Raw genomic sequence first — 72,089 nt, forward strand, 5'->3', positions numbered from 1 at the left:
ATTTTATTATTTTCTACATTATTAAATAATATAATTTGTTTTAAATTTAATTTGGAAAATAAAAAACCAAAAAATGTTTGTTGCTGTGATAGGATCAATTTGAAGATAAAACAAAATAGAATATGCATTAAAATCAAATAAATTTTGTACAAAATTTAAAGAAAACATAAATAATTAAAAGGAATAAAAACTTGAATACGCAACAAGTATTAAAAAATAGAGGAAGAAATTAAACAGCAACTTTAAAATCAAGTTAAAAAAATATATATTATAAAAAATTAAATAAATATAACGAGTTTAAAATAAAATACAACAACAACAAAAATCTATATGAAAATTATTGTCTGAAAAGACTAAACAGTATAAAGTTAACTATTTTTTAAAAGACAAATATTAAAAAAAAAATACAATATTGAATATATAAAAAACATAAATGCCAAATTATTATTAAATTATTATAAATAAAATTAATAAATACTAGTTATGTAGTTATAAATAAAACCAAAAAAAAAACAATTATTCAAGTAAATAGTTAAATTAAATTATATTAATTAATAATTAAGTCCCCCAAATTATGATGAAAATATACAGTAAAAAGTTAACATTGCATAATTCGTAATTAAATATATAATTTAGGTTAAAACAGAAAAATTAAAACAAAATGAAAATTCCAGTTTAAACCAAAAAACAAAAGTAGATTTTATAATTTCCTCCCTTAACGTTTAGGCTTAAAAATTACAAACAGAGTTGAAAAATTAAACATTTTCAGCTGAACATATAAATTAAAAAGAAATTAATTAAAATTAAAGGCAAGACAAACAAATCATTAAATGAAGTAAATAATAGTTATTTATGTCACATTGACATGCTTGTTTACTTTTTATATACAAATACAAAATATAGCAACATACTACAAATAGTACATAATTACATACATTATATACCTACTTACTTAACAGGTATTAAATAATTAAAATCAAATATGATAATTGAAAAATATGAATTAATGTGACCAACTATTAGATAATTGCTTATTTCTATTTGGAGCCGTACGACTTTAGAGATTCAGGCCGAGACGGCTCAATTTGTTGGCGGCTGGACGACGGTAATATTTGGTAAGCAAAGCGCCGTCGACTTTTTTCGGCTTAAAAGCTTAAACGGGCTTAAATCGCAAAGCTATTTCAGAAAAAACTTATATGGAGATTTTTACATATATATTAGATTATTATACAGAGATTTTTTAATGTACTATGGTCAATTTCTGAAGAAAAAGTTAAAGTGAGCCGTCAATTTAGCCTCCGCCGGTATTTTCTATAATAAGCCGTCCTCGTATCATTTTGCATCGGATTGTAATTCTACTTTAGAACAATGTTGAATGTTGTTTAGTTTATAGGTGTTATGTGAGGCTTAAACGTTTCTAACTATATTGATCTCATAGGTTAAATGATTCCAATTTAGAAATAAAATCAGTGGACTCTTAACGGTGATAGTGATAGTTTACACCACGCAAACAGTTAAGTAGAGTTTCTAAGGACTTCTTTTTGACAAGACCACACCACTCGTCCAATGTATACTAGTTTATACTGGGGTGTAGCAGTAGTTGGAAAGAAGGAGGAGATTTCATGTCCTCTTTTCTTTCTTCTTCTCTTGATTGCCGCAAAAGTGATAAAATTCATCTAAACTTACTTATATGCCTATCCAGCGCCTAATGACCTTTCTTACTGCCAACAACATTGATATGTTCCGTCTGTTTCGGGTTAAAAGTTTTCTAGTACATTTTTCATTAAATGAATCTCATATTAAGTTGATTCGCTTCTCAGATTACTTCACCTATTCACAGACGCCCTAGACTTAACAGATCATTACCCAGCAGTTTGACAAAAAATCAATGTATCCGAAGAAGAGAGAGATTTCCATTAACGTATAAACACCTGGTTGGCTCTAATTCGTCTTTCGCCAATGTGTACTCTTTCTGAAAGTGAATATAATCGGCACTTTAATGTTCCCTTTGTAAGCGAAATAGTGGAAACTTAAAAAATCAAACATAGACTTTTTTGACTGTCACTTTGCAATCTATGGGATTGCACATGTTAAGATAGAAAGTCGCTCTAAGTGGTAAGTTAAATAGATATTTTGGGACAGTCCGACCAAACTGCTGGGTATTGCGTCGTCTGACCAATATGGATAGTATAAGAGCCCAATGAATGAAGTGGCACCTATCTATCGATAAAAATTCCATTAGTAGTCTGCATTCTATCATTATAGGAAAGACTTAAAAACCATTATAGTTATTAGGAGTGGTGTGTTGAGAGATTACCTTTGCCTCAACGTAAACAAAAAATACCAGAACCTATAACGAAAATCATTTTGTAGGCAGTAGGCTTTAGACGTTAAGTTGCAAGGGGCTGGAAGCTGAGATGATCATTTTAGAAAGATCGATAGTGAAAGAGCTTAATGTAGAAAATGTCACCTGTCTATCAACAAAAATTACAATGTTGCTACGTATATTTAGATAATATAGTGTCCTACAGACTGCCATTATTGCAAAGACTGTAGCCTGAAAACACTATACATTTTCATAGGATGTTGAGAGATAATCTCAGCCTCGTCGTAAAAAATACGGCAACCAACTCAGTTCCTTTTTTTTATAATTATGCGAGCAATAGGCTTTTAATCCTCTTCCACAAGTTCTTGAATTCCGATATTCGAAAGCGTTGAGTAGCGCTTAGCTGGAAGCAACGATGATCATTACTTGAAGATCGTAAGTGCTTTTTAGGGAGCTCCTGCTCAGTAAAAACGTTCATTACCATATACAAATGGGGGAAAAATGAAAAAAATTTACTTAAACAATAGAATTTTAAGTCATTATTATAACACGACGATGTTATTGAAAATTAATACTAACCAACAACGCTGACAAGTAATTAGAAAAAAAAGCCATTAAAAATGGCATGAAAAAACATATGCGAGTCATAGACAGCAAGAATATATAACACAATATTAGTAAAACCTTATTAGACTACTTCTGAGTGATCCACAGTCATTAAAATATATGTTGTTTAATAAGTAATTACAATTGAAAGGTTTTGTTGGATTTTAATCTTATGCGTACTGATCTCCAGACTATATATAGCTGGTCCTTAATAAATTTCGTCTTAGTTCATCACGATTAATACTTTATTATTGAAACATTTCAAGTTGATGTGAGGGTAGTCTTAGTCAAGGCCATTGATAACAGCTCAATCTGGGATAATCAGGCCATTTTTTCTTTCTTTGTCTTAGAAAAATTTTATTTTATTTAAGACGTATTTTATTTTCTAGATAATGAAATATATTTTAAACAAGACGAAGTTGCATAATAATTTCAAAATAAATTTTATTTGGATAATTTTATCTAATTAAATAATTATAATTAACTTGGAAACGATCAATCAACGATCTGCTTATGATAGCAGCGCATGTTCATGTTCCTGATATCCCTTAATATCTGAAAATTCTAAAATCTTAAAATTGGTCACATTAATTTATATAATTCTGAGTCTTTTGTATATAAGGTATTTCGAAAAATAACTTAAAACTATAAAAACTTAAAACAACAAGAACAGCAACAATAACATAATAACTTCCTTTTAGTTGTGCTTTCCTTAAGCTCTTGTTCTCTTTGAACTCACTCATATCTAAGTAAAACATTAGCAATCTTTTAAACTATACTTTGACAATGTATAAATTAAATAACAACATTAATATAAAAACCTACACAAAACTAAAACTTTAATAACAACAACTAGAAGATAAACAATTACAAAAATAACATAAAATACAATTAAACTTCTTTGACTAATCTCATAGTAATTATGCTATTTAGAAATCATCATCATCATCATTAGTTATGCCTACATTCTAACAAAACTTATAGATACAAAATATTTAAAACTAACACAAACACACAGGACAATTGAAACTAACAGACGAACAATATTGTATGTATGAGTTTATACTTTGCTAACTTAATATGTTGTTGGTGTAAGTATGTACTATACATACAAATATACTGGGAGTATGTTGCATAGTATTATAACTTATTATCTCTTAATCTAAAATGTAATAAATAATTAAAAACGTAAAACGAATAAAAAAAAACTTAAAACAAAAAAAGAAAAGGTCTTCCTTAACTATACAAAAATCAACAACAACAACAAATACATAACAAAAGTGAAAAATCTAAAAAAAATAAATTAAACGAATAACAACAAAAAGTTTTATATGGTCATTAAGCTTATTATCATCTGTCTACACGTAACCAATGACATACAACACAAACACACACACACACACTAACACATGAGATTATACACCACCCCAACCTCATCGAAGCATAGCTCCTTCAGCTAATGCTTTTTTTCATTCCTATGTCTGCAATAAAGTAAGCACAAGTTTAGAAAAGTGGGAGTACAACAAGACGTATGAGTAACATTAATTTGATTTATGGCGGAGTAGTAATATAAAATCTTTATATTTAGCTCATTTTTCAATTATCTAGTATTTTAGACACAAGACTGGAACATTGATTTGAATATTAATAAGACATAACGAAACACGAAATTGTATTCAAAATTTCTATGTTGAAACCAGAAATAATATTTTTTCTATAAAAATGAGTCGCGTTAAAGAGGGATTCATCACAGCAAAACCTAGAATCATGATATTTCGACAGTAGGGTTGGTTAATGGAATTTTGAAATTGTACGAAACCGCATTTAAAAGTGTACTTTTTTGAGTCATATTGAACCTAATCTAAACACAAACAATTCAAGCCGACTTTTTCACATAGTAAAGTAATCAATATTTGTAGTACATTAGTCAATGTACTAGTCCAATGACAAGACAAAAAGTTATTCTATAGAATAGACGGGAGACTAGTCTACACTAGTCCAAATACTAATTCAGAAACAAAAACTATAGATTAGTCATTAGACAAGTCAATATTCTACTATTCTCTGTTTATGGACTTAAGGATAGAGCAGTCTATAAACTAGACAAAAGACTACTACTACTCCAAAGAGACTACTACTACTCCAAAAAGCAGAAAAGCGATCGGAAAAAAGTAAAACTACAAGGTACTTTTTTTGTTAAATGTTGTCTGCTTATAATCTTTTCCAGGATTATTTACAATATCCTCTTCCGAAGTTAAGTAAAAATTTGAAAGAAGTCTTTAAACTTTGTATTAAAAATAATTTTTTTAACAATAATTTCATAATTTAAAATTGTAAAAAATGGGTCATTGGTGTACTAGTGTACTTTTGAAAATCGAATTTTAGCAAAAAAGTACAATTACACCAATTTTACCAAAAGAACGATTTTTTCAAAATTAAAAATAAGTAAGCCAACAGATAAAAACTATATTTTGTTCCTCTTTCACACCTGATGTGTCTTTTAAAACAAGATTGGTACTTTTGTGATATTTGGCCGATTAAGAAAAAGCAAAGATATAAATAAAATTTTAAGTCCATTTTACTCTACCCCCAATTATAGTTTAACTGGTAGATATCGGTTTAAATAATTTTTATAAGAGAATAAAAAAATAATTTATGAGAGTCTGGTACTTTTCCAAAAAATCGCATTTTTATTAAGCTTAAAGGGTAAAACTTTCTAAATAGCCCATTTATCTTCTAAACAAATGACTATTCAAATAATACTTCCAAGCTGTTCTATTTTAATCAGTTCCACTTTTTTAAGTTGGTAGTTTTGGAGATTTATAAAGTGATTATTCCCAGTCCTTTTGGGATTAATAATAATATTGGTCTTAGAAATATTAAATTTATAAAGTACCTTCATGAAATCTGCTTGAAGGTACTCATCATTCATTAACTGGAACTTTTTTAACAAGTTTTTAAGCTCCTTAATTTCCTTAGCCGGTATTGTTGAAGATTTCTAAAGTAATTATTTCTAGAAATATAAAAGAACATAATATTGGTCTTAGGAACATTAAATTTACAATGCAGGGTTCTGAATGAAATGGGTAAAGTTTAAAAACCAATTTTTGAGAGTTTATAACCCAAGATAATTTATTATAAATCGAAGTGCTTCAAAAAAATACCATTAAGCATTAAGTGAATTTTTGTACCTTCTATGTAAGTGATATTTATCGATTTCCAAAGAAGCGAAAAGAATCCAATTCAAAGTTTTGAATCAAACATAAAAATTACTTCTTGAAAATGATTTCAAGTGTAGTGAATATGGAATCAAGAACATCCCTCCTATGTCAAACTTGGGGTAAAATCATCACTTCTTCAGGTCAATTTCATTAATTTCGCGGATTAAATTCTACTTGTTTTTCGCTTCATTGGAACTTCTTTTTTAGCTGGGTTTATAAAATGTCATACATTTGATAATTCATTCTATTAACATTAAAATAAAGGCTAACATGTCATCTTTCTTCTTCGGCTCAATGCCGTTTCAACTTTTTTAAAATTGTGTCACTCTGCGTAATTAATTTGGGAAAATAAACTGACTAAAAGTTTCATTTTGAAGATGAAGCTTTTTCCTTTCTTAAATGATACTTTTTATATAAAATTTCTATATAAATACGAAATTAAAAATAGAAGTTTCTAACAAATTGACATATTTATCTCAAGTGAGTGAAAATACAATGGTCAGAATTCTTAAAAATTTAAAATCCTGAATGCATGATAGCTTGTAAGAGTGAAGTTTTTGTTATTCATCTCTATGGAGCCTAGGTGAAATAATGAAATATGAAATAATGAAATTTTGAACTTATGTTCAAAATTTCATCAAATTATCTTGAAAACTGCGACCTGTAGTTTGATAGCAAGATTTACAAGAACGGACGAATATAGCTAAATCGATTCAGAAAGTCATTCTGAGTCGATTGGTAATATTTATGGTGAGAATAGGCAAATATTTTTGTGTTTTACAAACATCAAGACAAACCCAATAGACCCTCTACACTAAAATAGTGTAGAGTATAAATATAAGTTCCTAACGGAATAAGAACTTATTTCCAGTGACATATGTTTTCAACAGAGTGCAAATGTGCAGAATTTTTAAACATACAGTGTCCTAAATTAATTATAATGTTTAAGATTGGGCTTCAACTGTCTGAAATAATAAAACACATTTTAACAAACAGGCTTTGTCCCTGAGTTACAAGGTTTACATGTAGGAAGGTTTACAAGGTTTACATGTAGGAACATACGGAGAAATAAGGGGACATTGATTAAATAGATTTAGAAGCAATTCTAAAGTTATTCAGTCTAATTAAAGGAAAGTGTAGAACTATAATTCTTATGAGCACACATATGTACATCAGTAGGATATCAAATGAAGAAGCCAGTAACTGAAATTATGTTCCAACTATGAGTGCTACAAATATAAAACACTTATGAATGAATTGAATATAACAAAAAATATAGCATTACTCATACGCACCAATACTACTCATACGTACTCTTACATTCTATTAAATTAAATACCAGCCAGTCATTTGCCAAACACATTTTTTGTCGTAATCATTAAAAAAAAAACACAAAATTTTAACGAAAAATACTTGCCAAAATAATAGAATTTTTTAAAGAAATAACTAATAAAACATGAAATCAACTATAAGATCTGAATAATTCGTAATCAAAAAGGGTAATTTTTTTCTAATTTAATTATATGGCTTATTTTTTTTACAAAAGAAAAACAACACACACTCTCTATATGGTTTCAAGTGGTATACAAAAGTTTTTTGAAAATTCATAGCAAATCAAGCAATATACAAAAAAAAACAACAACAAAAATTAATTAAATAAAAACATAAAACGATTTTTAGACAATCGATAATTTAATAAAATTTAAAAAAAAATTAAAAAAGTTTGATACCATAAAAGTTGGAAAATTAAAATGTTAAAAGGAAATTTAAGAAAAAAATCTTTTAAATAAAACAACAAAACATACATAAAAATATCATTTTGACAATAGTTTAAAAGAAAATTAGTCAATTTTTGAGTTTTGTTTTTAAAGAAAATGATAGATTTTATTTAGAAAATTATATAGAATTATTTTCCCTAAAATACAAAGAAAAATATAAACAAATTAGTTATGATTACGAAATTTTAATAAAACCGAGAAAAAAATGGCGAATTTAAATTAAACCGAATAAATGAAAAATAATTACACTAAGTAACAAAGAAATTAAAAAAACCTCAAACTATTTCGGTTTCTTATTTAAAAAAAAAAATTAACTAAAGAAAAGCTAAATAAATAAAAATACTAACAACAACTACAAAAAAACACTTGACAAATTTACTTACAATTTATTAAATAATTTAAGTAAAAAATAAAAAAAAGAAAACTAAAACTAACAAAATTTGGCCATATAAAATTACTAAATAATATTTAAATAAATAATTTAAACAAAAATTAATAAAACAATACACACTTTAACTAAATACTCGCTTGCTTATATTTTACAAATATTTAACTAACTTTATAAAACAAATAGACATTTAAAGCAATTATAATAATAATGATAAATACAAGCTATAGGCAAATAAAAGAAAATTAATAGTTCTAAAAATAAATTTAAAAAAAAACAAAAACAAAACCACAATATTTAAACAAGCCCAAGTCTCTAAAACTGCTAGAGATGTGGTGAATTGTGTAAAGCAGAGGATCTAAATTAATTCATAAGTTAAACCCTCCCTACAACAAAAAAAAAAAACAAAACAAAAACAAACTAACAACAAAATTAATTAAATTTCCATTAACAAGAAAAAAAGTAAAAACAGCAATAAAAATTATATAAAAAAATAAATTAAAATTAATTTAAATAAAAAAAAAAACTTTAAAAAAGGAGGTCCCCCCATTTAAATCTTTTAAAAAATAAGTTTTAACTTAAATAAGTTTAACTTTAACTTTAAGTATTAAAACATAAGTTAAGTAAGCCCAAATTAAACACCTACAACCCAAAACCACATACACGTAAAAAAAACAAACAAAAATCGGTGCATAATCAATTGAAAATTTTAGTTTTAAGTTATTATAAAAAAAAACCAAAATAAATAAATAACATAATTATATAGTAAATATAGTTAATTTTAGTAATTAATTAAACAAGCTAAAATAAAAAACACAAAATTTTTTATGTAGTTTTTAGTTTAGTTTTTTTTTAAAAAAGTACAACCTAAACATCTAGTGACAGCGATAATGTGAAATTTTAAAAATTATATTTCCATTTGAAAACACAATAAAATTCAAACAAGAAAAAGTATAACAAAAAATAATTAACAACCAATACATAGTAGTAATAAAAACTTAAATTGAAAAACCAAATTATTTTCATAACGAAAAAAAAAATAATAAAAAATTAATTGTAGATAAAATTATAAAGTAAATATATATTTAAATACGAATTAATAAAAAAGAAAATTAATTGAAAAAATACATATTTAATAAAAAAAAAGCAATAATTGATATAAAATAAAATTAAATTTACTAAAAAAATCTAGTAATTTTTATTTTAGGTTATTAAATTGTTTATTTTCAAAAAGCCAAAATATTCTCCGATAAATTATTTTAACTTGAGTATATTAGGTGTATAATTTTAAAACTGTGAGATTTTAAAAATTTGAAAAATTTTTCAAAACAAATAGTAGTAGGATCTAGACTATAAGGTCAATGAGGCCAAAATTTACACTTCTTTCCAAATATTCCTTAACAGGAATTACAATGTGGCCGAATATTATAATATTATGTTATGAAGTCTGAGCGCCTTTACTACTCACGTTAAATAAATCAGTTGTGATGGACAGATTTTAGCCAAAATTCTTAATACCAACAACAAAGTACATTTTAGGTTTAAAAGTACATACTAAAGTAAATTTCGGCCTTTTGGCCAAAGACTCTATACAGTGCGAAAAAAATCTTTTAAAAATAATACGCGCCTGGTACCAAATTAACATCAACGTGTTTATAATTTTTCAATACCATCCGTTGTCAAAGTATGTACGGATAGTTTTCAAATCAACAATAACTAGTATGAATGTATAGACGGGCATAGCCAACCATATGACCCTACACCAGCCAGTATTTAAAAAAAAAATAACGGGGATGATTTGTATTTTACCTTTTTCTGGAATATTTTTACTTTTTTTTGGCAAATAAAGAGAATTTTTACAAGAGGGGAGTAGAAGAAAATATGGACCTATCTTTATAAATGTTGATACAGGAATTCACGTCTAATTTAAAGTTATTTATGTAAAATTTAAAAGTGTTATTAGTGTTTATAAGTGAATTTTGACCTTCAAGTCATTTTCTGAAAGGAGTTTGAATGGGGGCTAGGGTCAGTTGAGAACCGATCACTATAAAAATCGGTTCTATAAAACTATGTTTTGCTGACTTTAACTTGGCGGACGGACGGTCATAGCTTTATCAACTATGAAAACGATTCTAAGCCAATTAGTATACTTTAATGTGGGTATAGGACGAATATTTTTGTATGTTACAAACATCATCACAAACCACTAAAGTGGTGTAGGGTATAAAAAATATAAAAAAATACACGACAGTTACTAAATCAATCAAAAATAAAAATGTGTTACCATAGTGAAAACACTATGTTGTCAAACAGAACGTTGCGTTCTTGAAATGACAGCAATGCATTGTCGAAGTCATTACGGTACATTTCCATAATGACACAAAGCGTAATCGAAATGTCAACAATGTAGTGTTGCAATGAAAACGATGCGTTGTCAAAATTACAACGGTGGTAGTTAAAATCATATCTGCATGTTAAATATTAACAAACGTGGTAAGCTTACTTTTGACAACGGATTGTATCCGGTATTTTGTTACATTTCTACCGGTATTTTCTCTACCAGTTTTTCCCAGTATTCTACCGGGTTTTCCCAGTATATGGACTAGTATATTAGCTGGACTATTAAATAGTCTTTCTTCTAGTCTGTGAACTATGGACCTATTTATGGATTAGTTTATTAGCTAGACTATTAAATAGTCTATGTAGTCTATCATCTAGACTGAAGACTATTATATTAACATGTCTAAGCATGACATCATTCTAGACTACATAATAGTAATCTATGAACTAGTCAATTATGTAGTCTATTGATTGGTTTAATGTCTAGCTGTCTATAAGCCTGTCTATTAACTTATTCTTAGACAAATCTATTGTCAATGGTCTATTAATTGCTTAGGATATTTTGACCTAATGTTACGTCAAACATAATCCTTTGGTAAAAAAAACAGTTTAAGCTCCAATACAAATTTTGATGGTCAATCGCAAACGAAATTGAATTGGCAATTTTCTCAGATGCAACAATGACAACATAGACAAGATGGCAATAAAATGGAACTTCCAATAGCAGAACAGTCAGACCAACAAACACCTGAAGGAGGCAAATCGAGACTTAAGCAAATACAACTTGAAAGTTATGGAACGAAGTGAAGGTAATAGTACAAGCCCTGGTTCTGCTTCAGAACCATAGAAATACAGGAATGTATGTATATATCTCCATTAGATTATCGACTAGTATCCCTGCTGAACCAGAGACAGAAAATAATTATTATGTCTCTGTGCTGAACACATATTAATTAGATAAGTTTCTAATATGGAGAAGTTACTCAATATATGTATACCTTAAATTTTATTGAAAAATTTGGCAAAAAAATCAGTTAAAATAGACTTGAATCGAATTATGAACTGATACTTATAGAATTCTGAAAAATCAGCAAAAGAAAAAGCTTCATTGTCATTTAGTAGCTTCTTTTGGAATAGATATTTGACTGGAGTAACTATTGACTTTCTCCTAAGACAAGCATATGTGAAAATATCTAGTCAACTTAGGTTAGGTTGATACATTAAAACCAAAGCAATTCTTCTAGGTCACTATCGGTCCTATTATGCATTCCTTTCCATCGAAAATTACAAAAACAAAAACCTTATTTATTATTCATTGAATGTAAGTATAATCGTATGATGGGGAAAACTCAGTATGGACTACATTTTTTAGAATTTTTCGATTAGTGTTCGTGGGGGATATTATTTCCGAAATAATATCACTCCTAAGATATTTGGACCTAATTTCGGCAAAACTAAAGAGGATTCTCCAAGTTTTACTTTTTTCATGGACTGTTTTATAGAATTCATGGACTTTTTAAAGATTTCATTTTATCGTTTAAACAGACGAAAGAGTTGACAATATACGTCTATCACAAGAGGACTCCACTCTGTACTAGGAAAGGATAAGAACAATTTTTAAGAAAAACCAAGTGATTAATATTTTTCTGATATTTAAATCACTACAGAGTTGTTAATTGTTTAACAATCAACTAATTTTTAAATTCTTTAAACGGTATCCAATATTGGAAATCCTACTAAATTATTTTGGCTTTATTTTATTATTTATACTTTTTTATATTAAATAATAATTGAAAAAATAAATATAAAATAAAAACCAAACATTAAACTATTCCCCCAAAAAATTAAGGCAATAAATAATGTTTAAGCTTAAATATATGTATATGATTTTATGTTATTCAAAGATAATTTTTTTAAATGGTTGTAAGATAGTATAAAAATGGTAAAAATTTTTCAAAAAAAAAAAAAACTTTTGTAAAATTCCAACAAAAATTATATATTAAAATAAATGAATTTAAGGTTTATGCTGAAATTAATGATAAAGTCAAGAAAATATTTAAAATAACACATACATAATTTTTAATATTACAATTTTTTTCTTTATTTTTTTTTAATTATTTTCTTTATTAAACATAAAAAAACTAAAGTTAAATACCAGGTTAATAATTCAGAAAAGAAAATTATAATAAATTAATGAGAACAAAATAAATATAATTAATTAAAAATCAATTGTATTGATTAGTTGAAAGTTAAAAGAAAAAAATAAAACATATTTAATAAAACAAATTAATAAATAAATAAAATTAAATAAAGTAAAATAAAGTACTAACACATTGTTAATGTTTAATAAACCAAAAGAAGCAAAATTGTAATAAATTTAATTATACTAAAACAAACAACAACAAAAAACGTATAAACTGAAATGAAATTTAACGAAAAATAAAAAAAGAAACTGAATTTACGTTAGAAAAATTTTAAATGTTTTTTTTCTTTATTTTGAAGAATATTTTTTAACGCTAAAAAAGGTAAGTATGGAAGAAGTTTCCTTTGATTTGTTTATACTTTGGAAAAAATCATGTATGGTAAGTCTATGTTAAGCATTTCCTGTTGGTCGTTTTTACACTACTACCCGCGTGGAGTTGCCAGTGTAGAGTGTTATTCATTTTATAAGAAGGTATTGCCAGATTGTCTCTAATTCAAAAATAAAAATGGATTGTTACATAGACGTTTAGAAAAGTATATTAAACATTAAACAATTGCGTTTTTTTAGAAAAACATGTAAATTCCAATAAATAAAAATCTCATAGAAGACTTTTTTATCAATTTAACAATATGTTACTTTTTTCGAGATTTTCAGCTTATAAATAGTTATTATTGAAATGTTTATTAATGTACGGATGGATGGACATAGTTAAATCTACTCTGAAGTGTCATAACCACTCGAACTATAATTTTAGATTTCTTGCGAAAAAAACTTAATCTCTATTTTTAAGGCCGATATGAATATTACGGACCGACTTTTTAAAATTTTTAACGAATTTGATCCTTGCATCAAGAACCATATACTATATGTACATACTCTCGTATATGACATAATTCATTGATTTATCTGCAATATTTTTCTTTAATATGAACAAGAATTATATGAAAAAGAACTATTTATACTCTACACCGCTTGAGTGTGCAGGGTATATTGGGTTTGTGATGAGGTTTGTAACGCACAATATTATTGGTGATATACCCAACTTAAAGTATACCAATCGGCTCAGAATCATATTCTGAGTCGATTTAGCTATGTCCGTCCGTCCGTCCATATAAATCTTGTAATCAAACTACAGGTCGCAATTTTGAAGATAATTCAATGAAATTTAGTACATGATCGTCTATTATCTCAGGGATCAATCCTATTGGTAATTTTCAAGATCGGTCTATTATAGGGCTTGTAAACCTTGCAATCGAACTACGGGTGTCAATTTTGGTGATATTGTTGACGAAGCCTCATTTGACTCCAGACCCTATAAATTTCCAAATTTGACTTAAATATCCACAGTTTTATTCAATAATAAATGACTAAAGTATATCTGAGGCAAGGAACAAGCCAATTTAAATGTTATATTATAAAAACTTAATCACATTTTACTTTTTGTAACAGGTGTAGTGTATTATATGGTCGGCCTCGCCTAACGACTTGTTTTTTTTTTAGATTGTATAAAATTTTTATTCATAACTCTGAACTTCTGGGCAAGATCGGGCATAATTTTCAGCATGTTACACAGACATATAGACGGACGGAATGTCATAAGAATGACAATGTGTATTTGAACAAAAAACATTTCTATCCGATATTCAAAGGAATTTAGATACTGGATAGCAATGGTAGAAGATTTTTATTTTTAAGTTTAATTTGTTAAAAATTAATTGATCAATTTCGATATACAAATTTATCATAATTCAATTATAAAATTAACATTCAGAATTAAATCTTTAGGGACGTAAGGTTTCGAAGATTTTATAAATATTTAAAAAATTAATACAATTTAGTCGAATACATTTGTAAAATGTACCATTTAAAGAACGAAAAAGTATCAAAACCAATTATTATAACTGTTTGAAATTGACTTTTCGACAGATATTTATTTTATAAAAAACGTACCTTTAATCCATCTCGATTTCTCTAAATCCTTTTAAATCGCAAAATATTTTCTTATTTGACAGTACTGCTGCTTTAAAACAACATAAACTTCTTCTTTTTCACTTTTTTGCTTCTTCTTCTTCAACACTAACAAAAACCATGAATTAAATGGCGCTTTAAATTATAACAACAACAACATTTACTTTTTCACTAGCAGCACTTGTTGCACATGCATACATACACACACACTTATCACAAAGAATTTTGCCAAATTTTATTATCTAATTAATTCAATAAATATTAAACTTTATAACTTAATTTCATGAAATAATTATTCTTCAGCAATTATTGTTTAGTTTTATGTAACTTTTTTATAACGTTGTTAAGTTATTAACACAAATTTACAATAAAACAAATTCGCAAATGTACCGACCGACCGACCAACACACACTTTTCTATTAAAGAAATTTTGACAATTTTATTTTGTAATTTACTCAAAATATATTTCATTTTATAACTTAATTTCATGAAATAATCTTTCTTCAATAATTAAATATTCTTTTTATGTACTTTTTTTTATTATTTTGTTAGAATTTTATGACAATTTTTCAATTAAACTTATTAATAAACGAATAACTAACGTCTCAATTAAACCGGCCGAAAAAGACTAAAGTAAAATTTAACAGTTGCTTTTGTCTGTACTAAAAATATAATAACAATGACAGCGTTGCTAATGAAAGTAATGTAAGGAATTTATGAATAGAGGGAGTAACGGAAATATCCATTTCAAGTGCTTTTTGTTGTTTTGAAAGAAAATAAAAAAGGAAAATAATATTTATTTGTTTTAAATAGAACAGAAAGCATTATTTCAAAATAGGTCATTTAAGTGAAATTTTAAGTGCAATTTTGTCAAAGAAATGAATTTAGGAGGGAAGTGCCGAAAACATTTTTACATTTTTATTGAATTACTTCTTTATAGAAAACTGCCATTCAATAAAAGTGTATTTTACCCCCAATTACACAATGTCTAGTTATTCTTTATCTTAAGGTTAAATTGACAGTTTTCATACAAAAAATATTTTAATCGGCAGAATAACTTTCTGTTAAACGATAACCAGAAGTGGAGTTAACGGGGCTCAAAGTCATTTATTATAGAAAACTGTCATTGCATGGAATAATGTTAGCCAATACAGTTTTCTGCAGAAAAGTGTCCTGCCAAGAAAGTTTTCTGTAAAACAGTGTCCTGCCAAGACACTTGCGAATATATTTCTATATAGAAAACTGCCATTCTATAGAATAGTGTTTTGTGAAAAGTTTTCTATAGTGTTCTCAAAAAAAATATCTTGCGAAAATTGCTTTGGGAGGTTAACTTTCTATAGAAGAGTATTGGTATGACAGTTTTCTATAGAAAATGTCTTGCAAAAACAAAGCACATTAGAAAAGTGTCTTGTCAAACCATTTTATATAGAAAACTGTCATTCTATATAAAAGTTTAATTCGAATACAGTTTTCTATAGAAAAGTGTCCTGTAAAGATAGTTCTCTATAGAAAAATGTCTAGCGATTACAGTTTTCTTAAAAAGAAGTGTTCTCTATTAAATGTACCTTGCAAGATACTATTTGCATTTTTTCTATAGAAAAAAATTGTTTTCCAAAAATGTTTTCATTTGGAAGTTTCTTTTCCACAGTATATATTAACGAAAATCACATGTTTGTTTTAATTTTTCTTAATAGTTTTCTTTCTTTATTATTTTCTAAGAAAATATTCCAACAAATTATTTATTAATATGTATTAAAACTATTCCTGTGGATAATAGGTATTCTTCCACTTCTTTTTACTCTTAGGTCCTTCGGGTCGCACCTTGCGTGATATATACTCCTTTTGATGTTGATCTAATGTACGTTTCCAGGGATTATAGAATAGTTCAAAGTAACGACGTTTAGCTTCCAAAGGACGTGTATTATTATCAATTTTATACAATTTCTCCCACAAGTATATTTCCGGTAAGGCCAAATGGCGAGGACGATTAGAGACCAAATGTTTGAAGGTTTTTTCTAAAAATTCACGTTTTTCGTCATCTTCATAGTCGACAATGCGTTTATATTTTGAATCCAAAAATGGTTGCAATTCCTCCGCCGAACGTTGTACATTGGGTGCATTTGTATAGTAAGTGATTAAATATTTTAAAACTTCATCATTAAAGCCGACAATTTTGCCATTTTCATCAATTTCCTGATAGAGCGCCAATTCTGGTGTACCACGACAATAATTGACACGAGGATTTTCATTGATTTGACGACCGTTCATTAGCAAAGTATTCAATTGGTATTCGTAGAATGACCAAGTTTTGCCATCAGTTATAATAGTTTGAGTGTTAAGGGGGTAAGTAAGTTCGGAGAATGTATTAAACCCTTTATAATTGGCTAGAGCCAGCAGCCAAGCAAAACTAGATTGTATGGCATGAGCATGTAGAGCTTCATTATGGTCATCAGTAGCAGAACTCTGTGGTCGTATATGAAAACCGGCACGCGATTGATAGGAAAGTAAACCAAAACCAGCCATATTGCTGGGCCAGTGACCTATATGAAGAGTAGTTTGTTAATTTTTAAGTTTTTTAAGTTTTATATATTCATTTACCGGCAATATTGGTGCCATGTTGGTAGCCAGTGGTAAAGCCTAAACTTCTGGGATCAAATTCTAAGCGTGGTACTTTATTAGCCAGTTCAATGTTATTACTTTCTTCTTCTGTCTTCCAGCTGGACAACTGCAAACGATGCCTGAGGGCCAGCATAGGTTCACTTTTATACTGCATTAAACGATCGACGGGTTCTTTGGCTAAATGCTTTTGCCACTCATGACCTTCTTTGGACTTAACAACATTTTTGGGGGCCTGTATGCCACCCACAGACCAAAAAGCTTCATGTCTGGGATTATAATCGATTTCAGCTTCCTGCAAGTGTTGGTAATCGGCCGATAGACCGTTAATTAAAGCACGATTGATTTGCTCCACAATGACTTGAGTCAAGATACGCTCCCGTTCCTTGGGTTCCAAGTCAGAAGCATCAGGGTATTTTTGACTGAAAATAAAAAAGAAATATAATAAATCTGATCATACATCTTTTTATTAATAATATTTACTTAAAATAATCATGAGCCACTTCCAAAGCCTCCTGAACATCTCCCTTAAGAGTTTCTACGTATGAGTTTAATTTCTCATCTGTCTTCAACTCGCTGGGCATGTTTTCGTATAATGTCCTTGTGTAGTGTTGTATGGCTGGCAAACAATTATAGGGCAAACGTTCATCGTGCAACTGCACTACTTTATAGCCATAGTAGCGAGGCATATTGATTTTTATCATTTTCTCTTCCACTGTTGCAGCTTTTTGCACTTGCTCTTGAAATGATAAAGCTTCACGTTCTTTGCGAGCACTAAACGAGGGATCCTTGATTTCGGGATATTGTGCTACTTCGAAATATTCATCATTTTCTGTTACTGCCATTTGGGGAGCAGCACCAGCTGCCTGGGAATTTTTTGGTGTGGCAATGTAGTTACGACACACTGAAGCACATCGTGCTGTTAAAGATTCGGCACGACGCATTAACAGCATTTTAAGGAGTTGTTTTGATGTTTTAATTAATAATTTTATTTAAATTTTCTGCATAGAAAAAGAAAAAATACCGCACGTAAAATATCGTTTCGTTAAAAAAAGGTTATGAAATAACAGCTGTGTCTGCAGCAAGAAGAAGAACTGTCATTTTATCAACATTCACTTTAGAATGTCTACACACAAGCCGTTTTTACACTTCCACAAAGTGCTCCTATGAAATTTTATCAATTTTACCGATTCTCAACATATTTATATATATGAATATCCTAAAATTTCCTTGGACCTGAAAATTTAAAAATTCTCACGAAGGTGTATGGTTTTCTTTAAAACGAGTGTCTATTAAAAATTTCCTACTCTAGTATACAATCACGACTTTCAAAATCTCACTCATTAACTGAATACTTGGAATAGGTGGCCTCCGTTGAGTTAGTAGTTAGTGTTATACTCTGTTAAGCCGTAGGGTTCGATTTCCACCTGATTAACAAGCGCACAACAGGTCCGATAGCGACCTAAGTGTATTTCTTCAAAATTGACGTACATATATACATTAGGATGAAAATTAAGTAAATTAAGCTTACAAACTAAATTCATTCAGAATGAAATTAACATTCTATAGGAATTAATTTCTTAGAGAATTAATTCAACTTCGTCTAAAACTCTAAGAATTAGTTTTAGGAATTAAATCAAATCGATTGAGTTTGAAGAATGGTTAATTCTTTAAAATTCAACTTCGTAAAATGAATTAGCCGTCTTACAATAAAGTTTAAGCCGCAGCCAACTGTTTTAGTGTCTGCCGCTTACGTCGTTAATATTTGTCGGCACAGTGCTCTGGGCAGGACGTAAATAATTTTTATTCAATTTTTCTTATTATTAATTTGCTACATAAATTTATTTGCCATCCCAGTAAATAAACGCGATTTGATAAAAAATAGAGAGCAAATAAAAGCAATCAACATTTTATAAAATTTATTTGAAAAAATGAAGGTTTTCTATTAAAAAGAAATTAATCAAAAAAAATACAGAGACAAGTTGAAACGGCAAGAAAAAAGAAAAAAACTGAAGTTTCTAATTTTTTCCTTTAAATTTCGTTTTTAATATTTGGTGTCGCGGGAAAAAAAGAGAAGCCATCTAGAAAAAAGGCGCGTTATTTATTTTAATTCTAATAAATCCTTGTAAAAACACTAGAAGACGATAGAGAGAAATTGCCATTAAGAAAAATATCAAATAAATCTGGAGATTTTTTATGTTGGTGTAAAAGTTATCAGAAAAAAAAATTAAGTAAACCACGAGGTTTGTATTAAAATTTCTACATACATATAAACAATCATACATATCTACATACTTTTAGTACATATATTTATATACATGCTAAAAAAATTAATAGACAACCAAAAAAATGTAATATGGCGCTAAATGTTGTGATGCAGTTTAATTGTTGTTGTTTTTTCTCCTCTTTTTCTCATAAGAAATAGTGCCGTTATTTGTCTTTGGCTTTTGCAAGTTGATTTTACAATAACAACAATTAGAAGGCTGCAGTCTTTCCCTCTCCCTTGTCTGTTGTTTATCAAGTATCATATTTATTATTTTTGTTTGTTTTTTATTTTGCATTTTTTGAAAAAGTATTCTATATGGGGAAAGTACCGTTGTTTTAAATTCATTTTTAGATTTTTTTAATACATATTTTTTTATGACAATGAAAATTATTTTTTTTAAGAAAAAAATACATTGATTTTTTTCCCAATTCAATGATTGTTTAAACAATATTTCCTATATATTTAACGAATCTATATTGCGGAGTTTAAAAACTTAAAATCTGATTAGAAGTCATTATTTCTAATAAGAATTAGAGATCAAAACTCAATAAACAATAAGATTTTCTCAATATTTGTGTAACTTCTCATACCACTATAGTGGGGAATGTATTGTGCGTTAATGCTTCGACAAAGAGTCAATGCATACGAAAAAGACAGTAATTTCCACTAATAGTTAACCACCTGGATGATCGTAATTCGTATGTTTTGGGTCATTCGTCACGAATGTACCCTTTGTAATCGAGAATGAAGACAGTCGTCACTTTAGTGTCCCCTTTGTAAGCGGGAGCGGTGACAGCCGTTTCTTTACTGTCCTCAAGTAACCTAGAGATTATACTCTTAAAAGTTGTTTTTTTTTGTACTTCCGAAAGTAGTTATTTTACCCATCATTTGTAGAAATTATTATTACTTTCTACTAATATGCCACCATCTCGTTGACTCAAATTTATATCTTTCAGGTCAATCGTCACATTATTGTCCCATAGTATTCTAGAGAGTAGGCACTTGAAATTTTTAAATTTTAGTTCCTTTAATATCTTACCACCTGGCTGACTCAAATTCGTATGTTTTTGATCTTTCGTCACAAATAAACTCTTTGTAATCGAGAATGAAGACAGTCGTCACTTTAGTGTCCTCTTTGTAAGCGGGAGCGGAGGCAATCGTCTCTTTACTGCCTCTTTGTAAGGTGTAGAGTGACGATTGACTTCTTTGTAGGACAAGCCCATGTTAAAATGGTAGGTTACCTGGTTAGTCAGGTGGCTAGGGGCCACCACAAGTGGTAGGATAAGTGGTCAGTTCGGGATTGTCTCGTCCAACTGCTGGATGGTTTTTAACGCCTAGAAATATATTTCATACACCCACCAATCAGTTCAGGGTGAACTATGTTATCCGTCATAGAACAGTATCCAGGAATAAGGCTTTGGGGCTCATAATTATAATGAAATTGCATTTTTAACAACTATGGTGCCATACTATTCAATACAGAAATCGGCCAACTTTTTACTAATTTTTAAATAAATAATCAACATTTATTCCCTACAGTTTGTAACTCTTTATATATTTATCTTTTCTATTTCTTCATTACAGTTGTCGTTCGTAAGAAATATATGGTCATATGAAATGAATTGAAACGATACAAAATGGCATTAAAATTTTAAATGAAATAAAAAATAAAATAAAAGGATTTAAGAATTATTAGACCTCAAACAGAATCTCCTTTAAAAGGTAAAATAAAATGAAAGAAATATATTTCTACTTGGCAAAAAGCTACATGAAACCAAAGCTCTCAAAATTATAATGAATACTTTACAATAATGCAACCAATTAGATTGGTATTTTAGTAAAGATAAGAAAGAAATTCAACATTTTAAAACCAAAAAAATATATAATTTATTTACAAACTAAATAGCTGAGACTCGGGCAATTTTATAAACACACCTAGAAGTACGGCTAAAAAATAAAATTAAATTATTACAAACATTTTACTATAAGAAAAAAAAAAACAAAAAAATAAAAAAAAATAATTTTCAATCAAACTTTATGGGAAAAAGATTTTTAAATTAGGAAAAAATCGCAACCTATAAAAAAAATAAAAAAATATATATTATGTTTGCTAGCAATATGAAAATTTTAACACTAAACACAAACAATAGCTCACCCAATGCTCAAGGTGGCGGAGGAGCACAGGCCACACTTAAAGAATTAAATAATAATACAAATGAGGGAAATATGAGTGGTAGTGGCAGTATGGGTGGTAATAATAGTGGAGGTAGCGCAGGTTCACAACATAAAACTAATAAAAGAGAGCAAAAACATAATAGTAAAACGAAATTCGTACATGGTAACAATAATAAAATGCAACAACATATAACACAGCAGCAACAGCAAACACAGAAATACCATCATAACAGCAACAATAGTAGTGGAGGAGGTGGAAGTGGTGGTGGTAATAAATTGAAAAAACATTATAATAACAACAGTAATAACAACAATAGCACCTCTTCTTTAAATCGTAAAAAGTATTATCAACAACAACATCACCAACAGCAGCAGCAACACTATCAACAACAACAGTATATAACGGCCATGCAACAAACTATAAACTCCAATACAGCAACCACCACCACAATTACCAACAATAATAGTAATTTAGTTAAAAATCAAAACTTTTCAAATATTGATTTACACCTACAACAACAACAGCAACAGCAAACACAGCAGCCACAACGTAATCTCACCCACAACACTAGCAATAATTTAATAAATTACTCTACAAATCCTTTGGAAACCTGCACTTGCTTATTACAACAATCCAATTGTGATAAATTATCTTTATCAACTTGTTCATCTACATCATCTTCTTCAACAGCCTCATCACTGCCCGCAGCAACAGGTGATTATCATCGCCAATCCCAGCAGTTGCACACCATATGCTACGATAACCATTTAAAGAACACTTTAAGTTCAACTTCAAAATCAGCTTCACAAACAGCAACAACTTCAACGTCAGCTTGTATTAGTTGTTGGACGAATTTCACTAAATTGCCCCAGCAACAGCCAACAACTTCAACAAATTTCAAAACAACATCGAATACTTCCACAAACTTGCAGGAATTTGTTGCCAGCGCTGTTGCAGCTGCCGTAGCAAGTAAATGCAATTCAAATCAAAGTCTCTCCAGATCTACATCAACTTCATCGTCTACAACAACACCTTCTTCTGCTACCAGTACACAAACGTCATCAGCGTCGTTGACATCTTCAGCTTCTAAAAAGAAAACATTTTGGAAAAATTCAAATACTAGTAGTGGAGGTGGTGGCACTGGTGTTACCACCGGTATAAATTGTGGTAGTTTATCATCATCCGGCTATTCAACGGGGAGTAGCACTACACAATCGCCCAAGTTATCGAAAGAAAAGGTACGATGTTTGATAATATTTTTTATAAAATTAACTGTTGTATTAGTTGAATTTCATAAAAAAGCTTAAGCTTAGCAAATTGGGAATAACATTATAAATATTAATTATATTTTCAAAACTTGAATTTTTTTTTCATTTTAGACTCATGTATCCGATAAAAGTCTATTAACCAATACCATCAGTAGTAGACAATCTTCGGGTAAAATAAGCAGCAACAATAGTAACTCTAATATACAAAAATATTCATCAACTGTAGCTGCTAACAGCAACAACAATAATATCAATCAACAAAAACAAATTTCAAAACATCAGGTACAAACTGCAGAAAAACTAGCAATGACCACTTCCCTAACTGGAACAAATGGCTCATCATCAACTACTAAATCTACAGTTTCAAATAAAAATAATACCTCATTAAACACATCCAAAACTTCAACAGCATCTCCAAAACAACAGCCGCAGGATAATTTGGAAAAATTTAATGAATCTAAGCAAATGTTAAAGTCACTTACTACGAATAGTAGTGGCAATAGTAGTAATAGCGATACAAATAAAATAACTGCAGTGGAAAGTGGAAATAGTTTAGGTACAACAACGACTTCCTCGTCGTCAACATCAGCAACAACTTCAGTGCCATCATCACCAAATTCCTATACTTTAGATTTTTTACATTCTGTTGGTGTGAAGATGACAGGTGTGGCCTTACGTTCATCAGCAGGTGTACAAGGTAAGTATTTCAAAACATTAATTTTACCCATTCTCGAAAAAACTTCGAATTTCCACAAAAATTTTCACAAAAAATTAAATTTTTCACTAAAAGTCTGACTTTTTTTGAAAGTGTTTAAAGAGTTTTTATGATCTGCTTATTAAAAAAAAACTTAAATTTTTTAAATTATATTCAAGGATCAACAAATGCCTATGGCAATCAGTCATCCACTAATTCTCCCGTCCATAGTAGTTATCCCTATGCGGGTATGACAACAACAAATCAACGACAACCACGTTATATGTACGGCGGCACAAATAATAACAGTGGTGGTAGTAGCAACCAACAACAGCAACAACATTATCATCATCATCAGCCCTCCCAATTGACGATTGCTTCGTTTTTACAAAAAGATTTACTAGGAGGAGACAATCTACTGTCAAATAATAGTAGTAGTACTAGTACTGGTAGTAATAGTGGAGGTGGAGGCACTTCCTCAAATTCAAGAAATGTTAGTAATTATACTGATCAACAGCATTATACACAACAGCCGCCAACACATGCTCGTTATCATAACTATTATCCTACACCATATCAACAGCAAACGTCAAGTTTACAACATACAAGTTATGGAGGTGGTGGAGGATATGTAGGTGAATTAGCCAGATTCGTAACAAATGGTGGTGGTCAGAGAAATGCTGGATATGCTTATACAAATTATCATAATGCAGCCACCACTGAAGGTGGCAGTGGAGTGGTTAAAAATAATTCTATACCTCAACAGCAATCACGACAGAATCCTTTACAGAATAACATGAGCAACTACACGAATTCACTAAATACCACACAAACGAATAAAAAATCTTCATATGCTTCAAGCACTACATCAACTTGTTCGTCTTCGTCTTCCAAATCGATTTCATCGAATTCTTCAAATACTTCCAGTCGTCAGGTAGCGACATCAACAGCTCAGGAAACCAGCAATAGTTCGTCAAATTTAAATTTAGCCATTGAGACTTTGCCCTCCAAAACATTGGGTGTTGGCAATCAACGTGGCAATCATCGTGGACATCACCACAACCATCATGGTCATCATCATCACAATCACCATGGCCATCATCATCATCAACATTCTATGATGAATTCACCCAACTTGTTGCAACATCAAAACTATTACAACTTGACTTATGTGAGTACAGATGGCTCTGTCGGTGGTAGCACTTCTAGGGGCTGTAGTCCAGCACCACAATCCCTGCCACCTACGCCCTTGTCAGCAACAAATACGCACAGTCCCAAACCCCTGGACAATAGTCCGGGACCAGTAGCCATGTTGATGAATTTCAATGCCAGTCATTTGCAGTATCCACGCTACGCTAATGCCCAACAACAGATGGCTGTACAACAACAGCAACAATTTCATCAGTTTCAGCAGCAGCAACAACAGCAACAAAACTTTATAAATAAAAAGTTGCTGGCACCCTTAACGTTGACTATGCCCTCGCCATCGCCTTCCCCCACACCATCCACAAACACGGCCAGCACTTCTTTAAATACTCAACAAGCACCACCTCCGCCTCATAATATAATATGCTGTTCCCAATTGGATGAAGCTACTACGGCAGCCGCAGCAGCTGCGGCCACGTCTTCATCGACTTCAGGAATCATTGCTGGCAATGATTATGATTCAGATACCTCTTCCACACATTCTTCTGCACAACATAAATATCACTCCCTGAAATCCATAAAGTCGTCCATGTCCTCATCATCTTCGTCATCGTCTGCCTCTGCTACTTCATTGCCTTTGCAGCAGCAGAATTGTAGTCAACCTTCAACACCTGCCACCTGTGGCCCAACTACTCCTCTACACAGTCCTTTGGATTATAACTATAGCAGCGCCACTGCTCACGCCTTTCCCAATCTACATGTGACACAACAGCTGGCCCAACAACACACTTACAAATCGAGCAATGAAACTTCCCAGTTACCGCAAATTTATGGTAACAATGGCAGCGGTGTTATATCACTTTTAAATATACCTACAAAGTCTCCCAGCAGCTATACAGAAGATGATTACCAACAGCATCATCAGCTGGCACATCAACAGTTTTATTTTAATGCCGCGGCTGCTGGCCAAACTTCAGCCGATCACCTTAATATTGCGTCTGCTTTAACAGCTGTTGCCAGTCGTTCTAATACCAGCAGTGGTTACTGGAGTCCTTCACACCACAACAATCAATTCCCATATCAACAGACGTCCTCGTCACAAGTGGCCTTGATGCCTGCAACAGCATCGTCCTCATCATCATGTGGTTCTTCATCAGCTTCGATTTCACCTCGTTTGCCAATCGATGAATTGCAACAACCTCAAACACAGACACAACTACATCATAACTGTTGCATAACCAGCGGCAATTCGTCGCCCTCACCCTGTACTTCATGCTTAAATGAACAGTTTAGTAACATAATCATTGGTAACAATTCCAACTCCGATTCAACGATGTTGATGACCGGCTCAAATTCTTCTTCCGTTAGTGGAGCAAGTGGCATAAGTGTTAATTCTACAAATGGAGGACACAACTATAAAAGGGGGTAAGTTTTAAAAACATCATCATTAACTAAATATTGCTCATTGCATTATTGTTATTTTTTTCCTCGTAAATTTACCATACAGCTCGTCGCAGTTATTGACACAACAACAGCGTTTGATAGCACAACAAACATATCAATCCTCTTCATCTTCGACCTCCTCATTGTCAAGTTCATCAGCATCTACATTAACCAGTGCTGTACGAGCTCGTGGTGGTGGAGGAGGAGGTGTAATTAATACTAATAACAACAACAACGGCCGCAACAATCAAGTTCCACTGCCACAAAATACACTAAATTCAACGGTTAGTGGTGGTATAACCGCTGGTGGCCCTCAGTTGCCACCACCTCCACCCACACAACATTTCTATTCACAGCAACAACAACCATTACCACCTCCACTGCCACCACACAATCTACTCTATAATAATCCTCAAACTCATCATATGCGTGCCTTAAGTAGTTCATCGATTAGTTCATCAGTGCATGACTTCTTTACACACACCCCGCCCGATCGTTTTTTGGCACGGGCTCATCTTGTCGAAGCTAAAGAAGCACCAGCCACTTTATTAAATAATTCCAAATGGGATAATCTTTCACAGGGTATTTGGAAAAAGTTTATCAACTCTCAACAAACTGAGGAAACTTTTAAGCAAAAAATGCGTTTGTGGCGTTATTTGTATCTGTTTATTAAGGTAAGATGAGAGAAGACTTAAAACTTTATCATTATGGTTCATGAAAGTTAACCTTTTTAAAAACTTAAAAATGAAATTTGTATTTCTTTTCGCTTTAGAATGCTTATCCACGTTATGGCCTTTATTTGGTTGGCTCCACTATTTCCGGCTTTGGCTCAGATTCATCTGATGTTGATATGTGTTTAGTTTCTCGCAGTGCTTCCAGTATTGATCCCCGCATGGAGGCTCTATTTAATTTAACTGTATTACGTGATTGCCTTAGTAAATCTGGTAAGTTTAAAACAATTGAAGAATAACAAATTACGAGTTAGTAATATGTTATAAAAAAAACAAGTTACATTTAGGGCGGTTTTCGTGCTACTCAGTTAAACTAGGCTTAACTTGCTGTTAGATTAAACTCGGAACAAATTTAAGCGGACTTTAACCGATGATTGTGTTTTTCAGTTTTGTATTTAAGTTCAGTTAACTTTGTTAGTATTGCCAACTTTTCACTCAAACACATAAACAATGAACAGCTGTTTTTTTGCAAATAATTCTTTTGTGAAATAAAAAATTTTGGAAAAATATTAAATAAACATTTAAAGCAATAAAAAATAAAACAAAAATCATTGTTTTGTTGTATTTGTTAATTGTGTTTTCTCACTTATAACTTAAGTTTAATTGGCTAATAACACTCAGTTAAACTAAGTTAATAAGTAACGTTACTGTTTACTGAAGAACACAAAACATATACATACATATTAAACTTGTTTAAACAAGGAATGTATTTGGACGACAAATACCGAATATAGCCTAGTTAGCGACCTTTTCAAAAATGTATCACTTAGGGCAGGTTTCTTACTCATCAGTTAAACTAGGATTAACTTGCTGTTAGATAAAACTCGGAACAAATTAAGGCGGACTTTAACCGATAATTGTGTTTTTCAGTTTTAGATTTAAGCTCAGTTAACTTTGTTAGTATTGCCAAGTTTTCACTCAAAAACATAAACAATAAACAGCTGTTTTTTTGCAAACAATACTTTTGTAAAATGGAAAATTTTGGAAAAATGTTAAATAAACATTTAGAACAATAATTAATAAAACAAAACAAATCAGAAAATTGCAATTTACTTTAAATACTATGTTTTTGTTCTTCCGAAATTATTGTTTTATTGTTTTCGTTAATTGTGTTTTCTCACTTATAACTTTAGTTTAATTGGCCAATTACACTCAGTTAAACTAAGATAATAAGTAACTTTACAGATAACTGAAAAACACGAAACATATATTAAGCCAGGTTTAACCAAAGAATGAAGATTATCTTTATCAGAAAAACTCGCCCTTAGCTGCATATGATGCGCAATTCGTTCGGAATATATCAAAGAAATTAAGATTAAAAACTCAAAACTTGCAATCAATAAGTTCTATAAAACCAAACAAATACTTGATATGTAAAATGAGAAATAAAATTACTCGAAATTAAATGAATCTAAAACTGTTGCAAAGTCAATAACTTTTGTCTCTTAAACTTGCACTCGTGATCTAAAGATAGCCTAGAATTAGTTAAGTTATTTAGAACGTTTGTACAATTTGAAAAATTCAGCTTTTTGACTACTTTCCTGCCATCAGTTACGTAACGATCGAATCTGAATCTTAAGATAAAAAGCTTTAAATCGAAATGCAGTATATCAAATATACATATATCGAAAGGAGAAAATCTCTATAGAATAGGGATAAATAAAATCTTTCCTAGCAATTTAAAATCGAATGTTTTTATAGAAATTATTATCATATGATGAAATTTTGTTTGATTGTAGTCAGCTGATGTTGACATTTAGTTATTGACACACTTTACAACAAGTTCGACTATTTATATAAATAAAACATATCATAAGTCCTGATTACTTATTGTTCGAGTATTTGGTACTTATGTGTTTAGCAGAACATTAAATGTTACAAATTAGGGCAAATATATCGTTACCTGAAATGCAAAAGGGCGTAACAACACTTTTGAAAAATTTAGAGTAGAAACAAAAAACTAACGACATATTTTTTACTTATTTATATAAGTACGTACATTTTGTAACTACTGATTACTTTACTTAAATAAATATGGTTACTTACACGTGTTACATCACTAGAATTTAGTTTGCTTCGATATACACACGCATACATATATACATATGTATTTAACATGTGGTAGAATTCTAAAAAGTGTAGACTAAATAAAATTGCAGAGAAAAATAAAATTCAATTTAAGCAACAACCCCTAGTTATTATTTAATCTTAAACCCAGTACGAAAAACCCTTATTTGTGAATATTTTCTGTTACTTTCTTTTTTTCAATGAATACATTCATTAATTTCTCCTACCTGGAAGATAATAATTTTAAATATCTTAACACCAGCTGCTTTACCATAGTTCAGTCTTTATTTAGCATTTTACCTGATCATTACAAATTCCCATTAAAAACTTGTGTTATTTTTTGAATTTTAGGTGAATTTGAAAATTTCAATTTAATTGAAGCAAAAGTACCAATTTTACGTTTTCGTGATCGCATACATCAGTTAGAAGTTGATCTCAATTTTAATAATTGTGTTGGTATTAAAAATACTCATCTTTTATATTGTTACTCACAACGTAAGTAAATTTAAATTTTTTAACATAAAATTCTTTTTAAATATATTTATTTGTGTTCTTTTTTATTAAACGATTTAGTTGATTGGCGTTTACGTCCTTTGGTTTTAGTTACAAAATTATGGGCTCAATATCATAATATAAACAATGCTAAAAATATGACAATATCTAGTTATTCCTTAGTGTTAATGGTTATACATTTCCTACAATACGCTGTGAATCCACCAGTATTACCTTGTTTACATGATATATTTCCCGATAAATTTCCACTGGTAAGTTGATGAAATAAACTATTTATAAGAATTAATTTGCTACAAAAAATTAATAAAAAAACTCTGAAAAAAGCACGTGTCTTAGAACTTTTCCTAGTAAGTTTAATTTATTCTCAAAAAAAAAACTATTTCTTAAGATCACAATTATAGAACCTTCTAAACAATTATTACGCTTTTCCGCAACAGTTGTGAAACTATAAAATAATTTTTATTTTAGTTACGTTCAAATGATTTCGGTTATGTGGACATGAATGAGACTATGGGACCTTATGAGAGCAAAAACACTCAAACTATAGGAGAATTATTTTTAAATTTTCTAGAATACTACAGCTGTTTCGAGTAAGTTTTAATTAAAAAAACAAAATTAGTTTATATTACTATACTTTTAATTTTGTCTCCCAACAGCTATTCACAATTTGCTATTTCTGTGCGCACTGGAGGACTTTTGCCAATAAATTTGTGTCGTACAGCAAAATCTATTAAAAATGATATACATCAATGGAAAGAATTATGCATTGAGGGTAAGTAATAAATTCATATACAAATATTTTGAAAAGAAACATTCATATATGTACTATAGTCTATAGACTATAACCTAGTATATAGTCATGTCTACGTCCTTGTCTTATATCAATACTATAGTCTAGTCTACTGTCTATAGTCTGGTCTATAATCTGGTCTATAGTCTAGTCTATGGTCTAGTCTATTGTCTATAGTCTAGTTTATAGTCTAGTCTATAGTCTGGTCTATAGTTTATTCTATAGTCTAGTCTAGTCTAGTCTATAGTCTAGTCTATAGTCTAGTCTATAGTCTAGTCTATAGTCTAGTCTATAGTCTAGTCTATAGTCTATAGTCTATAGTCTATAGTCTATAGTCTATAGTCTATAGTCTAGTCTAGTCTATAGTCTAGTCTAGTCTATAGTCTAGTCTAGTCTAGTCTAGTCTATAGTCTAGTCTAGTCTATAGTCTAGTCTAGTCTATAGTCTAGTCTATAGTCTAGTCTATAGTCTAGTCTATAGTCTAGTCTATAGTGTAGTCTATAGTCTATTCTATAGTCTAGTCTATAGTCTAGTCTATAGTCTAGTCTATAGTCTAGACTATAGTCTAGTCTATAGTCTAGTCTATAGTCTAGTCTATAGTCTAGTCTATAGTCTAGTCTATAGTCTAGTCTATAGTCTAGTCTATAGTCTAGTCTATAGTCTAGTCTATAGTCTAGTCTATAGTCTAGTTTATAGTCTAGTCTATAGTCTATAGTCTAGTTTATAGTCTAGTCTATAGTCTAGTCTATAGTCTAGTCTTTAGTTTAGTCTATAGTCTAGTCTATAGTCTATAGTCTAGTCTAGTCTATAGTCTAGTCTATAGTCTAGTCTATAGTCTAGTCTATAGTCTAGTCTATAGTCTAGTCTATAGTCTAGTCTATAGTCTAGTCTATAGTCTAGTCTATAGTCTAGTCTATAGTCTAGTCTATAGTCTAGTCTATAGTCTAGTCTATAGTCTAGTCTATAGTCTAGTCTATAGTCTAGTCTATAGTCTAGTCTATAGTCTAGTCTATAGTCTAGTCTATAGTCTAGTCTATAGTCTAGTCTATAGTCTAGTCTATAGTCTAGTCTATAGTCTAGTCTATAGTCTAGTCTATAGTCTAGTCTATAATCTAGTCTATAGTCTAGTCTATAGTCTAGTCTATAGTCTAGTCTAGTCTATAGTCTAGTCTATATTCTAGTCTATAGTCTAGTCTATAGTCTAGGCTATAGTCTAGTCTATAGTCTAGTCTATAGTCTAGTCTATAGTCTAGTCTATAGTCTAGTCTATAGTCTAGTCTATAGTCTAGTCTATAGTCTAGTCTATAGTCTACTCTATAGTCTAGTCTATAGTCTAGTCTATAGTCTAGTCTATAGTCTAGTCTATAGTCTAGTCTATAGTCTAGTCTATAGTCTAGGCTATAGTCTAGTCTATAGTTATTTATTTTTTATTCATTTTAGAACCCTTTGATTTAACAAATACAGCACGTTCTGTATACGATTATGAAACATTTGAACGCGTTAAGGCAGTATTTGTGGCATCATGGCGTATACTACAGGAGACACTAGATTTAAATTCAGTATTTTCACCAATTATCATACCATCTCCCTGCTCATCGTTAGCAGCCAGTGTTGTAGGTCATACAAATGCTAGTACAACAAACACTACTACCACAACATTTAGTGAAATTGAGACGGAAATTGATACTGATTCCAAAACCAATCTAGAGCAGTATGTAAATACAAATTCAATAATAAATAATTTTGGACATACAACACCTAATAGTGATGCAGCTGCTGCCGAAAACTATGAAGAAAATAATAATTCATCTATGGAAGATGAGGAGAATGAGCAGGGTGTAATAGATATCATTGATGATGACAACGAGGAGATTGACAATAGTCTAAGTGCCACTAATAGCAATACAATCAGGCAAAAAATGTCAAAACGTAAGGATTTAAATCGTACTTTAACACCACGTCAAAATAAGATCTATAATGAAAAAGATTTTCCCGCCACACTGTCACATAACCCAAAACCACCAATGTCGTCTCCTGCATCTTCGTCTACATCTACATCATTGACTTGTATTAAAACTAGTACAAAAAATGTTAATAGAAATACTAACAACAAAACTGCCACTCCCATAAAATCCTGAGTAAGGCATATAGTCTGTTTTGTGCTTTCTTTACAATATATATAATAATTCCCTCATATGCAACTGTAACAATCACAACAGCAGCATAAACATCATTAATATGACTATAAATAGTCATCAACATTTAATGTAAGTTAATTTTAAATATTCAGTCATATTCCTTTATTATTTATTTATTACAACATTCATATTAATATCCTTAATTATTACATACAATTATTATTATATTTTTTTTCTATGAAAATAATTGCCAAAAAAAAACAAACTATTCTCGGTTAATGTTGAACTATTATTATTTATTTTTTTCGTTTTCTTTGAATACTTGAATCTAGTCTTTTAAAATATTAACATTAATTGTAAGTGTTGAAAACTAAAATTAACTGAATTACTACAGAAAAAAAAACAAAGACTGATATTTAATAGTTCTATATAAAAATTAATTATATATAACATTTAAGATAATAATGAGTGAATGTGTTTGTGTGATGAAACGATGAAGAGAGTGTGGTGCAAAACAAAAAACCAAAAACAAAAATTCTATAAAGTGCGTATGTGTTTAAGAATTCATTTATACATTTATTTTTAAAAATTAACAGACTAAGGGCGAGTTTTTCCGATAAAGATAATCTTTATTCTTTGGTTAAACCTGGTTTAATATATGTTTCGTGTTTTTCAATTATCAATAAAGTTACTTAGGGCGAGTTTTTCTGATAAAGATAATCTTCTTTCCTTGGTTAAACTTGGTTTAATATATGTTTCGTGTTTTTCACTTTTCATCAGTAAAGTTACTTATTATCTTAGTTTAACTGAGTGTAATTGGCAAAAACAATAAAACAATAATTTCGGAAGAACAAAAACTTGATATTTTAAGGGCGAGTTTTTCTGATAAAGATAATCTTTATTCTTTAGTTAAACTTGGTTTAATATATGTTTCGTGTTTTTCAGTTATCAGTAAAGTTACTTATTATCTTAGTTTAACTGAGTATAATTGGCCAATTAAACTCAAATTATAAGTGAGAAAACACAATTAACAAAAACAATAAAACTATAATTTCCGAAGAACAAAAACTTGATATTTTAAGTAAATTGCAATTTTCTGATTTGTTTTGTTTTATTTATTATTGTTTTAAATGTTTATTTAACATTTTTCCAAAATTTTCCATTTTACAAAAGTATTGTTTGCAAAAAACAGCTGTTCATTGTTTATGTTTTTGAGTGAAAAGTTGGCAATACTAACAAAGTTAACTGAGCTTAAATCTAAAACTGAAAAACACAATCATCGGTTAAAGTCCGCCTAAATTTGTTCCGAGTTTAATCTAACAGCAAGTTAAGCCTAGTTTAACTGATGAGTAAGAAACCCGCCCTTAAAATATTAAGTTTTTGTTCTTCCGAAATCATTGTTTTATTGTTTTTGTCAATTGTGATTTCTCACCTATAACTTAAGTTTAATTGGCCAATAACACTCAGTTAAACTAAGATAATAAGTAACGTTACGGTTTACTGAAAAACATCAAACATATTTTAATCTAGGTTTAAACAAAGAATGTAGATTATCTTTATTTGAAAAATCCGCCCTAATAATGTCTTTCATATCTAATACCGTGATAAATATGTAAAAAAAAAGATTTTTTCGGTTCTGATTTTAAAATAATTCCTTTTTAACACTCCTCCAGTTAGAAATGTTTTCAATATTGTGTTTTAGTTTGCTTACATTGCAAAATCTTAAGGTCCTTTGGTACTTAATTATATTGTTTAAAAAAAGTTTTTATCAATTTTGTAAATTTCTTATATCTTTTATTTACAATCTTGTCATTAATGGTCTTTAAACATCTCAATATTTTCGTTATCCTTAGAAATCTTTTGATATTATATTTACAGTTTATTATCCTTGAGAGTATCAAAACTGTTAATGTCACCATTTATCCATGAAATATGAACTTATTGTTCATATTTCCATACAGTGCAAAATTATTCTTGTTATTCTTCGAAAATAATATTAAATTTTTCAAAATTTAATAATAGATTTTTTCTTTTTATTTCTTTTTACTTTTACCCAAAAAAAGTTCACATATAACATACTAGCTCTCATATGCGCGGGAGCTTTATACATTTAATATTATTATTTAATTATGTTATTTAAATTTCAAAATTGATAAGAATTTTTGAACTTAAATTTTAGATAAAATTAAAATTTTCAAATTTAATAATAGATTTTTTCTTTTTATTTCTTTTTACTTTTACCCAAAAAGTTCATATGAAACATAGCTCTCATATGCGCGGGAGCTTTAAAAATTTAATATTATTATTAAATTATATTATTTAACATTAAAAATTGATAAATAAGAATTTTTGAAGTTAAATTTTAGATAAAATTTAAATTTTCAAATTTGATAATAGATTTTTTCTTTTTATTTCTTTTTACTTTTACCCAAAATATTTAACAATCATAGATCCCATATGTGCGGGAGCTTTTTAATAAATTAATTTTTTTTAAATATTACAACGTCTGACGCCCAAAATTAGACACGAAGCGGATGATATTACGTCTGAAACTATAAACTTAATAGAGAAAACCTACTTTTTTAGTTTTTTATTTCGTGATCCTGTGTTCTTTTTAAAGGACTTTAAACTACTGATCAAACAATGATAAATTTAATGTCAAGCTAAAATATTTTGTGTTATTTTTAGTTTATATTGTCAGAATTTATAAAAAAAAACTTTCAATTTTTTTTTTTTTTGGAAAAATTAATATTTTAATTTAGTTTTAAATTTTAGTATATTGTTAATGATAAAAAAGAAAGACATTTTTAACAGATTCCTAACATCCTAACAGTATAAAAATAATATAAAATATTTCCCAATTCTTCTTGTTGGCTTGACACCAAATTTGACAAAAAAAGTACATATTTTAAAATATTTTTTGAAAAATTTACTTTTTAAAACTTTGAAGTCCTTTTGTAAGGATACAGGATCACGAAATGAAAAAATAAAAACTTAAATTTTTTCCCTTAAATTTATAGCATTAGACGTATATCATCCGGTTTTTGTCTAACGAATTTTTTTCTCTTTTTGTCGGACGTTGTTAAATTACTTATGTACCCAGCAAAAAAGTGAGGAAAAGAAGTAGAATTTTCACCACAAATAACATACTTGATGTACATCCAATTTTGGTGAAAAACCTATGAAATTTACATAAGCGTGTCATTGGGGGGATGTTGTTAATTTTTGACAACTATGAACTACCACTAATCTTATTCATAGATGCAATAAAAATCCGTTATTTGGGGATGTCAACAATAAACCGGATTCGTTCAATGATATGCTTATGTTAATTTCATTGGTTTTTCACTAAAGTTTGATGTACTTCGAATATGTTATGTGTAGTGACTTTTCTACATCTCTTTCCTCACGTTTAACTGGGTTTTCATTTGTAAGGAAATATTAGGTTTATAAGAGCGAAAAATATACAATCAGATTTTTAGATGTGATTAAGATGTCGTTTGTAAAGTATGACATCAATTATTTTTTGCTGGGTTTTGAAATCGTGCTAGTGTCAATGAAGATTTTATTACCGATTTCTTCTTTTTATTTCTTTTTACTTTTACCCAAAACATTTAACAATCATAGATCCCATATGTGCGGGAGCTTTTTAAATAAATGACCTTTTTTAAGTGTTATATTACTTACTATGATATATTGAAATAGTGTGCTAGTGCCCATTAAGATTTAATGACCGATTTTTTCTTTTTATTTCTTTTTACTTTTACACAAAATTTAACACATGGCTCTCATTTGTGCGAGAGCTTTATGAATTCAAATTTGTTTACACATCCTTTTTAAAGAAATATATATTTTATATATATAAATTATATTAAATAATATTAGAACATTAATCAAATTTGATGACAGATTTTTTCTTTTTATTTCTTTTTACTTTTGCCCAAATAATTCTATTACATACATAGCTCCCATATTTGCGGGAGCTTTATAAATATTAAATACAAAAAAAAAAATCACTTAACATAATACGATTACATTGACATCCTTATAATCTATCAAAAATTTGATAACCGATTTTGTGCGGCAGCTTTGTATAAACACAAATTCTCTCTATAATATACATTTATACATAATTTAATGACCGATTTTTTCTTTTTATTTCTTTTTACTTTTACCCAAAATAATTAACTCACATAGCTTCCATATTCGCGGGAGCTTTTAATACAATAAAAATTCTTAAAATGATATCTAACTCAGATATACTTAAGGTTAGGTTAGAAAGTTGTCCTCACGTTGTCTTCACTTGGGTCCAGTATTGTTGAGTTTACGTTTTAGTTTTCAATTAAATAATCCGTAGTTTATTAAGAACATTTATTGATAATATAAAAAATAAAAGTCTTCATTATGCAACGATCGAATACAGACTGCCTGATTGTTCTTTTCGGGTTGCATGAACCCATCCCACAGTATATTGAACCCTTTGTGATACCTGAAACGAGAGAAAACGGTCAGCGTATTAGTACATATCGAAAATCCTTAAAATAATATCTAACTCAGATATAGGTAAGGTTAGCAGGTTGTCCTCGCGATGTCTTCACCGGGGACACACTTGGGTCCAGTATTGTGGTGTCTACGTTTAAGTTTTCAATTAAATAATCCGTAATTTATTAAGAACATTAATTGATAATATAAAAAGTGGATAAAAGTTAAAATAAATAAGTAAAAAACGTTTAATATAAAAACTTACGCGTCACATACGACTTCATTATGCCACGATCGAACATAGACTGCCTGATTGCCCATAGTATATTGATCCCTTTGTGATACCTGAAACGATGGAAAACGGTCAGCGTATTAGTACACATTGACCTAATTACATACTCTGGTTTTCTTACCCAACCCTTTTTGTCGCACGATTCGCTCAGATATAATACTAAACTATAAAAGTTTTTTCTCTTTATTTCGTTTTACTTTTACCCCAAAATTATTAACTTCATAGCTTCCATTTCTGCGGAAGCTTTTTAAACATAAAAATATCTAACTCAGATATAATATTGAACTATATATAAAGTTTAATGACAGATTTTTTCTTTTTATTTCTTTTTACTTTTACCCAAAATAGTTTACTAACATAACTCCCAATTTTGCGGGAGCTTTTTAAACATTAAAAATCCTTAATACAATATCAAACTCAGATAAAATATAATATTAAACTATACAAGTTTAATGACAGATTTTTTCTTTTTATTTCTTTTTACTTTTACCCCAAAATAATTAACTTCATAGCTTTCATTTCTGCGGAAGCTTTTTAAACATTAAAAATCCTTAATACAATATCAAACTCAGATATAATTTAATATTAAACTATAGAAGTTTAATGACAGATTTTTTCTTTTTATTTCTTTTTACTTTTACCCCAAAATAATTAACTTCATAGCTTTCATTTCTGCGGAAGCTTTTTAAACATTAAAAATCCTTAATACAATATCAAACACAGATACAATATACCACAAAATTATTAACTTCATAGCTTCCATTTCTGGGGAAGCTTTTTAAACATTAAAAATCCTTAATACAATATCAAACTCAGATATAATATAATATTAAACTATACAAGTTTAATGACAGATTTTTTCTTTTTATTTCTTTTTACTTTTACCCCAAAAATAATTAACTTCATAGCTTTCATTTCTGCGGAAGCTTTTTAAACATTAAAAATCCTTAATACAATATCAAACTCAGATACAATATACCATAAAATTATTAACTTCATAGCTTCCATTTCTGCGGAAGCTTTTTAAATATTAAAAATCCTCAATATTTAGATATAATATAATATTAAACTATAGAAGTTTGATGACAGATTTTTTCTTTTTATTTCTTTTTACTTTTACCCCAAAATAGTTTACTAACATAGCTCCCAATTTTGCGGAAGCTTTTTAAACATTCAAAATCCTTAATACAATATCAAACTCGGATAAATATAATATTAAACTATACAAGTTAATGACAGATTTTTTCTTTTTATTTCTTTTTACTTTTACCCCAAAATAATTACTTACATAGCTTCCATTTTTGCGGAAGCTTTTTAAACATTAAAAATTCCTTAAAATAATATCTAACTCAGATATAATATAATATTAAACTATATATAAAGTTTAATGATAGATTTTTTCTTTTTATTTCTTTTTACTTTTACCCAAATATATTAAAGGTCAAACTAAAAACGTCCTTGATATACGATCGTTTCAGACCACAATTTTATAATAAATAAAAAAAATTTTTTGTTTTTTTTATTTTTAATATTTAAAAAAACTTTTGTTTTTTTTTAATATTTAAAAAAAACTTTTGTTTCTTTAAATTATAATTTTACAATAAATATTTTATAATAAATAAAAAAACTTTTGTTTTTTTTTTTATTTTGAATATTTAAAAAAAACTTTTGTTTCTTTAAATTATAATTTTACAATAAATAAAAAACTTTTGTTTCTTTATTTTTAATAGTTGACTGTATCTTTTGGCTTCTGTCAAAAGACTGACTTATTGAAAACATTTAATAATCATCTTATAATAATAATTTGTTTATATATTTCGAAATTTCTGATTAAAAATATTCTATATGTGTGGCTTGAAAATGCAAGATCATATAAAGCAAAATAAACAAAACTGAAGTTTCTAGTTTTCGTAATTTGAGTTCAACAACATTATCTTGTTGATTTTGCTGTTTGATTTAAACAAAATAAAACAAATGTGAAGTTCTTGGCTTTACATAGTCTTGAGTTCAATAACATCATCTTGTTGATCTTGCATTCTCATGTTTTTTTTTTTGTAGACAAAAGGAAAGTGAAGTATGTATGTCAATTAAATTATCACCGCATATGGTGTTATCTTAACTTTTATACACTTATAAGACCTTTGGAATATTTCTTTTATTAGTCGTGCTTTATAAATAATTTGTTCCCATTCCATTTATCCTTTTGGGAATTAACATGAGACAGATTTTAATTGAAATTATATAAGTAAATTTCAAAAAAATTTTTCAGACTTAGGTAGGAACGCATAATTATTAATAAATGTTAATGGGCTAATTATGATATATAATAAGGCTCAAATATAGAATTAAGCGAACGAGGTATAAGATAAAAATTATGTAAAAATTCATTGCTTTGGAGCTTGATTTTTAGACTTTGTCCAAATCTACACCCATAGACCGTCTTAAATAACTTTTTTTTTGGAGATTTTGTTTTGTAATTGGTATAATGTGACTACTAGTTGTAGCGCTAGGATACCTATTATGATACCCAGATATACTATTGGGTATTCTATTGAGACTTTCACCTCATTGATCACATTAGCATTAGGGTTTGTGATTTTAGTATCGTGATTACCCATGTTGTGATTCTTCACGAAGAGAAAAAAAGGATTTAAAAAAAAAATAAGTTCATACAAGAAATGTCAGCGTTCGTTATTCACGTTAATGTTTACAAAGCTTTCTAAAAATGATAGGTAACAATTCCTAGATAGTAACGTGAAGGTTAATAAGTTGTGTAGTCTGGGGTCGTGTTAGTGCTTATATTAAGGGGATGGATGGCACCGCGTGGCATACTGTACTCTCATATGTACCGTCGTACCAGGCACTGTCAACCATGGGTCAAAACCAATTTTAGACCCAACTAGGTTTAACCCTTAAATTAATGCAGTACTGGAGGGACTCGTAAGTGTCGCAGTAATGCAGTTTTAGTATAATTATAATTACATACTTAAAACTTAGTGTTATTCACCGCTCCATTTACAATATTTTTTTTTTTTTGAAATAAGGCTTAATTATCTTAAACAAAAATAAAATATGTTTTTATAATAATTTAAGTATTTTAAAGTCGAATTCATTCTGCTGCTGAAAATCCTGCTAATGTCCTTTTTTGTTTTTGTTGTTGTTTCTGATATTCTTGTTATTGTAGTTAAGGCTCTACATGTTGAAAAGCTGTCTGTTGTTTTTATAAGATTTTAAGGCTTTCATTGGTTGATGTGTTTACTCCTTGTTGATTTCCTTCGAAAGAGAGTGTGGGGAGGGCAAGAGTAATATTCTCTTCCTTTTAAAGTTGTTTTTGTGGAAAAAGCCTTTTTGTTTGTTATTATCTTTTATTATTTTGAGTATTTTGGGTTTTTTTTTTTTAGAAAAATGTCTTATTGTATTATATTTAGCTTTTTCTCAAATTTAGTAATAATTTATAGTTTATAAAGGGATTTTTAATAAAACTCCCTTTATAAACTTTATAAAAATTTTTTATTATATAAACTTTGATTATTTTTTGGTTTTATTTTAATTTTTGTTCTTGGTTAATCACACTACAGGTCAAACTAAAAACGTCCTTGATATACGATCGTTTCAGACCACTTTGATGCTATGTCTCTAACAGTGCTATGACGTTAGAGACATAGCCGCTAAAGCTCTTTTGTCGTGAAACGTAATTTTGGAGACACGCTCCCTGTTTGCAACGTTGTTGCTAAAACTATCTCATTTTTCGTATTTATTCTGTTTTTTGTTCTCTGACATTTGATTTGTTAATTTATCACAAAATTATTGGTGTACGAATTAATAGTGATTGGGCTTGTACCTTGGAAAAACAATAGTTGATCCATGTTACTCTTACTGCTTATTATAACAAAACCCATCATCACTTCTTAACACTAACAGCAATCTGAGCTTGTCAACTCCACTCATACTTTTCTTAATAGCAATAGTATGTAAAACGAGTGCGGATAAGTTGTTTTGCGGTTATCAAACAAATGATTTTTTTTGCTTTTTATCTCGTAATCGAAGTCTTGTAAGAGCTTTGGCCATGTCCTTATTTCCAATGTCTTCAACCAAGAAACAGTGCATCAGTTTTTGTGGTTATTTATTATAATCGGATAATATTAAAACAACTAGAAACACAGTCGTTTAGGTAAAATTCATTCCTGTTATTCTGTTTTCAAATATTTGCACTGGGTTAAGACGCCTAAGTTCCTTACGAATTTGATGGGTTCTGTGATGGATGACATTGGTGCCAGGATGTGTTTCCTTAGGATTGCAAACTTTAGCCGAGTACGCTTTTGCGCTAATTGTTCATCATTAATATCGTCAATGAAATCAGTGCAGTTCACAAAAACATCTATTGTTCTACGAAAATCTTGCGGTAAAGACATGATAATCAATTTTTTTCTTCTTATTTCTTTTTTACTGACGTTTCAGTCAGAAATTCCAAGATCTTGGAGAATTCCTACGGATCCTGTGAATCGTCTGACAGGAACTCCAAGACGCAGCCACTACCAGATTTTTTGAACGCTTTGTGTTTTTGGTTGTAATATCGTTTACTATCGATAATGCTCCTCAAATTTTGCTTACATGTTTCATCTGCGGAATATATATTAAAACAAAAAGTAAAATTATATATGTATATAAAAATTGATATATAATCTCATTTCTTACCGGGTTTTCTAATCTCTTAACCAATTTCGTTCCTCGCTGATCTCATAGCATTATACGGTTACTGTGTAGCTTATGGCACATATCCCAAATATGTTTTTGTTTGTTTTTACAGCTGTTTTACTTCACTTTTTAATAATTTTCACTTCTCTTTATTTTCCACTTACCTCATTTTGCTTGGATAAATCCGATAAATTTATTTTAGTTAAGTCTTCTTCAGATTGGGGCTTTCCTTTATTTGTCACAATTTTATGGGACTTCTGAAGGTGTATTGATAGGCTAGATGTGCTTCCACAAAAGGCCAATTCCTTTTTGCATACGCAGCCATGGATATTGTGGTAGTAGATAGCCTTTATAGCTTCCTTCTTTAGGCATTCCTCTCCTATCCTATGTTGATAGCAAGTACTCCACACTGCTCAAGAATTAATTTATGGTAATATCTCCAACACCCGTAAATACTGAAAAATACGACACATTTTTTTTTAAATTCGGTCCAACTGGTTATATTGTTGTTGTAGTTCTAGGTATGCACTACGCAGATGTTCTAGTCCTGCTAATTGTTCTAGCACTGATGTGTCTATTGCTTGAGTTGGTTCCATCCTTCTTTGGTCGAATACGACTTCCTTTTATGTACGTTTCACTAGATCCCGTTCAATGACATTGGCATCCTACCGACTTCCTCGATTTTATAATATCTTGAAAATGTCTAAAAATGGGTGGTGTTCTCCTGGATAAGTAGGCTGTAACAAGCGCTCAATTTCCAATGCAAAGTCTTGTAGTGTCTCATTGGTCTTCCGCACTTTAACACGCAATTCCATTGGGTATAATTCCTTTTTATGATCTCCACAGTACTTGCATTGCAGTGCCTCCATTATATCATCGTAATTATTTCTGTTGTTCACTGGTACGCTTTCAAGGCCAAGATCAGTGCCATCAAAACTTGGGGCCTTTATTCTACTAGAGGTTTCTGAAATAATTCCTACCGCTCCTTATTGACATTGCAGATTATTTAGCTTTTATTCTAAGTCGGACAAATTTTTATCAATATTTGTTTCTAAATCGGCCACCTTCAGACATTTCTTGAATTTCGGTTTTAAACTTAGCAAAGTTGGGTTTAGAACGGTTTCTTGAACTATAACTTTAAACTCGGCAAGAAGTTTCTCATTGTTTGCTTTAGAAGTTTCTTTAACTTCAGCAAATTTCTCCATCATAGCGGCAAACATTGTGTTAAAGTCCATGTTGCTCGTTGTTGAGCGAGTACATATCTCAGTTTCTTCTTTGTACTCAAATTCGTAAGTACCGATGTCACGCCTATTGAACTCACGCCTCTTTGGCAATTCTGTCTTATTAGCCTTCTGTCGGTAACTCCAACTTACTTAATTCTCTCTTGAGTTGTTCCACTTTTAGTTCTTCGAACTTCATTACTGTTTTTTATTATGCCATCTTTTTATTGCAAATAAAAGCGCCAATTAGTTTTTATATTACAACAACTCTTTATTTACACAGTTTCGTACACAAACACTTTTATATAACAATACAACCCAGTTGGGCTTGTCTTTAAGACATCCTCAACGATGGGTACACGACAATGTAAAGTACTGAAAGACAAATGTAGGACAGCCGGAACAAATCGTCAACGACATTTTCGAACAAATGTCGCGAAAATCGTGGACGACTAGATGAGAGACAATGTCGCTCAGTTTGTCCTTCACCCAAACATATAGATTAATTCCACCATTTTATCATCAACGACCATATAAACGAAAATATCATCCACTTTGTCGTGAACGATTAGATCATCCACTTTGTCATCAACGATTATATGGGCTTAGTCGTTAACGACTAAATAAGCGACAATATCGTCCACTTTGTCGTCAACGATTATATGGGCGAAAATGTCCTCAGCTTTGTAATTAACGACTATATTGATGATAGTATCATTCACTTTGGCGTCAACGATTACATGAGTGACAATGTCCTAAGTTTTGTCGTTCACTTTGTTTTAAGTTGAATAAAAATATTTTAAAATATCACATTTAATTCAAAAACAATATTTATTTCATTTGAATGCATTTTTAAAAACATATTAATTGTTATAAAAAGGGTTATTGAGAATTATTTGAATTTTCTTTATTGTATTGTCTAGATTTTTCCTTATTGTAAGTATTCTTGATTCTACGAAAGATACCTCTTATAAATTCCTCGTAGGTACATCCCTCTTTTTTTGTGGATTCTGTTTAAAAAATATGAATTTTAAAAAGTTATATATATGTTTTTTATTGCCAAATAATATGTCTTAAAAGTACTCACCATATAAAACTCTAAGTACATTTCCGTATTTCTTAAAAGATTTTTTATTCTTACTGCCATCATAGTTATATAAAACTATTACATAAATCTTTTGAAAACAGTTTTTCAATATTCTTTAAATTTCCGCAAATAATGCGTCCTATGGCTCCCACCTTAAAGTTAAGCAAAATAAATAAGTATGAATGTATAGTCGGGCGTAGCCGACCATATGATACCCCACACCAGTCAGTATGTATGTTAAAAATGGGGATTATTTAAAAAAATAAAGCATTTGGTTTGTTTTTTTATCTTTATTTCGGAATATTTTTACTTTTTTTTGGCAAAAAAATAGATTTTTTAAGAGGGTTCAAAGGGGAGTAGGGCAAAATATGGCCCTATCCTTAAAAATGTTGGTAGGGGGAGTTAAGTCTTCTTCAATATTATTTATGTAGAATTTAAAAGTGTTATTAGTGTTTGTAAGTGAATTTTGACCTTTAAGTCATTTTCTGAAGGGGAGTTTGTATGGGGGATAGGGTCAAATGAAGCCCGATCATTACAAAAATCGGTAATGTCATTTAAAGTTCTATAAAACTAAGTTTTGTCGACTTTTGTTAACATAATAGATCATTTAAATTAATTATAAGCCAAAAGGCCCTATTTGGGGGGTACGGTTGTATGGGTGCTAGTCGAAATAATGGACCGATTTTAACCATTTTCAATAGGCTTCGTCCTTGGGCCAAAATAAGCTTGTGTGCCAAATTTCATCCAATTATCTTGAAAATTGCGACCTGTACCTTGCGCACAAGGTTTACATGCACAGCCAGACGGAGGGACGGACATAGCTTAATCGACTTAGAAAATGATTCTAAGCCGATTGGTATACTTTAAGGTGGGTATAGGACGAATATTTTGTTACAAACATCAGCACAAACCCAATATACCCTCCCCACTGAAGTGGTGTAGGGTATAAAAAGTTAACTTATATTGTAGACTTTAACACACGATAGCATACTTGACATTATCAACTTTACTTAACGATGTTTTATAAAAGACTGAATGATTTGGTCTCTGTCCGGCGTAATTTATAACTTGTCATCACCTTCTAGACATTTCCAGGATATTCTAGCGACATCTTCCGGATAATTCTAGCATTGTTGACAAGGAATAAATAACGCCGACAAGAGACCAAATCCGTCAGGGCGGGTTTCTTACTCATCAGTTAAACTAGGCCTAACTTGCTGTTAGATAAAACTCGGAACAAATTTAGGCGGGCTATAACCGATTATTGTGTTTTTCAGTTTTAGATTTAAGCTCAGTTAACTTTTTTTAGTATTGCCAACTTTTCACTCAAAAACATAAACAATGAACAGCTGTTTTTTTTTGCAAACAACACTTTTGTAAGATGGAAAATTTTGGAAAAATGTTAAATAAACATTTAAAACAATAATTAATAAAACAAAACAAATCAGAAAATTGCAATTTACTTAAAATATTATGTTTTTGTTCTTCCGAAATCATTGTTTTATGGTTTTTGTTAATTGTATTTTTCTCACTTATAACTTTAGTTTAATTGGCCAATTACACTCAGTTAAACTAAGATAATAAGTAACTTTACTGATAACTGAAAAACACGAAACATATATGAAACTAGTATTAAACAAAGAATAAAGATTATCTTTATCAGAAAAACTCGCCCTCAGTCTTTTATAAAACATCATTAAGTAAAGTTCGACACAGCCGAATATAGAAATTTGACTTGTTTTTAATGGTGTTTTCTCATTTATAACATAAGTTTAATTGGCCAATAACACTCAATTAAACTAAACATATATTAAACTAGTTTTAAACAAAGAATATAGATTATCTTTATCTGAAAAACCCGCCCTAATAAACACTAATAGTATAATCAAAATCTTTTATATTGCCAAAGTTTATTTAGCCCGTAGTTACCTTTAAATTTGTTTAAATCTTTTTAAAAACGCTGCCAATTGAAAAAATTTAAATTTTAAACAAATTTTTAAACACATATGTACTTTATATTAATAAATATGAAAAGTTTTATGAATATTTATTTAATAAAAATAACACATTTTGATATTATAAAAATACCTATATATTTTTTACAGAAACAAAAATGTAACACAAAAAAATTTAACTAAGCGAAACAACACCATGAAAAATAAAACTAAAAAAAATAAAAAAACAAAAACAAATATTTAAAAAATTTGTTAAGTTTTCTACAAAAACAAAAAAAAATTAAATGTAAAAAAAAAATTTAAAACACCTTTGAAAAAAAAACTAAACAAAAAAAAATTAAAATTATTTTCAAAAATCATTAAAAAAATGTAATGTTTATAAAGAAGTTATAGCTATTAAATATAAAAATTATTATTAATTATAATTTTTTTTTATTAAATAAAACTTATACAAATGTAAATCTATCTTCAGCTTAATTAAAAAAAAAAAAAAACCAACTAAAAAGAAGAAAAAAAAAACTAAATAGTTGAAGATAGATAATTTAGTGAAGTCTTATATTGTTTATAAAACATTTGCTAAAAAAATAAAAATGAGAAATAAAACTCTATTTAAGTTTATATTTTTGTAATAAGTCCAACTTAAAAAAAAATAAACAATCTATCTTTTTATAAAAATTTCTCCAAAATTGTAATGCAAGTAATGATGTTATTTATAAACTAAAAACCAACCAAAAAAAATAAGGAAAAACTAATTTAAAACCAAAATCATTACTTGCAAATAAGAAACTATATACAGCCACCTTCTGTGAAGGTTTCATTAGGTATTAAACTAAAATTTTGTAAAAAAAATATAAATTTTTTTGTAAAAAAGATGTGCAGTTGCAAAATAACTGTGTAATATTTGTTCCCACAATTTTCTTAATATCATTATTTTTGTTTTCAATTTTTTTCTAATTTATATTTTGCTAAAAACTTTATAAATCTTTAAATATTTATATTTTCTTAAAAATTTGTTCATTTGCATATTTATTTAAGGCTGCACATCTTTTAATTAATATTTTATAAAAAAAAACATTTCTTTTGTAAAACTCAGGTTTAAAATCTTTCAATTTGTTAAACAAATTCTCATCATGTTTATTATATACACTTTTTTGGCATCCTTATTATTATTGTTATTGTAATCCACCCCCCCCCCCCCTTCTCTCCATAAAAACAAATATTTCTTTTTTTCTCTACTTTTCTTTATTTTTATTTTTCTATAAACCTTATCTATAATTTCTTAAATTCACACTTTTTCTTTTATTCAATCTCTTTTTACTTATTCTAAATATTCCCTTATATCCTTATCATCTTTATGTCTCTCTTTATACATTATACTTTTAAATTTCCTTATTGTAAAACAAATGGAAAATGCTCAAAAACACACAATATTTTTGTCATAAATTTTAAACAATTATAAAGAAAAACAAAAATTGTGAACAGATCAATAAAAAAAAAGAAAGGCATTCCAATGGAACTGAACTGTATTTTATTTAAACTTATTGTGGTAAGTAATGGGTACTTTACGTGTTAATTTAAGAGAAAGAATATCATTTATCTCTCTGTCCCGTTACGGCGTTTTCCGTACTCGGAAACTTGTTTTGTTATTCTTCTCATTCGTACAACAACAACAAATCAATGCAAATAACACGTAGTTTCGGAAACAAAAGTTTCTATGTGATCCGGTTCACACTGGGAGACAAACTTTTGATTTTTGTGTGTGAGAGAAAGAGAAAGAAATATCAACCATCCCTTTCTCTCACACACAAAATCAAAAGTTTCTCAGTGTGAACCAGGTCTAAGGAAACTTCAAAAGAGAATTAAGAAAAAGTTTCTCAACAAAAGTTTCCTAGTGTGGACCAGGTCTAACAAACATTTGGCTGGATAGAGAAAAACTATACTTTGGTTTATATTTTGTAGTTTAGATTTCTGGCTTTATTGAAGAAAACCAGTCACTGCTCATAGTTTAAAAATGTTTCATAAAAAATTTACCCCACAAAAAATCGAGTATTTACTAGAAATCTAGTTTTAACAAAAATTTCAGTTTTCTCTAAAATTCAGATTTTTCACCAATTATCCAGATTTTTATAAAAAAGTAAATTTTATTTTTTACCAAAAAAAAAAATAAAGTTGAAAATCTTTAAAATACTAAAATATAAAAACTAAGTGAATTGATTGGAAGGGATTTACAATATAAGCCCGTTCCCACGACATCGGTCCGAAACGAGCCAATTCTCAATCGGCCAAAGATTGTGATATCAGCAACAGCTGTATCAATCGAAAGTTTTTTTCCCAGGAAAAAACATCCATTTACAGCCAACCTGTTACAACAACAAAATAACCCCTAAGTTTTTCACTGAAATTCCTATTTTCTGTTTAAAAAATTGTTTAATTTTAGAAAAGAGGCTTTTTATAATGAACAGACTTTTTGAAATCCTTGCACTTTATGTCATTGTGACATAGACATTGTGACACTTTAGTGTGTCATAACGCTCATGGACATTATGACACGCCAATATTCCGAAATATTTTACCAATTTATTGACAAATAAAGTGATTTTCTTATTGGCGAAATATAGACATATCCTTATACATTTCGGAAATGACATTAAAGTTATTTATGCAGAACATCATTGTCAAAGTAAAAAGAGGTGCGACCAATTGTGTATTACGAAGATCGACAGTTTTATTTAGAATTTTATAAAACTAAATTTTGTCCATTTTCGTAGTGATACTAGAACATTTTACATATTTACGAGCTGAAAAGCCCTATTCGGGAGATATGTATGGGGGCTATGTAAAATATGAGACCTATTTTAATCACTTTCAGGGCGGGTTTCTTACTCCTCAGTTAAATTAGGCTTAACTTGCTGTAAGATTAAACTCGGAACAAATTTAGGCGGACTTTAACCGATGATTGTGTTTTTCAGTTTTAGATTTAAGCTCAGTTAACTTTGTTAGTATTGCCAACTTTTCTCTCAAAAACATAAACAATGAACAGCTGTTTTTTGCAAACAATTTAGGGCGGGTTTTTTACTCCTCAGTTAAACTAGGCTTAACTTACTGTTAGATTAAACTCGGTACAAATTTATGCGGACTTTAATCGATGATTGTGTTTTTCAGTTTTAGATCTAAGCTCAGTTAACTTTGTTAGTATTGCCAACTTTTCACTCAAAAACTTAAACAATGAACAGCTGTTTTTTTGCAAACAACACTTTTGTAAAATGGAAAATTTTGGAAAAATGTTAAATAAGAATTTAAAACAAAAATAAACAAAACAAATCAGAAAATTGCAATTTACTTAAAATATAAAGTTTTTGTTCTTCCGAAATCATTGTTTTATTGTTTTTGTTAATTGTGTTTTTTCACTTAACTTTTCTGATAAATATAATGACTGAAAATAAAAACTTCGACATTTGTTAGACAAACTTTTAACTTTACTGAAACTCTTCACACGAACCCTAAAACTTATATTTGAAATATTGTCCTATCAGGTGCCGTAGTTTCTGAGTTTATCGATTACGTTTCCGCATTCAGCAAGGATCTAAAATTTGTATTTCAACAAAAAAAACACAATTATAAAGCATTGAAATAAAATGGAATTACTTGTTCTTTTTCTTACGATTCCGTTTATTGTTGGAATACCAATTTCCGATCGTTGCGAAACTAAATGCGGAAGTGTAATTGAAATGCAGAATTTGGGTGAATTTTTAATAATTATTACGCATCAGCTGATTTCTATCAACATAGTAGACCGAAAGATGAAATTTCTTCTAAAAATTAGTTTTTTTTTCATAAAAGCGGAATTTTTAAACAAATTTATTTTTCTTTATAAATCTAATTTTCAACAAAAATTTGTTTTTTTTAATGTAATCCTAATCATTAATTATAACAAGTATGAATGTATAGTCGGGCGTAGCCGACCATATGATACCCTACACCAGTCAGTATGTATGTTAAAAATGGGGATTATTTAAAAAAAAATAAAGCATTTGGATTGTTTTTTTAACATTATTTCGGAATATTTTTACTTTTTTTTTGGCAAAAAAAGAGATCTTTTTAAGAGGGCTCAAAGGGGAGTAGGGCAAAATATGGCCCTATCCTTAAAAATGTTGGTAGGGGGAGTTAAGTCTTCTTCAATATTATTTATGTAGAATTTAAAAGTGTTATTAGTGTTTGTAAGTGAATTTTGACCTTTAAGTCATTTTCTGAAGGGGAGTTTGTATGGGGGATAGGGTCAAATGAAGCCCGATCATTACAAAAATCGGTAGTGTCATTTAAAGTTCTATAAAACTAAGTTTTGTCGACTTTTGTTAACATAATAGATCATTTAAATTAATTATAAGCCAAAAGGCCCTATTTGGGGGGTACGGTTGTATGGGGGCTAGTCGAAATAATGGACCGATTTTAACCATTTTCAATAGGCTTCGTCCTTGGGCCAAAATAAGCTTGTGTGCCAAATTTCATTCAATTATCTTGAAAATTGCGACCTGTACCTTGCGCACAAGGTTTACATGCACAGCCAGCCAGACGGAGGGACGGACATAGCTTAATCGACTCAGAAAATGATTCTAAGCCGATTGGTATACTTTAAGGTGGGTATAGAACGAATATTTTTGTATGTTACAAACATCAGCACAAACTAAAGTGGTGTAGGGTATAAAAACAGGTTTAAATGGCCCCTATTCTGCATTTCAATTTGAATAGAAATTTTCTCCGTTTAACAACTTTGGTATTCTGCATTTCGATTCGACTCTCCACCACATAAACAACAACTTACAAAAACGTAATTACGATCGAAATGCAGAATACACACAATCGTAAAGCATGCAAACGAAATGGAATTGCTTTTTCTTACGAATCAATTTTTTGTTGGAATACCTTTTTTCGATCATTGCGTAACTGAATGCGTAAACGTAATCGAAATGCAGAATAGGGGTGAATAATCGTTTTTGCATAAGGCAGGATAATCTTTAGCTAAAAATACAATTTGAAAAAATCCCAAAAATAAACAAAATTTCAAATAGATTTTATAGCAATAATGTATGTGTAATGTATATTCTTTATTTTAGCATTTTCTCTTTATTATAATTGTTTTTTTTTTTGCAAATACATTTTTGAAAAACACATCCAAACGAATTACATATCATTTTGAGTTTAAACTAAATCTCATTCGTTTTTTATTTCTTCTCTCTAATATAGTTGTAGTTGTAACATAAGAAAACAAAAAAAAAAAGTATACAAATAAAATAATAATTATATTTTTTGTCGACCTGATATTAAATATGTTTGTTGTCAACATTTTCTCAATAAGAAAAAAACATGCAATATTACAAAAACTTAAAACTATGGGAGACTTCAAAACCGATAATTTTAAACCAAAAATCGGTCATGTCACCCATAGAAAAGGGTATGTGTGTGTGTGTGTATGTTAAAAAGACATTTTTGCAATGTTACTAAAAACAAACAAGTAAAATTTGAAATATTTAAAAAAAAAATTAAGGATTTTCATTATTTTTTTCTTTGTTAAACAAAACGGAAGGCAAAAATTTCAGTTATTGAAAACATTTTTAATGAAATTTGTGTAAAAATTTTAAATGAAATTATTATTAACAATGTTTTTATTGATACAAAGCTTTGTATTTATTTAGTTTTTTTTTTGTAATGACAGTGAGACCATAAACCTGAAACAAGTCGTTCACATGTAGTTAATAAGGGGAGAGTTTTTTTTAATGGAGTTAGAAAATAAAGCAAGAAAAAGTATCAATGGTCATTAAGTTATTTTAACCAAATGACTGTTAAGTAACATTTATACAAATGCTCTTACAAATTGAGCTTATGTTAAACTTAACTTTGACATCACAGTCATTTCTTGTCTCTTTCTCTTGTTCCCTTGTTGCTTGTTAGCTTTAGTTTTCTTTTTTGTCCAACTAGTCATAGAAAAGGAGTTTTTATAGTTTTTGCAGCATACTTTGTTTTTAGATATTTTGATTCGATCGAGCTTCAAGACCGACCACAAGCTATGCTACAATGAAAAATTCCTTTGTAGTTTCATTTTCTCTTTTATCTTTGCAGTCATTCGTTACTTTTAAGTTTGACCATACACAATAGTAATGGTTTGAATTCCTAGCACACTTTTTCCTTTGTCTAAAATATCCTCAATTATAAAAGCGATTTTTTTAAGGCTCCAAAAACAACTTTGACAACTTAAGTCGCATCCATGTCATTGAATGCAACATGCATTAATGTTTTCCACTTTCAAATGCACAAGTTTGGTAAAAAAATGGTTTTTCTTTTAAGACAACTGTATCGATCCTTTATGCAGTTAAACCGCTTTATCATATTATCTATCATCTTGCAACATTTTGTAGTTGTGAATTATTATATTGCTGCCATTGTTGTCTGTGGTGTGTGCCATGTTGCTGTTGTTGTTTTAGAAAAAAGTGACTTCTTTCTTAACCTTACTTTCTTTAGTTGTTGGTGTTGTTTTTGTTGTTGATATTTCTTTTCTGGTTTACGCGTTACGTGTCATCCTCCTTTTATTTCAAAAGTTGTTTGTTTTTCGATTTGTTTTTGTAAAAAAAGTTTCTTGGTTGTTCTTGTTTATAGTTCTTTTTTGTAGATTTTACTTCAAGTTGCTTATATTGTTGTTATTTCTGCTGTTGTTGCTTCTACTGCTTTTCTTAGTTGCTGTAGATCATCAACCTTTGTTTGGTATCTATCAATAAGGCTGTGAAAATTGGCTCTGAGAATTAAGTCCTAAATTTAAGCGATCGTTGTTAAGTGCATCCTGTAGCAGGAAGAAAAACATATAAACAGTATTAAGAGATTTTGTATTAGTTAAAAAAAATTAATCAAAAACTCAAACTCACCGTTCCGAAACCAACATCCTGCGATAATATACCATCCATTTGTGATATTTGACCAAAATCTTGCGATAATTCCGGTTGTTGTGATAAACCGGTGAATACGGTTTGACTCATTTGTTGCGACATATTCTTTTGGGTAAATATGGGTGCCGTAGTCTGTGACGAGTTGCCGGAACCGGTCAAATTGGAGGCTGACATTACATCAGTCGCAGCTGATGTTGATGACAATGCAGCAGTGGCATTGGCTGAAGTAACAGAGTTTGTATTGCGGCCTTTACCCGGGGCTTTGTTAAGTGGAGGATTTTTAGTTGTGCCAGTTGAGTTAGATTGATTGCCAGAGAAACCGGCAGTACGACGGCCCTGTTTGGCGGCCGCTTGTATGGCCTGTTGATGTTGATTGTAGAAACGTGGCGGTATATTGCTCATATTCATGAACATACCCACCGGCACTGGCATATTATTCATGGCCGCTTGAGCTCTTTCGGCCGATATGTAGGAAATTGAATCGTGTTGGAAATTGTGCCAATTATGTTGGTTGTTTGATGGGCCATTGCTCATATTCGAATTGAATTGATTCATATTCGAACGCTGTGCACCGGGAGCATTAAAACCAGCTGGCATACCACTAGCTGAGTGAGCGGAATTCATATAATTATTCATAGCATTATTGCCGCTGTTTTGTCCACCCATATTTTGAAGATGGGCGTTATTGGTGAAACCAAAAGCTGAATTGTTGCCACCAATCAAATTATTGCCAAAGTTGTAACCATAATTGTTGGCTGTAGTGGTGCCGGAATAACCAAATTGTCCCGAACGATCATAAAATGAACCAGGCACTATTGCCTCCCTGGCGTCTGCCATCATGGTGCTCATGAAGTGAGCTCCCATATTGAGAGTATTGACCAGTTTTTTCGGCTTTTGGAATTGAATGAGTGATTCTCTCAAATTATTCAAAGAACCTTCTACCAAAACTTTGCGATCTTTGTAGAAGTTCAGCAAGTGATTCCACAAAGGTTGCTTGGAAAGAATTTTTGGATTACCCACTATAATGGTACCGTACTTAGAACGGGTTAAAGCCACATTGAGACGTCTGGGATCGCTGAGGAAACCAATGCCTTGCTTTTCATTCGATCTTACACAAGACATAATAATTATATCTTTTTCTCTTCCCTGGAAGGCATCAACACTGGCTATTTCTATTTCTTGATACAGTTTAGAGTGCAAACTGCCCTGATATTGCATATATTGCACTAGGTAGGCTCTCTGCCCTTCATAAGGTGTAATGATGCCAATTTGTTCTGGTTTAACACCGGCTTTCAAAAAGCGCGTTGTAATCTTTTCCACATTGGCCGCCTCGGTGCGATTAAGATAGGAGGTACCGGAACCGGCAATTTCCTCTTGACCTTGTGTTACCAAGAAAAACATGGGACGGTCCGGTTGCGGCCAGGGAAAGTCAATTTTCAATTTACGATCCTCAGCGCAAACACCATTTTGTAGTGAACCTTCGTAGAAGAAATTCGATGGAAATTGTGACAATTCTGGATGCATACGATATTGTACTTCCAAACGGAAAGGCCGTATACCCAAGACCACCAAACGTTCGAAAAGACTCTGGGAAAGACCGGCTCTTGCGGCCTTTTTGCACATAACCACAGGACCCAATTGGCAATGATCGCCAACAAGAATCAATTGTTTAGCACCCAATATAACGGGGACCATGCACTCCGGTTCGGTAGACTGCATCGATTCATCTATTAAAATCGAAGTGAATTTAATGCGCTGCAAACGAGCATCACCGGCACCTACACAAGTACAGCAAATAACGTCAGCTGCTTCCAAAAGTTGATTTTCCGCAGCCCTCTTTAATGTTCTATAGCGTTTTTCATCAGCCGATGACAATTCACCGGTTTCATCCTTTAATTGCTGCAGTTTCTTCAATTCAATGTTTGTTTCCATGTTGCGTATCTGATTGTGTAAAGCCAAAAAGCTGACCGGACTGTCGATGGCTTCACGGGACTTGGCGCAGACTCGTACCACTTTTAAATTGGTGCGATGTATTTTCTCAGTTAATTGATCGACAGCAGTGTTACTGGGAGCACATACTAGAACAGTGCCGCCATGTTGTTTAACAAGTTGATAGACAATAGTAGCAGAAGTAACAGTTTTACCGGTACCTGGTGGACCCTGGATAAGACTCAAAGGTCTTTGTAAAGCATGCTTCACAGCATAGACCTGGGAACGATTTAGATCGGGTAAATTTGGGGCACTGTATAGTTTAGGAGGAAGACCACGGAACACCGGTTCATCTAGACCATCGGGACGGCCATGACCCAAAAGACGAGCGTATATGTAATTTGATACTGAATTGCGATCAAAGGCGAATAATGTTAACGCTCTGCGCATACGATCGAACGAAGTACATTTCCATATAAAATCTACAGCAAAATTGGAAGTGCAATGCACAGGGGCCTTGACAGATGATTTCAATTCTAAGCCTACATCCTCGCCAAAGTTATCAGGCACCTTTATGACATGTCCAACAGCTTCCCAGGGTTTATGCAGTTCACCCACATAACGCAAACGCAATTCATCACCATGCATTAGTTTCATATCAGAATCGGTTTTCGCCAAGGTAAAATAGGCGATGGTCTTTTTATTCAAACCGATATCCCAACGTACCTCAATACCTTCCTGCGTCTGAGATTCCTTTAGTTTCTTATCATATTCGGCTTCCAACATGACCAAGGGAGCAAATATTTTCTCATATTGATAACCATCCTCATAACGCAGCAGCACCTGCGAGGGTTCAGTGTCTATGCCAGGTTTTTCTAGATCCTGAAAAGTGGCCTCAATATTCTCCTTCCATAATTCCTCAAGTTTATTAATTTGCGCTGCGGAAATTTGCCGGGCACGCAGTTGTTCTTGTTCGGTGGGTACTTTTACCAGCCACGGCAGAAAGGAGCGATCTGATATCAAAGGTTTCCACTGATCTTGATCCCAATTCATGTCTTTAAGAGAATTTTGAGCTGCACAAGGTTGACGACAAAGCAGCACGACCACAGAATCGGCCTTGGCTGGTATAAAGCCCAAAACGAATACATTGCGTACACCACAAGAATAACACTCGAGCACTGTTTCTCCCAAGGGACCTTCAGAGTGCAAAGTGACCTCACGATGCTTGGCACGTACTAAATGATTGACAATGTGCGAACCGGAAGTGCTGCCACGGCCGTTACAAAACCATTTTTTACAATTGTTACACATTACTACAGTGCCGGGATCATGTATGCCGCAGTATTTACAAGCATGCGGAGGTAAAACATCAACCGGACACAAGGCATTGTCTTCATCCTCCTCTTCGAACTGTAGATCAGCTGAGCCGTTGGCGGTGCCTAATTTTGTTTGCAAATCTAATTTGCGTAAGTTCTGAAAAATAAACAAGCTTTTATTAGTTTTTTTATTAATATGAACATTTTTTTGTTTTTTCTTCGTTCCATGCTATAGATGGATTTAGTCTTTTTATTTAATCAAGATGGGACGAATCACAATGGGCAATATTAGTTAATGATCTAAGTTTTAAGCAAATTTTTTATTAATTTTTAAATTCTTTTCATGATCTGCATTCTATGAGTGTGACAATAACCACAACCACATGTCGAAATCGAACAGCTGATTCCAATATTCAAAATTTTAAGTTTTTAACAATATTTTGTTTATTTTATCAAAAATTTCAATATATCTAAATAAGAAATCCATAATTATTGCTACTACTATTTGCCTTTAGAGTCTTCTTTCCCGTAAAAGACTTTCAATGAGATCATTTGATTTTAACAAACAAACTTACTTGACTTCCAATGCCACCACTAGCACCTAGACCACCTTCAAGTTGTGAAGATTGAGTTTGAGAGGCCAAGGTTAAGTCACGATAGTCAAAGTCAGATGCTTGTGTATCGGCTCCAATTAAATCATTCTCCTCAGTATCCAAAAATGTTAAGGTCTGAGAACTGGGTCCATAAGCATCAACAGACATTTTATTTGCAGTGTGTTAACAATTTTTATAGATATTTCACTAAAATCTAAACCAAAAAAGAAAAGAAATTTAACACGCAAATACAACAAATAAATCTAACAAATAGAGTTCAATAAAAGAAATTTTCTATCGACTGACAGACTGATCTTCGTTCGTTTCTTTCTTTTTGTTGTTCCAACTAGTTGTTGTTGCCAATGATGTATGTAGTATTTGTATTATCTATCGTCAACGCACGCTTATTTTTTTTTATTCTTGCTATGAAATATTTCTATTTTTTGTGACTTTTAGGCCGTCTTACCTTTTTGTCTGGATTTTCTTTTTTTGACACACACACACACTTCTCTTTATAATTCCAATGTGCGGCTTTTATTTTTTTGTTGTTTAAATTCTTACGTTATATTGTTTGTTTTTATTATTTAGTTGAAAATGTTGATCAAATTGTGAAATTTATATTTTTGCATTATTCTAGTAAAGAATTAAAATGCGCGAATAATTTTTTTATCCTTCTTATTTCAATGCTTCTTTTTTGCCAACATTTATTGCTGCCTTGACGTTTGTCATAAGTCGTACTGTGAATGCTTTGAAAATGTGACACATGTCATGGTTGAATATATTATTGTGAATTAATTTTTCATTCACAATAGTTTTTCTGCTTTATATATAAACAAAAGTGCGGTATTTAAAAAATGAAAAAAAATTAAATTGAAATGAAAAAAATGCTGTTTTTTAAGCTAAATTGCATAATTTTATTAGATTCTGGTTTAGAAATATGGTGTTTTTTTATATTTTAATAATTATGTTAATATGCTGTCAGCTACAGTTGTGATTTTGTTCATTGAACTAGTGTTAAGCAAAATTTGGCGCTATTTTCCAAGGTTAGTGCAAAAAGTTTACCAATTTTAAAATTTAATGAACTTAATTAATAGACTATTAAATTTTTTAAGATTTTGATATTATAAAAGTTATTTCTTAATATTTTTTAAGAGTAAATAATCAATAAAATAGTCATTGAACAGTTTTTTAGCAATTTGTGAAACAAGTATGTATGTATGGTTTCTCCATTCCACTTTAAGTTGGAAAAGACTACTTTCTTTATATTTATCACCAAAAGCTACTGGTTATTGTAAAAGTTCTACTCCGACCGACATTATTAGCTTCCTTTTTTCTTTACTGATTAATGGTCAGGTATAACTCGGGTCTTCCAGAAGCGAAGATCCAATTGTCATAGCAATGAAAATTTATATATTCTGTATTATAATTTATAGGGAGTTTCAACAAACTGGTTGTATCCGAATTCAAAACCCTCTTGTTCAAAATAAGATTATTTTTAATAACTCTTGGTTTCCAAACATGTTTATACCCTACACCACTTTAGTGGTGTATACCCACCTTAAAGTATACCATTCGGCTTAGAATCATTTTCTGAGTCGATTAAGCTATGTCCGTCCGTCCATCTGGCTGGCTGACTGTCCATGTAAACCTTGTGCGCAAGGACGAAGCCTATTGAAAATGGTTAAAATTGGTCCATTATTTCGACTAGCCCCAATACAACCGCACCGCCAAATAGGGCCTTTGGGCTTATAATTAATTTAAATGATCTATTATGTTAACAAAAGTCGACAGAACTTAGTTTTATAGAACTTTAAACGACACTACCGATTTTTGTAATGATCGGGCTTCATTTGAAACTATCCCCCATAGAAACTCCCCTTCAGAAAATGACTTAATGGTCAAAATTAACTTACAAATAACACTTAAATTAAAAGTAAAAATATTCCGAAATAAAGTTAAACAACAAACCAAATGCTTTATTTTTTTTAAATAATCCCCATTTTTAAGATACATACTGACTGGTGTAGGGTATCATATGGTCGGCTACGCCCGACTATACATTCATACTTGTTTTTTTGCAACAGTGACATGCAGAATTAAAAAGATAAAACATACATATGTTATTCATATCTCAATTATTTTCTAAAATAAGTAATTTTTTATGGTATTGTCAGGTTTGGTAGGCGGAAGGCGTTGCCCAAAAAGTGTTGACTTTCAAATATTCTATATTCTTTAAAATTATTATATAGACTAGAAACAAATTAGTTTTAATAATTATTTTATAATTACAATTACTTTTAATTAAACTAACTTAAATATCACGTGATTTTTTTGGAGAACATATGTCACAATTCTCAAAGAAAATCATTTATTTACATTTTCATTCATTTAATTACCTTTTTTCTTAAGTCTCAAAAGTTAATAAATCAGATATTTTTCAATGGTTTTAAAAGTATATGTTAATAAATTTTTAATTAATTAAAATAAATTTATAAATAAATTAATAATAAGTTTAAATTGTAGTTGTTGTTCTAAGTTTTTATGCTAGATAGTTCATTGCAAACAGTCTATACATTTTAAACTCTAGTTAGTTTTTTCTCCTTTCAAAGGCACCTGCAATTTGTATATTGTCACCTGATTTATTTTCTTAAAAGTTCCTTGAATAATTAACGTTCATAAGTTTATGAAGGTTAAAATAGGTTTATAACTAACAAACTAACTAACTAATTAACTAACTAACTAACTAACTAACTAACTAACTAACTAACTAACTAACTAACTAACTAACTAACTAACTAACTAATTAACTAACTAACTAACTTACTAACTAACTAACCAACTAAATAACTGTATTATTTTTACATGTTTTTGCAATTATGATCACTAACTAACTATCTATCTATCTATCTATCTATCTATCTATCTATCTATCTATCTATCTATCTATCTATCTATCTATCTATCTATCTATCTATCTATCTATCTATCTATCTATCTATCTATCTATCTATCTATCTATCTATCTATCTATCTATCTATCTATCTATCTATCTATCTATCTATCTATCTATCTATCTATCTATCTATCTATCTATCTATCTATCTATCTATCTATCTATCTATCTATCTATCTATCTATCTATCTATCTATCTATCTATCTATCTATCTATCTATCTATCTATCTATCTATCTATCTATCTATCTATCTATCTATCTATCTATCTATCTATCTATCTATCTATCTATCTATCTATCTATCTATCTATCTATCTATCTATCTATCTATCTATCTATCTATCTATCTATCTATCTATCTATCTATCTATCTATCTATCTATCTATCTATCTATCTATCTATCTATCTATCTATCTATCTATCTATCTATCTATCTATCTATCTATCTATCTATCTATCTATCTATCTATCTATCTATCTATCTATCTATCTATCTATCTATCTATCTATCTATCTATCTATCTATCTATCTATCTATCTATCTATCTATCTATCTATCTATCTATCTATCTATCTATCTATCTATCTATCTATCTATCTATCTATCTATCTATCTATCTATCTATCTATCTATCTATCTATCTATCTATCTATCTATCTATCTATCTATCTATCTATCTATCTATCTATCTATCTATCTATCTATCTATCTATCTATCTATCTAACTAACTAACTAACTAACTAACTAACTAACTAACTGTGTTATTTTTACATGTTTTATATGTTGCAATTAAGATCACAACAATTCTTCTTGTGGCAATATTATTCACTTTAGAGAAAACAAATTAAAACAAAACTCTTATACAAAAGTAAGTTTTTTATATATTTTGTGTTTCACCAACTAAAGCTCTTTGATTGCAAATTGTTTTTTTTTACGACAAACAACATTGTTTTGTGTTAAAGTTGGTTATAGAGAACCCACTAAATTAAAAACAGAAAAGCAAAATTAGTTTTTTTATATTTTTACTTGAAATTTATATATTAGAGAATACATACATATATGTTTTCTCCTGAATTTGTGAGAAATAAAATACTAAATAATAAATAACAAGTACTAAATCATTACGAAAATTACTATTATTTTATTTGAATAATTAACAATTAGTCTTTCCGTTACGTAACGTTAATAGGTATTTAATTTTTCGACTTATTTTATTTAAAAGTCGACTTTTAGACTTTTCGACTTTTTTCAACTTCTAGATTTTTTTTGACTTTTCGACTTTTTTCGACTTTTTATACCCTACACCACTTTAGTGGGGAGTATACCAATCGGCTTAGAATCATTTTCTGAGTCGATTAAGCTATGTCCGTCCGTCTGGCTGTCCATGTAAACCTTGTGCGCAATTTTCAGGATAATTGGATGAAATTTGGCACACACGCTTCTTTTGGCCCAAGGACGAAGAAAATGCTTAAAATCGGTCCATTATTTCGACTAGCCCCCATACAACCGTACCTCCCAAATAGGGCCTTTGGGCTTATAATTAATTTAAATGATCTATTATGTTAACACAAGTCGACAAAACTTAGTTTTATAGAACTTTAAATGACACTAACGATTTTTGTAATGATCGGGCTTCATTTGACCCTAGCCCCCATACAAACTCCCCTTCAGAAAATGACTTAAAGGTCAACTAACTAACTAACTAACTAACTAACTAACTAACTAACTAACTAACTAACTAACTGTGTTATTTTTACATGTTTTATATGTTGCAATTAAGATCACAACAATTCTTCTTGTGGCAATATTATTCACTTTAGAGAAAACAAATTAAAACAAAACTCTTATACAAAAGTAAGTTTTTTATATATTTTGTGTTTCACCAACTAAAGCTCTTTGATTGCAAATTGTTTTTTTTTTACGACAAACAACATTGTTTTGTGTTAAAGTTGGTTATAGAGAACCCACTAAATTAAAAACAGAAAAGCAAAATTAGTTTTTTTATATTTTTACTTGAAATTTATATATTAGAGAATACATACATATATGTTTTCTCCTGAATTTGTGAGAAATAAAATACTAAATAATAAATAACAAGTACTAAATCATTACGAAAATTACTATTATTTTATTTGAATAATTAACAATTAGTCTTTCCGTTACGTAACGTTAATAGGTATTTAATTTTTCGACTTATTTTATTTAAAAGTCGACTTTTAGACTTTTCGACTTTTTTCAACTTCTAGATTTTTTTTGACTTTTCGACTTTTTATACCCTACACCACTTTAGTGGGGAGTATACCAATCGGCTTAGAATCATTTTCTGAGTCGATTAAGCTATGTCCGTCCGTCTGGCTGTCCATGTAAACCTTGTGCGCAATTTTCAGGATAATTGGATGAAATTTGGCACACACGCTTCTTTTGGCCCAAGGACGAAGAAAATGCTTAAAATCGGTCCATTATTTCGACTAGCCCCCATACAACCGTACCTCCCAAATAGGGCCTTTGGGCTTATAATTAATTTAAATGATCTATTATGTTAACACAAGTCGACAAAACTTAGTTTTATAGAACTTTAAATGACACTAACGATTTTTGTAATGATCGGGCTTCATTTGACCCTAGCCCCCATACAAACTCCCCTTCAGAAAATGACTTAAAGGTCAAAATTCACTTACAAACACTAATAACACTTTTAAATTCTACATAAATAATATTGAAGGAGACCTACCAACATTTTTAAGGATAGGGCCATATTTTGCCCTACTCCCCTTTGAGAGAAAAATCTATTTTTGGACAAAAAAAATAAAAATATTCCGAAATAAAGTTAAAAAACAAACCAAATGCTTTATTTTTCTAAATAATCCCCATTTTTAACATACATACTAAATGGTGTAGGGTATCATATGGTCGGCTACGCCCTACTATACATTTAGAGTTTTTGACTTTTTTTCCACTTTTTTAAATTTTCGACTATTTTTTCTTTTTCTACTATTTTTGACATTTTTCAACTATTTTCGACTTTTTTCTACTATTTTCGAGTTTTCGACTTTTATTTACAATGTCGACTTTTCGACTTTTTTCACAGATGATAGTCGAGTTATCGACTTTTTGGAACAAGATAGTCAACTTCGTCGATTGTCGATTATTCGAAAGTCGATATATAGAACAATGACATCAGTGCTAGTATTCGGGTTGCTTACAGATGTCATCTGAACACCAACATATGTGTTTCCTTTCAATGTACACAGTGTTTTAACATTTCCTTCTGCGATTGAGGTATCAATCTATGTGCTATTAAACAGATGACCTCATGACCATTACCGGCTGCTTACATATGTCCTCAGAAAACTGACACAGTTTTTACAGTTCAAGGTAAACAATTCTATGATTTCGAAACAATTCTAGGGCTGGCTCACCTGAGATCTAGCAATAGACTTAATGCCTATTGGTTTTACATAGACCACACCATATAAATATCGTATGTTGAACCTCAGTCAGGAATGGAAAAAGAGATTTTGTTTCAGTATAAAAAAATATTTCAGAGAGTACTTTATTGGATCTCAAAGTACTTAGGTTAGGTTAGATTGATAGGAGGATGTGTACTACATCAAATCAGTGTTAGTCAGGAATGTTATTTCCGGAATGACATCACTTCCAAGATACTTGGATCTAACTTCGACGAATGCCTGGCAGTGGCAAAGAAAGTGCTCCAGAGTTTCACTGTCCTCTCAACATGCTCTACATACGTCTGAATCCGCACGTCCAATTTTGCATAAATGTGCTCGTAATCCTGTGTGTCCACTCAGAATACGTACTATCATACTAACTTCAGACAGACAGATATTGTAGCCCTGAAAGTATCAAATAAGACTCGGGAGTATCACGGTACTTTTGCACATCAAATAGTATCAAAATGGTACGATGTACCAATTTTGCCATCCCTGACCTCAGTCTAACTTACTCAGCTGTAAAGTTCTGTACTAAAAAATATATTCCTGATAGAATAGAATCCTAGGTCCTACATATAGTAGTGCCTTAAAAAATTTCGTTTTAACCAGGATTTAAATCACTGCAAATCATTAAATTAGCAACAGTATGAAACGTACGTAACTAAATTTAACTAACCAACTTTCGGTTACTTACGTACGTTGAATGTACTTACTTACAACACTATTTATTTTTGTAGTTGTACTTAGTAAGTTATTGTACAATTGGGAGAGCTTCGCATTTGTTTGTGTATTTGCTGTTTTCGTTATTTGTTGTTGTTTTGTTGCTTTTGTAGGTGAATTGTGAACTTAAATTATATGAATGTGTTTTCTTTTCATATTCAGTTGCCGTCGGAGTTTCAAAGTGTTTGGTTGTGATGAAACGGGTCGCCGCCACAAATTGTTACGGTTGTTTCTATTTTTTTATATTACAAATTGTTTTTTTTATACTTACATACAATAAACAACAATATTTACTTTAATTTAATACTTGTTTGATTTAAGTTAAAAACAATAACAAGAAAAACAAACGAGTACAATACAAAAGCGATATTAGATTTAATACGATAATTACGAATAATAATAATAATCATAAAAAAATTATATTATAAATGGCTTAAATTTATTGCATTTTTCGGTTTAAGGCCAAAATAAGTTAATTTTTTAAATCCCGTTTATTTTTTTTTTTTGGGAAGAGTGTTTGTTCAAAGTGCGTCAAATGTTAATTCGAAATAAATAACAAAAATAAAAAGTGTTTTGCAAAAAAAAGTAAAATACTATATAATAAAATAAAATTTATTAATTAATGCAATTGACATCTATAAAAAAAGTTAATTGGCAGCAACATTTATGTTTTTATTTCGTAATATTTTGTTTTTGTTAAAATTTAATTTATAATTATTGCCAATTATTAAGTTGCTGTTTAGTTGTTTTGTTTTCTTTAAAAAATTTGCCAAAAACTCAAGAAAAACAACAACACAAGGCTGGAGTGTCAAAACAAAAACAATAAACACCAACAACAGCAGATTAAAAAAAAGCATCAACATGTAACAACAAGTATTTAAACAAAAAAAACAACAATTTACATTTAAAACTGCAACAAAAAAACAAAAACTGGCATATATTTTTAAAATATTTAATATTAATAATATTTTGTTATTGCTATTATTTTTTTATAATTATTGTTGTTGCTGCTGCCTAAAAGTTGACGCTGACGCTTGAGCCGTCGTCTACGACGGCCAATTTATGCCTCATTCATGTTTTCATTCAACGAATCTATTACAAGGTAAGAAGTAGCAATAACTAACTTTAACTTAACAGCTACCAATTCAATTCAATTCGATACAAACTAAACTTAATAATTGTAATACAACAACTACGAACTAACACAACCAAAAAACAATGCCAACAAACGCACTCGTAAAAAAATTTAAATGATTTATAATATTACTCCAATCATTAAAATATATGCTTTGCTTGACTTTAATTTGAATTAAAACAAGTAAGAGTGCTATATTCGGCTGTGCCGAATCTTATATACCCTTCATCATAGTGTATTTTAAACACATTAGTTTTATAAAATTTTTCCCGACTACATTAATATTACACCCAGTGATGGCAAAATTGGTACAATGGTACTTTTTTTGATACTATTTTATGTGCAAAAGTACCGTGATACTCCCGAGTCTTATTTGATACTCTCAGGGCTACAATCTCAATATCAGATTATCGTTTAACCGGTAGTAAATCTGTCTGTTAAAGTAATTTTTTTGTATGGGAACTTTCAATAAATCGTTATGAAATAACAAGAGAATAAGTATATGGGGATAAATATTTCTTTAAAATTTAAAATACTTTTTAATTTTTATTGGCACTTATTCTCGAAAATGCATCAAATAAAAGTTGTAGGAAACGGATACTAAAGTACTCTATAACTTTAGTAGCTGTTTCTCTTCAATATTATCACACAAAATGTTAAAATAGTTGAAAACCTGAGACTATGTTATACGCTGAGTTCGAATGTTACTTCATATTTTCTCCATCACATCTGGAATCTGAGATATTATGTCCTGAGTTTTGAGAAATCGCAATTTTTGTTCCTTTTCGAGACTTATAACTTTATAACATCATATGGGTACCAGCCCACTCGGGAGGAGCTTTAAAGGGAAGGGAGCTCAAGGCAGTTAAACTGACGAACGCGAAACCATTCGACGCAACAAAAGCTGAACTAAATCTGGGTGAGAGAATCCCATAAGACCTTTTGGAATAATGAAACAGTGGGATAGAACCACGAAAATCCTATGGGGGACCCTGATGAGAGCAAGACGCAAAATCTCCTCAAAATGGGCAAATCTGATGTTAGTATGATAGTACGTATTCTGAGTGGACGTACTCAGCACATTTATGCAAAATTGGACGTTCGGATTCAGACGTATGTAGAGCATGTGGAGAGGACAGTGAAACTCTAGAGCACTTTCTTTCTGATTACACCAAAAGCAAAATAAAATGAACAACAACAACGCTAAACAAAATAAAAAACAAAATACACAAGGCATCTAAACCAACAGACATCTAAACATACATAACGAAAAACGCAGAAAAACAAAATAAACAGAAAAACAAAATAAACAACACAATAAAACCAACTTACATCCAAATATACGAACAGAATTCACAAAAACAAAACAAAATACACAACTCAATGACGCTAACAGCATCCAAACATACAAAAAAAAACCCAGCTGAATAAAACCAAATACATCTACACACGCACATGTACATCTTTATCCAATTCACAGTGTTGTTGTTGCTTTTTTAACAAAGCATGAAAAAATGTGGTTTTTTGATGAAATTTTCAGAGGTTGTCTCGGATTTTTACTCATATCTCCATTATTTATAGATCGATTTTGCTGATTTTAAATACCGATCTTCTCGAAAGAATGTCTAACTGAATTATTGAAGATTCGGATCTCGCCGATATCTGGGAACCTCTAAAAACTGATTTCAACAGACAGACGGACGGACAGACAGACAGACGGATAGACAGAGAGACGGACATGGCTTAATCGACTCCGCTATCTATAAGGATCCAGAATACATATACTTTATAGGGTCGGAAAATTATATTATAGAAATTACAAACGGAATGACAAACTTATATATACCCTTCTCACGAAGGTGAAGGGTATAAAAAAATGTATACCTACTAGTTGAGTTAATCTATGTAGAACCAAATTTTACAGTGTAGCAAGTAATTATGTAAATTTACATTACAAAGTAGTAACTGAAACAGCAAACAGGATCGCTTTAATAAATTAGATGCTTTAGATAATTGTTGTTGTTGTAACAGGTTGGCTGTTACTGGATGTTCTTCCCTGGGGGTAAACACTTTCGGTTAATACAGCTGTTGCTGAGTTGACAATCTTTGGCCGATTGAGAATCAGGTCATTCCAAAGCGGAGATTCAATTACCGTGGGAACGTTCACATAATTCTAGTTAGTGATGATTCAGCACAAATTTGTTCCAATAATATCAGTTTTACGAGAACAGCTGCTTTTCTAAATGTCGAACATCACAGTAACGACATAGCAATGTTCTAGTCACTTTAGTAGATATTTTTACATTGGTTTTATTACGATACCGGGGAATATAGGTGATGTCGATACTTCAGGTTAGACAGGATCATAAACTGGAGAAGTATTTGTTTTATCAGTGTAGCTTCTCATCTGGTGACATGGGTATCAGTTGCCCTTAGGAATTGTTTTTGTTTTGGTTACTATTGAGGTCCATTCAGGGTGCACATAGTAGCTGTGGTAGAAGCCAAAATCAGCGGAAGATTGTGTTAATCTTTTGGTGATCTTGGCTACTCAACAGATGACTACATATCTCTATATGTCGAAAAAAGACGTTTTGTAAAGAAATGATGTTGATTGTCTCAAAATCCTCTCAAGGATAAAATAGTAAACCAGTTTGATTATTTTTGAAATGTCCCAAGTTCGTTCGTTCGTATAGTTTTGACTTTGGTGGTCGTCAAGGTAGGATAAGTACTGAAATAGAATACATTTCAATAGTTATCTGAGATTACAAATGTTCACTTGAACAAGAATCCCTAAAACTAGGTAAAGTAAACTTTGGATTAAGTCTCAAATATCGGTTTTATTCAAAATCCAGATGCCGATAAATATAAAGATATATAACCCTCTCATCTTCATCTTTATTATTACAATTTTTAAAGAAGTATAGAATAGAAGTCCAATGTGTTTATTATTACAATTTTTAAAGAAGTATAGAATAGAAGTCCAATGTGTTTAGCACAAGAAAAATGGTTGACAAATAATATAGCGTTATCAAACTGCCCTCGTATTTTCAATAAACATTCAATCAAAAATATATAAAAACCAAAACAGATTCTCTATTAACATGTACAGCAATTGAGATTGTTTTTAATAAACTTAAATTAATAATATTCAATGGAATAAAAAAAGAATAATGCATAGAATTCTGTGTGAATATAATAGTTAAGGGGCCCTTTCTGTGAAAAAAAATTTCCTTTTCTCTATCTCTCTCTTTATGAACACAGATTCATTTCGTGTTTTTATTAATATATAATTTATGCATAATTTTTTATTTCTATTATATTGAATAATTTTTTTTGCAAATTTTATTTAATTAAATGTTTAATTTGAAAAATAAAATATCAACAAGATCTTACATTAGCAGAAGTAACAAGTTTTCGTAACGATTAACTTTGTTTTAAATTAAAAAAAAAAATCAAAAGAAAAAAATTGAATTAATTAACTTGCAAAAAAAAAAAAAAACATCAGTATGCAATTATGTAAAATAGAACAAGCTCGTGTTATCTTATTTTTTGAATAATTTATTAAATATTTAAAATTAAGTAGAATTTTTTAACATTTCTGTTTTTGGTTTAATATGAGAAATTAAATATTTACGTATTAAGTATTTTTTTTTTCGTAATAAACATTGAGTTATAATTGATTTCTACTTATTGACAGTTCTAATCCCGTGACTAGCAGTTGATTACTGTAAGAAGAAGCATTGGATCACTTCACTGTCCTTAATGCCATTGTTTTGACAAATTAAAAGCAAGTTTTAGTTTTAGTTCTAGTTCAGTTTTAGTTTAATTTTAGTTCGGTTCTAGTTCAGTTCTTGTGCAGTTCTAGTTCAGTTTTAGTTCAGTTCTAGTTCAGTTCTAGTTCAGTTCTAGTTCAGTTCTAGTTCAGTTCTAGTTCAGTTCTAGTTCAGTTCTAGTTCAGTTCTAGTTCAGTTCTAGTTCAGTTCTAGTTCAGTTCTAGTTCAGTTCTAGTTCAGTTCTAGTTCAGTTCAGTTCTAGTTCAGTTCTAGTTCAGTTCTAGTTCAGTTCTAGTTCAGTTCTAGTTCAGTTCTAGTTCAGTTCTAGTTCAGTTCTAGTTCAGTTCTAGTTCAGTTCTAGTTTAGTTTAGTTCTAGTTCAATTCTAGTTCAGTTTTAGATCAGCGTCATATCTTTTTCATTTCTTCCAACATTAAGAGAATAAGAAAGTTTATGAAAATACATTATGCTAACATCTACTGCATATATTAGTGATGCAACCTTAATTAAAGGGAGAGGAATCTTTAACATGATCTTCGTGTCTATAAATTTTAGGCGCAGCTTAGATGTAGCATTAGCTCAGTATATAATTTTAACTCACCCACCATCCCTTTTATTGAATAGTAAAATAATTAAATGAAATATAATTTTTTTTAACTTGACATTGAAGTTTTAAAAACAAAGAGTAAAGCTAATGTTATGTAAATTCAAATAATAAAAAAATAATTGAATTTTTGCTGTTTTTTATAGTTCATTACTACTAGTACATTACTTCATATACAATGTACTTTCTCGTACATAAATACAAGTACATATAATCGCTATACATTGTTTTATGTTTTACACAAAATTCGTGAAAGTATTTTACTTTTTCCACTATTAAAAGTAAATAATATTAAGCGTATGAAAACAAAAAATGTTGACTATTTTTTTTTTTGTTTGTGAATCAAAGTTAAAGAAATAAAGCCAAGAAGTAACTTGAAATGAGTTTTTAACATACAAACTACTTACGAGACTATGAGTTGAGTTATTGTATGAACTACAATGGAATGACATATTTTGTTCATTTTATTTGGTGAACATATTTTAAATTTGTTGAGACTAATTCGATCCCCCAAAAAGTGATGTCATTTGGTTGATGTGTTTTTTTGGTTTAATTTTATTATTTTTTTGCGTTTATAGTAGTGTTGTAAGCTGAAATCCCGCTTGACTTTATAAATATTTGTTGTTTTTTTATTTGTGGGTATTTTTTCTACAGTTCATTTAGCATTGTTAACCTCTGCTCTAAGTATTGTGTATTTTTAAAAACAAATACTCTGTTAAAGAAAAACACAAATTGACACTAGAATGAATGAAATTATTTATTACAGTTTAACCACACAAATTTTTTAGACCCTCAACGACATTGAATTTTTGCGGTGCGTATAATAAATCAGTTTCTTTTAAAATTGATAAAATCTTACGAAATCTTAAGAAGAACTCAATTGGTCCAATAGAGATACTTGTATGAATCTCGAACAAGAACTAAACTAGAACAGACTTAGACCAGAACTAAACTAGAACAGAATTAGAGCAGAACAAGAACTAAACTAGAACTGAACTATAATTGAACTAGAACTGAACTGGAACTAAACTAGAACTGAACTAGAACTGAACTAGAACTGAACTAGAACTGAACTAGAACTGAACTAGAACTGAACTAGAACTGAACTAGAACTGAACTAGAACTGAACTAGAACTGAACTAGAACTGAACTAGAACTGAACTACAACTGAACTACAACTGAACTACAACTGAACTACAACTGAACTACAACTGATCTACAACTGATCTACAACTGAACTACAACTGAACTAGAACTGAACTAGAACTCAACTAGAACTGAACTAGAACTGAACTAGAACTGAACTAGAACTGAACTAGAACTGAACTAGAACTGAACTAGAACTGAACTAGAACTGAACTAGGACTGAACTAGAACTGAACTAGAACTGAACTAGAACTGAACTAGAACTGAACTAGAACTGAACTAGAACTGAACTAGAACTGAACTAGTTCGGAACTGGTTTAATTCTAGTTTTAAAATCGAGAAAATATTAGAAAATAAAAAAAAAATTAAATTTTGTTTGTTGTAATCAGTCCAGCAGAGACATATTAAATTTGAACATCAGTACTAAAGATTTCAATATAAATATATACATTTTTTATAAGAATGTACTATCTTTCATAAAACTCTTCAATATTTTATTTGTCATTTTTTTCCTTGATCTATTTATGATAAAAAATACAAAATTCGATTAATTGATTCACATTAAAGTGTTACAAAAACAACATACATATATGTAATATGTGAAACTTTATTTCAAGGTCCCCCGTTATATTTAATGTCATTTTTATTAAATATTTCTACATCCGTTAAAAGTGCATTTAAAGCAAATACTATACTATTGTAAGTGAACAACCCTGATTCATCAGAAACAAAAAGGTGTCAAAATTCGAACATTAATAGGAAAATAAAAATTAAACAAATAAATAAATTCTGTTATTCATTAGTTTCAAGTTAGCATAAAGCTGTTTTTTAATATTTCCCTTAAACAACCGAGTATTGTGATCATTTAGTTTGTCATCAACATTTCTACAGAATGTCACCAAACGATCTTATTACTTACAATTCATAAAGAACAGCAGAGTACAATCTTATCTTTATATTTAACATCTTGCAAAACACACACACACACTCTGATTTTTTTCTGTTTCAATATTTTCTTGTTTAATTCAACTCTCACAATTATTTATTTATTAATAATATGTATTTTATGTTGCTGTTGTTGTAGTTATATTTTTTATCGTTTTTTAGATAAAGAAAAAAATT

At 30.0% G+C, this 72,089-nt stretch overlaps 3 protein-coding genes and 1 long non-coding RNA gene across 4 annotated transcripts; 1 reads left to right on the forward strand and 3 right to left on the reverse strand.

Moving 5' to 3' along the window:
- Positions 1 to 16,510: 16,510 nt before the first annotated feature.
- Positions 16,511 to 18,512, reverse strand: LOC111676005 (28S ribosomal protein S30, mitochondrial). Its single transcript, XM_023436887.2, has 3 exons — positions 17,930 to 18,512; positions 17,429 to 17,868; positions 16,511 to 17,370 (listed from the first exon to the last, which is right to left on the reverse strand). The coding sequence occupies exons 1-3, from the start codon at positions 18,397 to 18,399 to the stop codon at positions 16,589 to 16,591; spliced, it is 1,692 nt and encodes a 563-aa protein (XP_023292655.2). The 5' UTR covers positions 18,400 to 18,512; the 3' UTR covers positions 16,511 to 16,588.
- Positions 18,513 to 19,200: 688 nt separating this feature from the next.
- LOC111676012 (poly(A) RNA polymerase gld-2 homolog B-like) lies at positions 19,201 to 32,807 on the forward strand. Its single transcript, XM_046945345.1, has 11 exons — positions 19,201 to 19,689; positions 21,297 to 23,126; positions 23,268 to 23,853; positions 24,030 to 26,421; positions 26,504 to 27,113; positions 27,212 to 27,383; positions 29,589 to 29,732; positions 29,811 to 30,001; positions 30,219 to 30,340; positions 30,407 to 30,522; positions 31,981 to 32,807. The coding sequence occupies exons 2-11, from the start codon at positions 21,816 to 21,818 to the stop codon at positions 32,676 to 32,678; spliced, it is 6,342 nt and encodes a 2,113-aa protein (XP_046801301.1). The 5' UTR covers positions 19,201 to 19,689; positions 21,297 to 21,815; the 3' UTR covers positions 32,679 to 32,807.
- A 4,154-nt stretch (positions 32,808 to 36,961) lies between these two features.
- LOC124418610 lies at positions 36,962 to 37,475 on the reverse strand. The gene is made up of 3 exons (XR_006940098.1): positions 37,426 to 37,475; positions 37,232 to 37,308; positions 36,962 to 37,167 (listed from the first exon to the last, which is right to left on the reverse strand). It is a non-coding gene; the product is annotated as an uncharacterized LOC124418610 (long non-coding RNA).
- A 14,511-nt stretch (positions 37,476 to 51,986) lies between these two features.
- LOC111675999 (regulator of nonsense transcripts 1 homolog) lies at positions 51,987 to 57,906 on the reverse strand. The gene is made up of 4 exons (XM_023436881.2): positions 57,646 to 57,906; positions 57,162 to 57,393; positions 53,321 to 56,743; positions 51,987 to 53,238 (listed from the first exon to the last, which is right to left on the reverse strand). Exons 2-4 carry the CDS (start codon positions 57,345 to 57,347, stop codon positions 53,170 to 53,172), a joined length of 3,678 nt encoding a protein of 1,225 aa, XP_023292649.1. The 5' UTR covers positions 57,348 to 57,393; positions 57,646 to 57,906; the 3' UTR covers positions 51,987 to 53,169.
- Between the last annotated feature and the right edge of the window lie 14,183 nt (positions 57,907 to 72,089).

This window comes from Lucilia cuprina, chromosome 3 (genome assembly GCF_022045245.1).
Source record: "Lucilia cuprina isolate Lc7/37 chromosome 3, ASM2204524v1, whole genome shotgun sequence".
In the NCBI taxonomy this organism is placed as follows: domain Eukaryota; kingdom Metazoa; phylum Arthropoda; class Insecta; order Diptera; family Calliphoridae; genus Lucilia; species Lucilia cuprina.

Bases quoted from the DNA above. Each gene is read 5' to 3' on its own strand.
- LOC111676012 (XM_046945345.1), top strand. From the start codon at position 21,816: ATGTTTGCTAGCAATATGAAAATTTTAACACTAAACACAAACAATAGC. The intron at 23,127-23,267 runs GTACGATGTTTG...TTTTCATTTTAG, and splicing joins CCAAGTTATCGAAAGAAAAG to ACTCATGTATCCGATAAAAG. The intron at 23,854-24,029 runs GTAAGTATTTCA...ATTATATTCAAG, and splicing joins TTCATCAGCAGGTGTACAAG to GATCAACAAATGCCTATGGC.
- LOC111675999 (XM_023436881.2), bottom strand. From the start codon at position 57,347: ATGTCTGTTGATGCTTATGGACCCAGTTCTCAGACCTTAACATTTTTG. The intron at 56,744-57,161 runs GTAAGTTTGTTT...TTTATTTTTCAG, and splicing joins GTGGTGGCATTGGAAGTCAA to AACTTACGCAAATTAGATTT. The intron at 53,239-53,320 runs GTGAGTTTGAGT...TTCCTGCTACAG, and splicing joins AGGATGTTGGTTTCGGAACG to GATGCACTTAACAACGATCG.
- LOC111676005 (XM_023436887.2), bottom strand. From the start codon at position 18,399: ATGCTGTTAATGCGTCGTGCCGAATCTTTAACAGCACGATGTGCTTCA. The intron at 17,869-17,929 runs GTAAATATTATT...TTTTATTTTCAG, and splicing joins GTGGCTCATGATTATTTTAA to TCAAAAATACCCTGATGCTT. The intron at 17,371-17,428 runs GTAAATGAATAT...CTCTTCATATAG, and splicing joins ACATGGCACCAATATTGCCG to GTCACTGGCCCAGCAATATG.